Source organism: Arachis ipaensis, chromosome B4, assembly GCF_059453495.1.
Source record: "Arachis ipaensis isolate K30076 ecotype BB chromosome B4, ASM5945349v1, whole genome shotgun sequence".
NCBI lineage: Eukaryota > Viridiplantae > Streptophyta > Magnoliopsida > Fabales > Fabaceae > Arachis > Arachis ipaensis.
The window spans coordinates 146,153,650-146,206,656 of NC_142439.1; the positions used below are offsets into that span (position 1 = coordinate 146,153,650).

Genomic DNA, 53,007 nt, shown 5'->3' on the forward strand with positions numbered 1-53,007 from the left:
TTCTTTGTTTGATGTTAACCTTTAGCAACATCAGGTTGTTCAAATTATTCATGGTGAACTTGATGGCCTGCAAAAAAAAAAAGCTCAGGTAAAAGACAATTTCAGACATGAAAATAATCTAAACTTCAAAACTGCACAGCAATCCCGGACTACAGGAAGCAAGACAGCGATCAATGATTCCCAAGCATTGATAAATTCAAATTTCAGCATCCAGAAACAAAAGTCACATTTGATTGGAACTTGATGCAAAATGCAATGAAAATTAACAGGAACAGCTTCGTGCAAAGCATAGGAAAATGGTTACATACGGATTTCCTTCTTCATATTCATCTTCTCCTTGTTATCCTTGTCCTTAGTGTCACTAGGGAGTGGCAAGAGACTCTCTGTATACACAATAATGGGTTCACGTTTGGGAAGCTGACAATACAGATCTTTAAAATGCTTGAGCAGGTCTCCTCTGACATTATATATGAAGTACCCTGTTTTACCACACGAAGTATAACCTCTTCCAATAATATCCCTATTACTAGTTAAGGACAGAGGCAGGAAGTCCTTGCAAGGAATCTGATAGAGAGTCCAAGATGAGTGCACTTTATATTCTTTCATCACACATATGTCTTACGGCAATCATTATAGCGAGAATACAAGGCTAGGCAGCCTCCGAGTAGGGCAAGACCTGGGTAGGAGCATGACAGTTGTTCCGGCGCAGATATAGTTGAAAAAGTCATTTCCTTGAGATCAAAGATAACAATAGCGTCCGTGTAATCCGTGTAATCTTCAAAATCGAAAGGCACCCAATGAACAACGCCGTTAAAGAACAACCCACCAGAATGCCAGTAACGAAAACCCAAGAGTTTGGGGACAGCAGCATCAAGATTAATCCATGAATTGGTTCTCAAGGAAAAGCAATCCAAATGATATTGTCCTTCGCAATCGCACCAAGCTAAAAGAAGTAAGTAATCATCCTGTGATGCATCATAACCAAATCCATGCAGATACAAATCGTAAGCAATCCTAGGGCCAGGGGGCTTACTACGATGAACAATATGAGAGTAGGATATTCTTTTGCTGGATCCAGTGAGTGGGTTCCATACCACAAGAAAATGTGGGTCTCGATGGAAGAGAATAAAGCCTCTGCAGGATCCTACGACCAAAAACTTAGAAGGTGGTTTCTTTTGGAAAGGGGGACACACCTCTTTTTGTGATGCATCATTGACGTCTAAGTAAACCAAGTCAGCCATAGTGTCGTTTTTCATGAAGAAGCATGCATTGGTGGCAGCGGGAGAGTGGTTAAAATGCAATTCGGCAAAGTCTGGATCAGAAATGAGAGAGCACCAGAGCTTGGAAACGCACCTGAGGCGAGCGAGATGTCTGATCGGCACCCGCAGAAAGATTATGTGAATCAGGTCAAGAGAGAGGATGTCGTGAATGTTCTTGCTCTTGTCATTCTGATTCTTCTTCTCCATACTCGATTGCTCTTTTGCTTTGTTCACTGTGTGCTTCAGCTTCTTCTTCTTATGTATGCTTGAATTGCTGAGCTTTTCGCAATTCATATACCAATTCACTCAACTCCGGTTCCCGGGACTTGAAATTAATTTAAAAACCTAAAACTAAAAGAGGAAGGGTTAGTTTTGGATTGGCTATTGGAAAAAAAAAGTTATCTTCTAAATAGGTCCATAAAAAATATGGTATTGGATATTTTTGTTCCAAAAAAATTTTATTAGGTAGGTTTCTGAATTCAAAAATGCAACTTATTCTTTAAAAATCAGAGTTGAGCATATCACATTATATTTATTTTACAAAACACCCAATTATACATAGTTTTGCAAGCAGAATTACCTTAGACGAAGAAGGATCGCGATGGTGGAGGAGACTTGGGATGAAAGAGGTGAGCGGGGGAGCTGCAGGTCGGCAATGGAACTGCATGTCGCCGTCACGGATGGAGAAGTTCTTCGCGAGGGGAGGTACGCTGCAGCTCTGGGTTTTTAGTTTTTACTGATGAAAGATTTTCTTTAGTTACGACAAAGTAGGGGTGATTAATTAATTAAAATCTGTGTTTAAAAGAATATTTAGGGTTTTATTTATGATGTCTAATTGTTAAAAAAATTTAAATTTAAAATTTTGAATTTTAATTTGGTTATTCTGTTTTTTTATATTTGTTTTTAAATTAAAAAAATAATAAATGTATTTGAATGTGTTTGTTTTAACTTTTTTAAATTAATGTTAAAAAAATTGAATAAATAACAATATTTAAAGAATATCTTTTTGGAGACTCTATTTAAAGAATATCTAATCACACTGCTTTGAATTTATAAAAATAAAACATATAAATTCTATTTTTAAGGATTTATTTTAGAAAATATATAAAATAGTAAAATTAAATTTATTTAGTATTTCTATTTAGTTCAATAACAAATCACTTTGAATTAAATTTTTTTATTCAATTTATTTTTCACTCTCACATTCTAATTATTTATTCAATATTCTCTACTTTTATCTTCCACAAAATACTATGCAATTAATATCAAAATATTTCTACTATAATAATTAATCAAATAAAAATATTCGAATAAACAATTTTTTTAATTAATTCCTGAACAACCATAGTTTTATTTTCTCTCTCCTTTTTATTTTTTTAAAAGTCTTTTGTTTTGGTATATTTTGTATGCAAAAAATTACCTTAAGAAATTCTGTTACATTCTTCATTTTAAATTTTTGTGGTTTGACATACAAAGTAATTAAGCATTAATTTTTTTTTTAGTTGGGTCTACCATGATTTACTAAAAAACTACTTAAAACGAACTACGTTAATAGCATGATTAAAAAGAAAAGTGTATATTTGTGTATATAATTGATAAAATAAAACATCTTTAAATTTTACATAACCAATTTTATTTTTTTTTTGGTGACTGTAACCAATTTTATTTATACATTTATTACTTTATCTTTAGTCATTAAAGAGCCAAATAAAAAAAAATATAGGAACAAGTAAATTAAATAGGCTTCTCTATTATGATACTTAGATAGAAGTCAGAAAATAATAAGAGACACAAAACTGATATTAGTGCTCACAACATAGTTTACAATATAAAATTTGTAACAATTCTAAAAAATTGTTAAGCATATATTCAAGACAATTAAATACACAAAATATTTAACAATGCAGAACTAGTCTTATGATATTTAACAATTCACTTTTGCTCGACTTATATTCAAGACGGTTATACGCTTATACTTATGTACTTACATGCATAAAGTGGAACTTAATGAGCCAAATACAGCTCACTATTGACAAATAAAAAATAACTCAGAAAACTGAATTGACAAATCGATAAATTCACAATTTTTAAGTTGGAATTCACATGTTATATATCTCACAACAAAGTGTATTATTCTGTGTAAAAATTGCACGGCCTATTACATTGTTTCCGCCAACCATCAATGCATAGAAGAAAAAGCAATTACTTATATAAGCCATTTAGAATCATTTAAATAGAGGGATTAGTATTGAAAGAACAAGAACAGGAATCTAATGATAGATCAGTCAAAGATAAGTAACCAAGGAAATATTGTATAGAGATAAAACATAAAGAAGCAAATCCAAAACTTGAACTGCATAGGAGAGAAAAAATAAAGCTAATAATCTCAGAAATATTACTTTACTTAGTTTACCATTATATATAATTCAAAAGAGATATTGAATTTAACAAGAGGAAACTCAATTGCATTTTCAAATGTTTGAGTTTTCCCCAATCATAGAATAAGAATTTTGAGGAGCTTCTTTCCAGCTCAACTTGCCAATCCTACACTTTATTTACAACACAATCAAAGTGTCCAAGCCGTATTCACTCCTAATTCCCTTCCCTTGCTTGACCTCTTCGTGATTCTGAGAACCTGCAGAAAATATCAAACAGTAAAATTTTGGCATTAGACATGAAAAACAGAGATAATTTTAATCTCAAAGAACCTCAATGGGAGACGTGACAATAAGAAGCAAGACATGGTTTAATGGACTTCAAATTCCCCATCAATGGTCAAAACTCACATTTGGTTGCAACTTAGTACAAAATCCATCAAGCTCATTTCGTTTCAATCAATCATAACACAAGCAAAATTAACAGCAACAAAATGGTGTAAAGCACATGTTACATACCCTTCTTCTTCTTGTTCTGCTTGATGTTGCTAGGGAGTGCCAAGGGACAGTACACATGCACAATGGACCTTGTGTAGCTGGTAGGCTCACCATAAATATATTGAACATGTTTGAGCAGCTCTCCTCTGACATTATATATATAGAACTCTACTTCACCCTCAGTAACATATCTAAAACGTGTTTAAGTAGTTTCACTAACACCTCTACTATATATATTCCTTAATTAAGCAGTAAGTTTAATATAAGAATTTTCATAACAATGAGAATTAATAATCTATGGTTTTAAACCACTCAAATTTAATGTCAGACGACTTAAATTTTTCACTAGTGTTTTCATGTTGTTAAGTTTTCTTGAGAATATGATTGGATACTTGCAAGAAACATCGTATGGATTAAGGAATGTCATTGCTCGATAAAACAGAGATAAACAGAAATTTTACAAGAGATTCATTTGACAAATTCACTAGACTCCACACCTAGCATCTCAAGTTTGCAGGAGAAATGTATTATTCCCAAAAGAATCTACAATTAAAACTTCTAGGATTGGATTCATAAGGTTTTGACATGATAAAAGAAAAGTACATTATGCAATCTGCAAAATAAAGCATCTAAAGTTTTACATAACCAACTAAGATATAAAACATCAAAAGTTTTGCATAACCAACTAAACTTCATTTGCACTTTTCAAATGTTCTTCTTCCCCATGTGTCAAGCTGTTCACTTGTATGTTGGCTCCTAATTCTCCTTTCTTTGATGCTAACCTTTAGCAACATCAGGTTGTTCAAAAATATTCATGGTGAACTTGATGACCTGCAAAAAAAAGCTCAGGTAAAAGACAGTTTTAGACATGAAAATAATCTAAACTTCAAAACTGCACCACAATCCCGGACTACAAGAAGCAAGGCAGTGATCAATGATTCCTAAGCATTGATAAATTCAAATTTCAGCATACAGAAACAAAAGTCACATTTGATTGGAACTTGATGCAAAATGCAATGAAAACTAACAGGAATAGCTTCGTGCAATGCCTAGGAAATTGGTTACATACCGATTTCCTTCTTCATCTTCTTCTTGTTATCTTTATCCTTAATGTCATTAGGGAGTGGCAAGAGACTCTCTGTATACACAATAATGGGTTCACGGTAACACAGATATTTAAAATGCTTGAACAGGTCTCCTCTGACATTATATAGGATGTACCCTGTTTTAGCACACGAAGTATACCCTCTCCCAATAATGTCCATATTACTAGATAAGCACAGAGGCCAGAAGTCCTTGCAAGGAATCTGATAGAGAGTCCAAGATGAGTGCACTTTATATTCTTTCATCACCCATATGTCAGTGTTACAGCAATCAGCATTGCGAGAATACAAGGCTAGGCAGCCTCTCAGTAGGGCAAGACTTGGATGGGAGCATGACAGTTGTTCGGGCGCAGATAAAGTTGAAAAAGTCATTTCCATGAGATCAAAGATTACAATAGCATCCCTGTAATCTATAAGTTCACAAGGCACCCAATGAAATGCGCCATTAAAGAACAACCCACCAGAATACCAGTAATGAAAACCCAAGAGTTTGGGGACTGCAGTATCAAGATTAATCCATGAATTGGTTCTCAAGGAAAAGCAATCCGAATGATATTGTCCTTTGCAATCGCACCAAGCTACAAGAAGTAAGTAATCATCCTGTGATGCATCATAACCAAATCCATGCAGATACATATTGTAGGCAATCGTGCCATAGCCAGGGGGCTTACTACGATGAACAATATGAGAGTAGGATATTCTTTTGCTGGATCCAGTCAGTGGGTTCCATACCACAAGAAAATGTGGGTCTCGATGGAAGAGAATAAAGCCTCTGCAGAATCCCAAGACCACAAAATCAGAACGTGCTTTCTTTTGGAAAGGGGGACACACCACTCTTTCTGATGCATCATTGTCGTCTAAGTAAACCAAGTAAGCCATAGTGTCGTTTTTCATGAAGAAGCATGCGTTGGTGGCTGCGGGAGAGTGGTGAAAATGAAATTTCGCAAAGTCAGGATCAGAAATTAGAGAACACCAGAGCTTGGAAACGCACTTGAGGCGAGCGAGATGTCTGATCGGCACCCGTAGAAGGATTATGTGTATCAGATCAAGAGGGAGGATGTCATGAATGCTCTTGCTCTTGTCATTCTGATTCTTTTTCTCCATGCTCGATTGCTCTTTTGCTTTGTTCACCGTGTGCTTCGGCTTCTTCTTCTTATGCATGCTTGGATTGCTCAGCTTTTCTCAATTTATATACCAATTCACTCAACTCAGATCCGGGACTTGAAATTGCCTTGAAAAAAGGGTTAGTTTTGGATTGGGTATTGGAAAAAAAAAAGTTCTTTTAAATGGGTCCATAAAAAATATCGTATCGGATATTTTTGTTCCAAAAAAATTTTATTAGGTAAGTTTCTAAATTCAAAAATGCTACTTATTCTTTAAAAATTAGTTTAGCACATCTACATTACATTCATTTTACAAAACTGCCAATACCTGTGTTTGGTTTAGCGTTAGAAAGAAGAGAAACACGTTTCAGTGCATTGAATGCTTGCTATTTATATTTGGGTACCTTTTTTTTTTAAATGTTATAGTTTTGCGTTTAGAAAATCACGTTAGGATTGAATTATTTTTTCTTATCAATTCTACCCTCTTATAGTTTTTTTGGTATTCAAATATTTTAAATATATAATTATATTTTTTTATTAAATTTTTACTTTTGATTTTGTATAAAAAAAATTTATTTTTTGTTTGACTCTATTAAAATTTGTAAGTGTAATTCTTGTATATTAATTTATTATTATAATTTTGTTATAATATAAATTATTAATCCCATTAAAAAGAACAAAATAAATAAATAACTAATTATAATTAAGAATAAAATCATAAATAATTAAAATTTATAGTTAAAATAATATTAAATAAAAGAGTATCAAGAGTACTAAAAAATTATAAGTAATATAATATAATAAAATATATTTTGATATATTTTTCATATATTATTTTTACTTTTGATATAAAAATATATTTTGCCAATTTTTATATATTATTTTTATTTTAGTAAGTAAATATTAATTTTATTATAAAATTAATTAATAATATTTATTTAAATATCTAAATTAAAATAATAGAATAATATAAAAAATTTATTTAAGTTGATGTCTATTTTAATAATTTTTTATTTAAAAATAATTTTGAGTAGTGTAATCTAAACAATATTTATTTTACTATAATCTATTTTGATATAAAGATTACTAAACATAAATTACTTTAACACAAACTTACTTTTCATCAAAATCAAGTTTGCAAAATCAATTCTATACAAACTCCCATTTAGCCAATGAGTTATATCTCAAATGGTATAGTCTCCTCATACTCAATTAAAAGGTTGCCAGGGGATGTGCGCAGTGCGGGAGAAGACGAAGGCGGCGAGGAGGGGAGGCGCTGCACCCCTGGTTTTTCAGTTTTCACAAAGGAAAGGTTTTCTTTAGTTACCACTTAGGAGAGGTGGTTAGTTGAAATCTGTTTTTAAAAGAATATTTAAAGTTTTGTTTATGATGTATTAGTGTTAAGAAAATTTAAATTTAAAATTTTGAATTTTAATTTGTTTATTCTGTTTTTTAGATAGTTTTTTAAATTAAAAAAAAAAGACAATAAACGTATTTAAATGTGTTTGTTTTAATTTTTTTAAATTAATATTAAAAAATGTTGAATAAATAACAATATATGAAGGATATTTAGTTGCACAAATATAAAACATATAAGTCCCATTTTTTGAGGATTTATTTTGTTATAATTCTAAAAATTATAAAAGCCTATACTAAAAACAATTTTTTTTGAAATAAAAGAAGTTCAATACATTAAAGTAGAGCAAACAAAAATATAGAAGATAACACACAACGAGCTACCAACAAAACCAACCTCTTAATTAGGTATGAGGAGACTATGCCATTTGAGCTATTACTCGTTGGCAATACTCAAAACAATTAAATACACAAGATATTTAACCACGTAAGACTAGTTTTATGATATTTAAGAATCCACTTTTGCTTTGACTTATATTCAAGACGGTTAAATACTTATATTTACGTACTTACATGCATAAAATGGAAATTAATGAGCCAATACAGCTCACTATTGACAAATAAAAAATAATTCAGAAAACTGAATTGATAAATCGATAAATTCACAATTTACAATTTTTAAATTGGAATTCACATTTTATATATATCTCAATTCTCACAACTAAGTGTGCTATTTTGTGTATAAATTGCACGACCTATTACATTGTTTCCGCCAACCATTAATGCATAGAAGAAAAGACAATTACTTATATAAGCCATTTAGAATCATTTAAACAGAGGGATTAGTATTAAAAGAACAAGAATAGGAATCTAATGAACCAAGAAAATATTGTACAAAAATAAAACATAAAGAAACAAATCCAAAACTTGAACTGCATATATTGGAGAGGAAAAATAAAGCAGATAATTTAAGAAATATTACTTTACTTAGTTTACTATTATATATGATTCAAAAGAGATATTGAATTTAACAAGAGAAAACTCAATTGCATTTTAAAATGTTTGAGTTTTCCCCAATCATAGAATAAGAATTTTGAGGAGCTCCTTTCCAGCTCAACTTGCCAATCCTATACTTTATTTACCGCACAATCAAAGTGTCCAAGTTGTTCCTGTATTTACTCCTAATTTCCTTCCCTTGTTTGACCTCTTTGGTTTGACACTTTGACCTCATTAGACATGAAAAACAGAGATAATTTTAATCTCAAAGAACCTCAATGGGAGACGTGACAATAAGAAGCAAGACATGGTTTAATGGACTTCAAATTCACCATCAATGGTCAAAACTCACATTTGGTTGCAACTTAGTGCAAAATCCATCAAGCTCATTTCGTTTCAATCAATCATAACACAAGCAAAATTAACAGCAACAAAATGGTGTAAAGCACACGTTACAACCCTTCTTCCTCTTGTTCTGCTTGATGTTGCTAGGGAGTGCCAAGGGACAGAACACATGCACAATGGACCTTGTGTAGCTGGTAGGCTCACCATAAATATATTGAACATGTTTGAGCAGCTCTCCTCTGACATTATATATATAGAACTCTACTTCACCCTCCCAAGGATAAGATCTTCCAATAATACTTCCATTAGCAGATAAGCACAGTGGCTTAAACTTAGAGCATACAAGATCACCATTGTTATAATACAAGGCTAGGCAGCCTCGTAGTACGGCGATACTTGGATAGGAGCAATGTGAAAACCGTACTCATGAGTAGACCAATGAATAGCCCCGTTACAGAACAACCCCTTAGATTTTAAATTATCCCGGTCCAGTAATTTGGGAAGTGCAGCATCAAGATTAACCCATGAATTGCTTCTGAAACAACACAGATCAAAATGGTTTTCGCCGTCTTTACCCTTATATGCTACAATTACTACATAATCATCTTGTGACCCATCATAACCAAAGCCATATAGAAGCGCTTCACGGCGAACGGAGAAGTGTTCATAGCTTGTTGCGGCATTAACCATATGAGAGTATGAAACTCTTTTGCTGGAATCAGTGAGTGGGTTCCACAGGATAAAAAACTGTGGTTCGCAGTGTAAGAGTACGAACCCTCTGCAGGAACCAACAAGACAGAAATCATCAGAAGGTTTATCATCTTGAAAGGGAGAGAGATGGCTATTGCATCAACGCCATCATTATCATCTTGAAGCAGTGCGTCGAGGTCAACGGAGGAAGCGTGAGAATTGCCTTGGAGGAAGAGGCATCTATGGGAGGGTGCGAGAGAGTGATCAAGATGGGATTTTGCGAAATTGGGATCGGAGATGAGAGTGTTCCATAGCTTGGAAACGCACCTCACGCACACAAGGTGTTTGATGGGAATCCTCAGTAAGATTGCTCGTATCAGTTCCGGAGGAAAGAGATCGTTGATGCTCTTGAGCTTCTTCTTCTCCATGCTGGATTGCTTCATTGTCATCGATATTAGGGTTTTGGCGAGGAAGAAAATTCATATGAACATTCCTTCAATCCGTTTAAAAAGACGAGCGTTTTCCCGCGTTTTTTCCCCTTTTTTCAGTTCCGAGAAAAATAATGCAACTTTGGAAAGCGTTATTTTAGAAAAATGGGGAAGCAATTGATTATTTTTTTCTGTTAATGTTGATTTGGTGAAAGGTTTTAACTTTTAACCAACCAAAATAGTTTCAATAAGCAACAAATCTTAATTCAAGCGGATAAACTTGATTTTCTAAGCATTTGTTGGATTCAAGTTCATCATCAAAGTTTATTAGTAGTTATCACTTACAATTTAGAGCAATCTCAATAGGATTTTTTTAAGTATTATTTTTAATTTTTACCATTTGAAATTAAAATTTATATTAGATATCATTTTTAAAATAATACTGATAATATCGTATTATTTAAAAAAAAAAAGACTAATACAATACAATCATTTATATATTCATTAAACTTATTAAATAAATATTGTAATGTTATTAATAAACTTAAATGAAATCAACTATTGGAATAACAAATTTTATATCGAATGTCAAATTAAATTTTATAATATATGATCTTACAAATATTTATGTGACATATTCTAAATTTGACATATTATATTATAAGACCTAAAATAAGATTAAACTAAAGTCACATATTAAAAATGTTCTAATAAAATAGTAATTTTAAGGATTTTTTATTTAAATTAAATAAATATATAAATTATGAAAATACATAATTAAAATATTTAAAAAATTACGTACTCTTACACATCTTGGATGTTGAGGAGTAAGTTAAAAATTGAACATATCTTGCTGTCCGAGACCCCATGCTATGACCGAACAATGCCGAGACATATGTGTTATTATCGAGATCGAAGATTGAACACTTGAGATATTTGACAACTGAGAAAGGGGTCTCGGTACTTGAGATATATACAATTTGCCTAATTTGGGTTTTAGTATCTGAAATATACTCGAAGGTCACAGTAGCCGAGATTGCTCGAGATTGCTGTGTATTTGAATAATTTTTAAGAATTTTGTTAGTTTTTAAATGCTTAAATTCGAGTATCTTAAATAAATATGGCCTTCCGAGAATATGTCCGTGATGGAGACATCAATAGATTGAATGCTATTTGGCACGTGATTGGAGATTTAGATTTTAAGGTTAGTAATTTTTTCTTATTTTATTTTCAATGAATAATTAGTTTAGATGTTTAGAATTTAGTAACTTATTTAATGTGGTAAGACTTAGTGACTAGGCAAAGTTAGACAATTTATATATATTTAGTTAGATATAGTATGGTTTGATATTTTGTATAATTGATTTAACTAATTGTAACTTAAGTGAAATAAATAAAATAGATAACTATTAATTAATACGTTAGTAAAATTAATAAGTAATTAATTGAAGTCATGCCCAAATACGACAGTCAGATTAGAATAGTGCAATATGAATGATTTTGATTTTTTATATATTGTTTGATAGTCCTATCTTTAGTAAGTGCTATGAATATTAGCAATACAAATTATATTCATACTGTATCTGTTGCATTTATTATCGATGTTTATCTACTTGGTTTAGAAATTTTAGTAATGGTTAAACACAATTAATGGTATAGACGAGATTAATATGTGAGAGTAAATGTTATGGATATTGTAGAGACCACGATTACTGTCGCCATGCCATGTGACCTTGGTATCCTCCCGCCTAACATCCTATTGCCTTATATCAGGGAGGCGGAATTTGGGCATGTAGTAGAGTGGATAGATTTTATGTTTGACAATTTCTTGATCTCTATATTTGTCGAGCGGTGGAGACTCGAGGCCCACACATTCCACCTTCCATGGGGTGAGGTCAGCATTACACTCCAAGATGTTGCCTAACATATTGGTCTGCACATTGATAACTCTAGGATGTTGCCTACCATCCATATTGTAATCCTCCTCTTCACCGTGTAACACCCCAATTACCCTAAACTTTACCTCTAGTTGTAAAGCAAAGAATAACTAAGAGTCACAACCGTTCTAAAGCTTATATTATATAATATATGTCTAAGAATTTATATAACTAGAAGCCCGATGAAAGAATAAAGCTCAAAGTCGCGTAAAGCGAAATTATAAAACGCGAAGCGTTCACACACGATAACTAAACACTTAGGCACAGACAGAACAAGACATAATATATATAAAACCTTGTAGATAGCTCCAGGATATACAAAGTAGTACTTAAATTAAACAAGACATACATATAAGTATGATATACAAAAAGAGGACTAGTCACAGCCTGCGGAGTTTAGGCTGGCTAGTCAAACCGAATACAACATAGTTTTGAAGTTTAAAATAGCAACAACCTATCTCTCAAAGTTTTCAGAAATAAAGCCTCTAAGGCAACAAGGTTATATAAATACAAAGGATGAGAGAGAGACTATATCAAAATAAAGCAGAATAAAACAAAGATAAAACCATACTCCGCTCTGTCACCATCTCGCAACTCACCGAGGTGGGTTACAACCTGCATCTAAAAAATAACAACAACATATCGTATAGTAACAGTGCCCAATATATAAGATGTAAGGTTCCAGGACGCCAAAGACAATCCTAGAACTTCACATCAATACAAATATTCAAGTTTAGAATAAATAAAAAACTTAAACCATAAACAGCGTATTCTATCTTAAGGGATTTCTAACTAACATAGCATCGTTGTCCCACAGCGTTCGCCAGCCTAACCTCCATGTGATCCCATCGCCACCGCCTACCGAGCCTCTTCAATTCCAGTAGAAAACACAGTTAATGCAAACAAGTAAAGCACAAGTGATATACATATATAGCAAGTAAACAAATAACAAGTAGACATGTGATTCATTTAGGCATAACTAAAGTTAAGCAAAGCAAACAAGCATATAGAAGATGCATATGATGAATGCCTGTCCTATTGACTCGTGATATCACTTGTCGGTCTATAAATACCAACCCGACACATCCTCCCGGATGTAGCCTTCTTGCCACGCCAAGGATATAGGCCCCGCACACTCATGCAGTAGAAAAATCTGCCACGTCAGGGATATAGGCCCTGCACACTCATGTAGCAAAGAATTTGTCACGCCAGAGATATAGGCAATGCACACTCATGCAGCAGAAAAAGAATCAACAACAACTGTCTCACCATAAATCATTCCAAGGATATAGTGCCTAGTATAATCTTGCAGCAGAAAAATTGCCACGCCACCCTGCACACTCTCATATAATCCAATAATTTCATCATTCATTTTTAAGTTCTCAACTCATCATAACCATCACCGGTTTTCAATTTCTCAAATTCATCATAAGCATTCTCATTTCCCAAAAATCTCTTCCACCATATATTTTACAACTCAATATTCACCAATTGAAGCGAGAATTTACACAATCCTTCCAAAACCTATGTCATCGACTCTAAACTCATAACTAAAATATCCCTTTTTTATTCATTTATTATTTTCTCCCTTGATTCAAGATCCTAAAACTGGAAAAAAAAGGTTTTAAACAAGTGTTACGGATATTTACAAGCTTGTCGAGAAGGTAAAACAGTTAAAAACAAAATTTTTATTGAAAAATAAGGCAATGTGCGTACACATAGAGTTGTGCGTACGCACTCCCAGAAGAGTTTTTTCAAAGTGTGCATATGCACAGAGAATGAAGAATGATGAGATTATGATTTTAAAGTATTATTTTTGAATGAAATTGAGAAATGTATTTGAAAATGAAATTGAATTTCATTAAGAGTTGAGACCCTGGGTAAGAGGCAGTGGCATTGTTCACTTGCTCTGGAAAAGAGATGAGGAAGGAGAATGATGAAAACTGAATTTGATTATAAAATTGAATGATTATAATAAATAAGACATGATTGAGGATGATTGATGACAAGTATGTATGTGTTTTCTCTCTGGTTGTAAGGTTCCCTCTAATGGTGACAGGGCACATAATCCCTCTAATAGTGACAGGGCACGTATTCCCTCTAATGGTATTATTGCGCAACAAAGAGACAATGTCTGGATTAGCTACCAGACATGTTGAGTTTGACTATATAACTGAGAAATGAGCTCATTAGCCATAAGACAGACATGCATCATATGCATTTGTATGACTTATTTGTGTATGTATTTGTTTTGGATTGCCTATGTGCTTGCCTGTGACTAACCGATATTTAATTAACTTGCTGTAACTGCATTCTATCTGTATTTTTCTTGTCTTTATTATATGTCTATGCAACTGAGAGATCCCTCATGTTGGCTGAAGTGACACTGAGGATTGTTCAACTGGTGATTTGGAGAACTGGAGGAGAGTGAGATTGAAGTGTTAAGTTATATTTGGATTAGAACCTGAGTACCTTAGATAGTTTACCTTATTTCTGATTTAAAGTATAACTCTAAGTTTTGAATATGGGTATCGAAGTTCTAGGATTGCCTCTAACTTTTTCGGGACCTTATATATTATCTATGTGGGTACCTTTACCATACTGAGAACCTCCGGTTCTCATTCCATACATATGTTGTTGTTTTCAGATGCAGGATGCGAGACACCGCACTAAACATTCTGGTAACTCTTGAAGTGAAGAGCTATCTTGGAACTTGGTGTTTGTATTTTGTTTATGTTTATCTATGTGTATAGATTCTCCATCTTGTATATATTATGTTTTGTCTCTCTTAGAGGTTGACTTGGAGAAACAGGATTTATATTTATATGTTGGTTTATTTCTGGGGTTATATATATATATATATATATATATATATATATATATATATATATATTCTAGCCGACCTTTGCTTCACAGGTCGAGTTTAGAGCTTGCTTATGTATCTATATTTTGAAACTCAGTTTATATACTTGTCTTTTTGGTTTTCTATATAAGCCTTCTATCTCATTGCTTTTCGAGTGTGACGCGTTTTCGGCCTTGGTTTGTTCATCTTTTCTTCCAAACCTCCTAGTTAAACTATTCTTCATATATCTATTTACATATTTTTGTTTTAGAGGTCGTAGCGCCTCGCCACCATTAATTTACGTCCTAGGTATAAAGTTTTGTGTGGTAGGGTGTTACACAAGAAGAAAACCCCTCTCTGAAGCTGATACTTATCTTGTCCTTACTTATCTGATGGGGTAATTATTCGCCAGAGTGGGGCAAATTTTTAGCTGGATTGCGTTTCGGATGGGATAGAGCGAAGATTGAATTTAAATAGTACATACTTTTATCCGTATCAGTATATATATAATAATTAGTAAAATAATTAATAACATTATATTATTTTTAAATTTAATTTTAATTTATATTATATATGTGATGATAGTTAAATAAATTTAATTTTATTTATTAGATTTTAATACTTATAAGGACATGATGAATATCTGTAGAATAGGTTAAGGTTTAATTTTTTATCAATCGTATATAAAAACAAGACGAAGTTTACGCAAATTATTATAAGGTAGAATAAGATCGAGTTGGACAAAAATTCTTCCGTATTTATCCTATTATCACCCCTTAAATGCAAAAAAAAAAAAAATAATAATAGAAATAAATGCTTAGCTTTATTTTGTTTCAGCCTCTTTAAGTGTTGACGCTTGACAATAACAAAGATTAGTTTAGCTAAAAAAATTTTATTATATTTTTAGTTTTTTTTTTTTCTTTTTTCATGAAATCTTATAAATAAAAAATACTAAAACTTTAAATAAAAAATATTTTTACCAACCAAATAAATCATAAATTTAACCAAATTTTAACGTTGCTCTAAAAGAAAGTGCATTAAAAAATAATTTAATTTCTCATTGTGAAGTGAAAGTAGGTAACCAAGCAAGCTCTGTAGTAGTTGCAAAACATGAGACATTGTGACATATCCTTTTTTCATCTTCTTATCAGATTTATTAATAGTCAAACTAGAAAATAAAAAACGTGGATAATGTTGTAACCTCCCCTATTTCATCACCCATATGGCCATATCATACTTTCGCCACCATCGATATAAAAATACACTGCTACACTTGGCTTGTCCCAGCACAAATATCTCCGAGAAGTTCCTTTTCTTCAAATCATATTAAAGTGGTTGCACCATGATAGGTGTTATGATGAGAGTGTTACAGGTAGTTCTGTTATGAGTCAGCACAAGTCACACTTTTGGTACAAGTCACACCTTTGGCACAAGTCACACTTTTAACACTAGTCACACCTTTAGCACAAGTCACACCTTTCCACACCCTTAGGCTCTGTTATGAGTCAGCACAAGTCACACTTTTGGCACAAGTCACACCTTTAACACTAGTCACACCTTTTCACACCCTTAGGCAATTTTCCAGAAGCTCCCATCACTCTCTATAAGTAGACGCATGTTATTGTACTGAATTGATTTTTCATTCATGCTGAGTAATCAATAAAGTTCATTTTTCTATGTTCTCTTTCTCAATCTTCAATCTCCTTTCTTCTTCAATCTTCACCCTCTAAGATCTGGTACCTTCACACCATTCCACTTAACAATGGAGGTAAAGTGTTAATTCAACCCATTTGACTAACATATTTTGCATTAAGTTCTTATGCCGAAGCATGGATCATAAGCAAAAGTAATAGTAATGCAAGCTCAGATTGGTTCATAACTATAACATGTTATTATACACTATAGCTAGATGGAACCTTAAATAGTAACCGGGTAATGAATCCAAGATTGCTTAATCTTGGCGCACAAAATCAGTTAGAAAATGATATATTCACAAAATTATTGTCTGAATTAAGCCATCACAGTCACAAAACTTCATGGCCTGCATAGAACACAAAGAAGATCATCCATCATATCATAATGTGATCAAAATTAACATAAATAAAATGTTACTAGTAAAGCATAAGAGAATACAATGCTCATACCCTTTTTCTTCAGCCCCTTAAGAGTCACTAAGAACATAAATCAAAGGGGTGAAATATTGGTAAGGTTGTATATCATATGATTCAATTTGATGTGATACTCTTTCTACTTGAGACTTATGTATAGTATAAGACTAGACCAGTTTTTTTATATGGCACTGAGTAATGTTCCAAGGTGGAATAACGTAATATGCTATATGAATATTACATCAAAGTAAGTAATTTGGGACTTGTAATGCAAGCTATCATAACATTTAAGAGAAACAGCAGAAGATGGGAGGTATAAGATTAAGAACTTACTTTCATTGTAACGTAAACTCCAACCTTTGGCCAACATAGCATAGTATTCAATCTCCTACTTCCTCAATGGTAGGGGTGAACGCGGATCGGATCGGATTTGATATGATGAAAATCTAGATCCGATCCGCACTAGAATCATCAGATGGACTTAATATCTGCGGTTTTTAAACTTGGATACGATCCGCACATTTACGGATATGATGATATAGGATATCGGATATATCCGCAAAACACAAAAATATTTTTAAACACTTATTTTTATTAAAAAAATATTAATAAAATTCCTATTTTCTACTCTTTTAAATATGTTTTCTTTTAAAATAATATTAAACATACTTTTCTTAAATAATAAAATTAAAATAATACAACATATATGATAATTATTAGTTGAAATTAAATATAAGAAGAATTTTAATTATTTATTTATTTATTTTTGTGGATCCGTGCGTATGCTGAACGGATATACGAATACTTGCATAAAATCCGCAATCTGATCCTATAAGTGTGCGGATCTGATCCGATAGCCTTGCGGATCAAATCCATAGCCTCAATTTTCGGATCAAATCCATAGCCTCAATTTTCGGATTGGATTCAGATAAATACGGCAGATATGTAGATTAGATCTGATCCATGAACATCCCTACTCAATAGCCGGCAGTTGTTGCCAATGATGATTAATTTCCCCACAAACAATAAAATTTTCACAAATTATTACAAAATTCAGAATCATATTTTAACTATTTTAAGCAAAACTCATTCTTGTTCATTATGGTAAATGGAAATGGACTAAGTTAAATTAGATATAGAATTGTTCCATACATATATAGCTAGGATTTTGGCTTCATAAACTCCCAGACGCCCAAACATTAACCATGCTCTTTCATGCATTGAACCTTTCAATGAAGTTGGAGTTGTTTGGTGGTTAGCTCACTAGTCAGTTTAAGTAAATGGCGAAAATTCGAATTTCGCCTTATACATGTAACAACCTGTAAGCTAGCGACAAATTTTTAAATAGAGTTCACTAGTTCTCAATTTTGCTTTGTATGGGTAGCAATTAATTGGCTAGCAAAAAATTTTATCAGTCACATTGATTACTTGTATGACATTAAGATAAATCTTACGAGTCTTATTTCATTGTGATGTACCTAATAATATTACAAAGAATACACATCAACAAAAAATTATTTAAAGTGTTGCCAAAGCCAACATCTTAACTGAAAGTATACAATTAATAAGAAAAAGTATATTTATGTATAGCACTCAGCACAATAACGAAGCATACCTCACCACAATACTAGATTGTAGGAAGCAAGACAGCTATTAATGATTCCCTTACCATTTGATACATCAAGTTTCACCATGAATAGTTAAAACTCAAATCTGAATGCAACTTGATGCACAATGCATCTTGCTCAGTACTTTTACATTGATCACGAAGTAATAAAACCAATCAGGAATAATGTAGTGCAAAGAATAGCAGAGTAGGACCTATCCTTTTAAAACGTGTTTAAGTAGTTTCACTAACACCTCTACTATATATTTCTTAATTAAGCAGTAAGTTTAATATAAGAATTAGGGGTGCACAGACCCGGCCCGACCCAGTTCCGAACACTTTAAGGACTAATTTGGTATAATTTCATCGGGTTTAGAGTCGGGTACGGGTCTCAAAAATAGACCCAGTCATTATTTCGGGTTGGGTCCGGGCCATAGCTCGGGTCACCCGAAGTCGGCCCGATGGCCCGGTCATCATACACAATTAATATTGTGTTATTAGTGATGGATCATGATTATTCTTATGTGGAATTTAAATATTGTAAACCTTAATATTTTGTGTTATTAGTCATTATAAGACTATAAATTAATGTTTTATGTTTAGAATGCATAAGACTTTAGACTAATACATAAGATTGTGTTATTTGTATTGATTTAAATATTTGGTATTATTAGACAATATTAGTATTGATTGTGGTTATGCTTTAGTATTGATTGTGGTTATGCTTTAATTTTGAAGAAGGATTGGTTCTTGTTATATTTTTCTAAGTGAATTTTACCATGTTAACTAATGGTTGGAGTCTTGGAAATTTGGATATTTTTACATGCTAGCTTACAAGAAGGTATCAACGTAATGTAATGTTAACGGTCCGGTTTTCACCCGGTATAATTGTGGCCCGAAAGTGTATTGGTTTCATTGGATCTAGGTTCGAGTCTAATAAATAGACCCGGTGTATATTTCGGGCCGGGTCTGGGTCACATCAAACTCGGCTTCACCCGACCCATGTGCACCCCTAATAAGAATTTTCATAACAATAAGAATTAATAATCTATGGTTTTAAACCAATCAAATTTAATGTTAGATGACTTAAATTTTTCATTAGTGGTTTTCATGGTATTAAGTTTTCCTGAGAATATGATTGGATACTTGCAAGAAACATCATATGGATTAAGGAATGTCATTGCTCCATAAAACAGAGATAAACAGAAATTTTAAAAGAGATTCATTTGACAAATTCACTAGACTCCACACCTAGCATCTCAAGTTTGCAGGAGAAACGTATTATCCCCAAAAGAATCTACAATTAAAACTTCTAGGATTGGATTCATAAGGTTTTGACATGATAAAAGAAAAGTACATTATGCAATCTGCAAAATAAAGCATCTAAAGTTTTGCTTAACCAACTAAGAAATAAAATATCTAAAGTTTTGCATAACCAACTAAACTTCATTTGCACCTTTCGAATGTTCTTCTTCCCCATGTGTCAAGCTGTTCACTTGTATGTTGGCTCCTAATTCTCTTTCTTTGTTTGATGCTAACCTTTAGCAACAGCAGGTTGTTCAAAATATTCATGGTGAACTTGATGGCCTGCAAAAAAAAAGGGTCACGTAAAAGACAAAGTTTTAGACATGAAAATAATCTAAACTTCAAAAGTGCACCACAAGCCCGGACTACAAGAAGCAAGACAGTGATCAATGATTCCCAAGCATTGATAAATTCAAATTTCAGCATCCAGAAACAAAAGTCACATTTGATTGGAACTTGATGCAAAATGCAATGAAAACAAACAGGAATAGCTTCGTGCAAAGCATAGGAGAATGATTACATGCCAATTTCCTTCTTCATCTTCTTCTTATTATCCTTATCTTTAATGTCACTAGGGAGTGGCAAGAGACTCTCTACATACACAGTATAGGGACGGCGATTGTGGGGAAATTGACAACACAAATCTTTAAAATGCTTGAGCAGGTCTCCTCTGACATTATATATGAAGTACTCTGTTTTACCACAGGAAGTATAACCTCTTCCAATAATATCCCTATTACTAGATAAGCACAGAGGCCGGAAGTACTTGCAAGGAATCTGATAGAGAGTCCAAGATGAGTGTACTTTATATTCTTTCATCACCCATATGTCAGTGTTACGGCAATCATCATTGGGAGAAGACAAGGCTAGGCAGCCTCCGAGTAGGGCAACACTTGGTGAGGACCACGACAGTTGTTCCGGCGCAGATATGGTTGAAAAAGTCATTTCCATGAGATCAAAGATAACAATAGCATCCCTGTAATCTTCAAGATCGAAAGGCACCTAATGAACAGCGCCATTAAAGAACAACCCACCAGAATGCCAGTAACGAAAACCCAAAAGTTTGGGGACAGCAGCATCAAGATTAATCCATGAATTGGTTCTCAAGGAAAAGCAATCCAAATGATATTGTCCTTTGCAATCGCACCAAGCGACAAGAAGTAAGTAATCATCCTGTGATGCATCATAACCAAATCCATGCAGATACACATCGTAGCGAATCCTAGGGCCAGGGGGCTTACTACGATGAACGATATGAGAGTAGGAAATTCTTTGGCTGGATCCAGTGAGTGGGTTCCATACCACAAGAAAATGTGGGTCTCGATGGAAGAGAATAAAGCCTCTGCAGGATCCCACGACCACAAAAACAGAAGGTGCTTTCTTTTGGAAGGGGGGACACACCTCTTTTTGTGATGCATCATTGTCGTCTAAATAAACCAAGTCAGCCATAGTGTCTTTTTCCATGAAGATGCATGCGTTGGTGGCAGCGGGAGAGTGGTGAAAATGCAATGCCGCAAAGTCAGGATCAGAGATTAGAGAGCACCAGAGCTTAGAAACGCACTTGAGGCGAGCGAGATGTCTGATCGGCACCCGCAGAAGGATTATGTGAATCAGGTCAAGAGGGAGGATGTCGTGAATGCTCTTGCTCTTGTCATTCTGATTCTTCTTCCCCATGCTCGATTGCTCTTTCGCTTTGTTCACCGTGTGCTTCAGCTTCTTCTTCTTATCCATGCTTGGATTGCTGAGCTTTTTTCAATTCATATACCAATTCACTCAACTTCGATTCTCCGGTCTTGAAATTGCCTTGAAAAAACAAAAAAGGGTTAGTTTTGGATTGGTTATTGGGAAAAAAAATGTTATCTTTTAAATGGGGCAATAAAAAATATCTTATCGAATATTTTTGTTCCAAACAAATTTTATTAGGTAAGTTTCTGAATTCAAAAATGCTACTTAGAGCATCTCCAATGGTGAGTTCTTCTTTGACTTTTTTCTGACATATAGGAACTCTAACCATTGGAGGAGAGGAGGAGTGAGTTCCCGCACAAGGATCAAGGTAAGGGAGTCCCTCTAAGCAGGGACTCAAATTAACCAATAATAACTTGCCATTTGGCAAGTTATTATAAAAAAATAATAATATAAAATCTGAAATAATTAAATAATTAAATAATAATTAAATTAGTAATAATTATAATAAAAATTATATTAAATAATTAAATTTTTATTTAATTAATAATTTATATTAATTATTTATATTATAATTAATATTAAATATTATTTATATTATTATATTAAATTATAATTAATTAAATTTACTTACATTAAAAAATAAATTTAATTTTTATACCTTATAAAATAATTTTTAGTTGAGTTGGTTATTTTTATTTTAAAAATTTAAAATACTAATGATATTATTAAAATTAGCAATTGTAAACACAAAACTATAAATTAGTATAATTTCAAATTATATATTGTGTATTATTATTATATATGAATTTATTTAATATTAATATCTTTTAATAATGAATTATTTTTAAATTTATAAATTTAAATAATATTATCGAAAAAAATTAATTATATTAATTTTAAGTATTTTAATTAATTAATTAAGTGGGACCACAATAGGGACTAAAGTTAGTTCCTCCTAATGGAGAAGAGAGAGATGCTTTGAGTTCCTATTTATTGTTTATGACGCAAAAGCTGATGTGGAGTTACTTTTTATGACAGGTGGGCCATAAACAGGAATTGGGATGAGTTCCCTACTGGAGATGGTCTTATTCTTTAAAAATTAGAGTTTAGCACATCTACAGTATATTCATTTTACAAAACTCCCAATCATACATAGTTGTTCAAGCAGAATTACCTTAGACGAAGAAGGATCGCGACGCTGGAGCTTGGAGGAGACCCAGGTCGAAAGAGGTGTGCGGGGAAGCTGCGGGTCGCCTATGGAGCTGCGCGTCGCGGATGGAGCAGTTCTTCGCAGGGGGAGGGAGAGCTCGTCGCGGGGGAGGTGCGCGGTGCGGGAGAAGACGAACGTGGCAAGGAGGGGAGGCGCTGCAGCCTGGTTTTTCAGTTTTCACACAGGAAATGTTTTCTTTAGTTACCACTGAGGAGAGGTGGTTTGTTGAAAATTTGTTTTTAAAAAAATATTTAAGGTTTTGTTCATGATATATTAGTGTTAAGAAATTTTAAATTTTAAATTTTAAATTTTAATTTAATTATTCTATTTTTTAGATTTTTTAAATTAAAAAAAGATAATAAATATATTTAAATGTGTTTGTTTTAGTTTTTTTAAATTAATGTTAAAAAAATTAAATAAATAACAATATTTAAAAGATACTTATTGAATTATTTTAAATTTTATAAAAATAAAATATATACGTCCTATTCATTTAGGCATAACTAAAGTTAAGCAAAGCAAACAAGCATATAGAAGATGCATATGATGAATGTATATCCTATTGGCTGGTGATATCACTTGTCGGTCTATTAATGTCAACCCGACACATCCTCCCGGATGTAGCCTTCTTGCCACGCTAGGGATATAGACCCCGCACACTCATGCAGCAGAAAAATCTGCCACGCCAAGGATATAGGCCTTGCACACTCATGCAGCAGAGAATCTGCCACGCCAGAGATATAGGCCCTGCACATGCAGCAGAGAAGGAATCAACAACAACTGTTTCACCATAAACCTGCCACGCCAGGGATATAGGCCCCACACACTCATGCAGCAGAGAAATCTGTCACGCCAGGGATATAGACCCTGCACACTCTTACAGCAGATAATCTGCCACGCCAAAGATATACGCCATGCACACTCATGCAGCAGAGAAGGAATCAACAACAACTGTCTCACCATAAATCATTCCAAGGATATAGTGCTTGGTACACTCTTGCAGCAAAAAAAACTACCACGCCATCCCGCACACTCTCATATAATCCAATAATTTCATCATTCATTTTCAAGTTCTTAACTCATCATAACCATCACCGGTTTCCAATTTCTCAAATTCATCATAAGCATTCCCATTTTCCAAAAATCTCTTCTACCATATACTTCACAACTCAACATTCACCAATTCAAGGGAGAATTTACACAATCCTTCCAAAATATATGTCACCGGCTCTAAACTCATAACTAAAATATCTCTTTTTTATTTATTTATTGTTTTCTCCCTTAATTCAAGACCCTAAAATTGGAAAAAAAAGGTTTTAAACAAGTGTTATGGATATTTGCAAGCTTGTCAGGAAGGTAAAACGATTAAAAACAAAGTTTTCATTGAAAAACATGGCAGTGTGCATATGCATAAGGTTGTGTGTACGCACTCTCAGAAGAGTTTTCTCAAAGTGTGCGTACGCATAGAGAATTAAGAATGATGAAATTATGATTTTAAAGTATGATTTTTGAATGAAATTGAATGATATTGAGAAATGTATTTGAAAATGAAATTGAATTTGATTAAGAGTTGAGACCCTGGGTAAGAGGCAGTGGCATTGTCCACTTGCTCCGAAAAAGAGATGAGGAAGGAAAATGATGAAAAATGATTTTGATTATGAAATTGAATGATTATGATAGATGAGACATGATTAAAGATTATTGATGACAAGTATGTCTATATTTTCTCTCTGGTTGTAAGGGTTACAGGGCACTTATTCCCTCTAATGGTGGCAGGGCACATAATCCTTCTAATGATGACAGGGCACGTATTCCCTCTAATGGTATTATTGCGCAACACAGAAACAGTGTCTAGATTAGCTACCAGATATGTCAAGTTTGATTATATAATTGATAAATTAGCTCATTAATCATAGGATAGACATGCATCATATGCATTTGTATGACTTATTTGTCTATGGATTTGTTTTGGATTGCCTATGTGCTTGTCTGTGACTAACCGATATCTGATTTACTTGCTGTAACTGCATTCTATCTATATTTTTCTTGTCTGTATTATATGTCTATTCAACTGAGAGATCCCTCATGTTAGTTGAGGTGACACTGAGAGTTGTTCCACTGGTGATTTGGAGGAATTGAGGAGAGTGAGATTGAAGTGTTAAGTTATATTTGGATTAGAACCTGAGTACCTTAGATAGTTTACCTGATTTCTGATTTAAAGTATAACTCTAAGTTTTGAATATAGGTATCGAAGTTTTAGGATTGCCTATAACTTTTCCAAGACCTTATATATTATCTATGTGGGCACCTTTACCATATTGAGAACCTCCGATTCTCATTTCATACATATGTTGTTGTTTTTAGATGCAGGACACGAGGCACCGCACTAAGCATTTTGGTAACTCTTGAAGCGAACAGCTATCTTGGAACCTGGTGTTGTATTTTGTTTATGTTTATATATGTGTATAGATTCCCCATTATATATATATATATATATTCTAGCCGACCATTGCTTCGCAGGTCGAGTTTAGAGCTTGCTTATGTATCTATATTTTGAAACTCAGTTTATATACTTGTCTTTTTGGTTTTTTGTATAAGCCTTCTATCTTATCGCTTTTCGAGTGTGACGTATTTTCGGTCTTGTTTTGTTCATCTTTTCTTCCAAACCTCCTAGTTAAACTATTCCTCATATATATCTATTTACGTATTTTTGTTTTAGAAATCGTAGCGCCTCACCACCTTTGATTTATGTCCTAGACATAAAGCTCTGTTTAGTAGGGTGTTACACAAAAAGAAAACCCCTCTCCAAAGCTGATACTTATCCTGTTTCTACTTATCTGATGGGGTAACTATTCGCCCGAGTAGAGCAAATTTTTAGTTGGATTGCGTTTCTAATGGGATAGAGCGAAGATTGAATTTAAATAATACATACTTTTATCCGTACCAGTGTATATATATATATATATATATATATATATATATATATATATAAAATAATTAGTAAAATAATTAATAATATTATATTATTTTTAAATTTTAATTTTAATTTATATTATACATCTGATGATAATTAGTAAAATAATTAATAACATTATATTATTTTTAAATTTTAATTTTAATTTATATTATACATGTGATGATAGTTAAATAAATTTAATTTTATTTATTAGATTTTAATAATTATAAGGACAGAAATGATGAATATCTGCAAAATAGGTTAAAGTTTAATTTTTTATTATTCGTATATAAAAACAAGAAGAATTTTATACAAGTTATTATATGGCAGAACAAGATCGAATTGGACAAAATTCTCTCATATTTATCCTATTACCACCCCTTAAATGCAAAAAAAAAAAAAAAAACAATATAAATAAATGCTTAGCTTTTTCTTTTGTTTCAGCCTCTTAAGTGTTGACATTTGACAATAACAAAGATCAGTTTAGCTAAAAATTTTTTTATTATATTTCTAATTTTTTTTCTTTTCTCATGAAATCCTATAAATAAAAAATACTAAAACTTTAAATAAAATATATTTTTACCAACCAAATAAATCATAAATTTAACCAAATTTTAATGTTGCTCTAAAAGAAAGTGCATTTTTTTGGTGACTAAAAGAAAGTGCATTTAAAAAATAATTTAATTTCTCATTGTGAAGTGAAAGTAGGTAACCAAGCAAGCTCTGAAGTAGTTGCAAAACATGAGACATTGTTAAATATCTTTTTTCATCTTCTTATCAGATTTATTAATAGTCAAACTAGAAAAAAGAAAAAAAAAACGTGGATAATGTTGTAGCCTCCCCTGTTTCATCACCCATAAGATCATATCATAGTTTCGCCACCATCCATATAAAAATATTCTGCTACACTTCGCTTGTCCAGGAACAAATATCTCCGAGAAGTTCCTTTTCTTCAAATCAAATTAAAGTAGTTGCACCATTCCACTCAACAAGGCATAGCACTCAGCACAACAACGAAGCATACCTCACCACAGTACTTTTATTGTAGGAAGCAAGACAGCTATTAATGATTCCCCTAGCATTTGATACATCAAGTTTCACCATGAATAGTCAAAACTCACATCTGAATGCAACTTGATGCACAATGCATCTTGCTCAGTACTTTTATTGATCACAAAGTAATAAAACCAATCAGGAATAATGTAGGACCTATCCTTTTAAAACGTGTTTAAGTAGTTTCAGTAACACCTCTACTATATATTCCTTAATTAAGCAGTAAGTTTAATATAAGAATTTTCATAACAATAAGAATTAATAATCCAGGTTTTAAAACAATCAAATTTAATGTTAGATGATTTAAAATTTTCATGCGTAGTGGATTGATTTTCATGTTGTTAAGTTTTCCTGAGAATATGATTGTTTACTTGCAAGAAACATCATATGGATTAAGGAATGTCAATGCTCCATAAAACAGAGATAAATAGAAATTTTACAAGAGATTCATTTGACAAATTCAATAGACTCCACACCTAGCATCTCAAGTTTGCAGGAGAAATGTATTATTCCCAAAAGAATCTACAATTAAAACTTCTAGGATTGGATTCATAAGGTTTTGACATGATAAAAGAAAAGTACATTATGCAATCTGCAAAATAAAGCATCTAAAGTTTTACATAACCAACTAAGAAATAAAACATCTAAAGTTTTGCATAACCAACAAAACTTCATTTGCACTTTTCAAATGTTCTTCTTCCCCATGTGTCAAGCTGTTCACTTGTATGTTGGCTCCTAATTCTCTTTCTTTGTTTGATGCTAACCTTTAGCAACATCAGGTTGTTCAAAATATTCATGGTGAACTTGATGGCCTGCAAAAAAAAGAGGGTCAGGTAAAAGACAAAGTTTTAGACATGAAAATAATCTAAGCTTCAAAACTGCACCGCAAGCCCGGACTACAAGAAGCAAGAGAGTGATCAATGATTCCTAAGCATTGATAAATTCAAATTTCAGCGTCCAGAAACAAAAGACACATTTGATTGGAACTTGATGCAAAATGCAATGAAAACAAACAGGAATAGCTTCGTGCAAAGCATAGGAGAATGATTACATGCCGATTTCCTTCTTCATCTTCTTCTTATTATCCTTATCTTTAATGTCACTAGGGAGTGGCAAGAGACTCGCTGTATACACAGTATTGGGACGGTAGGAAAGTTGACAACACAGATTTTTAAAATGCCTGAGCAGGTCTCCTCTGACATTATATATAAAGTACCCTGTTTTTCCACAGTAAATATAACCTCTTCCAATAATATCCCCATTACTAGATAAGCACAGAGGCCGGAAGTCCTTGCAAGGAATCTGATAGAGAGTCCAAGATGAGTGCACTTTATATTCTTTCATCACCCATATGTCAGTCTTACGGCAATCATCATTGCGAGAAGACAAAGCTAGGCAGCCTCCGAGTAAGGCAACACTTGGACAAGAGCATGACAGTTGTTCTGGCGCAGATATAGTTGAAAAAGTCATTTCCTTGAGATCAAAGATAACAATAGCATCCCTGTAATCATTAAGTTCGAAAGGCACCCAATGAACAGCGCCATTAAAGAACAACCCACCAGAATGCCAGTAATGACGACCCAAGAGTTTGGGGACAGCAGCATCAAGATTAATCCATGAATTGGTTCTCAAGGAAAAGCAATCCAAATGATATTGTCCTTTGCAATCGCACCAAGCTACAAGAAGTAAGTAATCATCCTGTGATGCATCATAACCAAATCCATGCAGATACACACCGTAGGCAATCCAAGGGGCAGGGGGCTTACTACGATGAACAATATGAGAGTAGGATATTCTTTTGCTGGTTCCAGTGAGTGGGTTCCATACCACAAGAAAATGTGGGTCTCGATGTAAGAGAATAAAGCCTCTGCAGGATCCCAAGACCAGAAAACCAGAACGTGCTTTCTTTTGGAAAGGGGGACATACCTCTTTTTGTGATGCATTGTTGTCGTCTAAGTAAACCAAGTCAGCCATAGTATCTTTTTCCACGAAGAAGCATGCTTTGGTGGCAACAGGGGAATGATGAAAATGCAATGCCGCAAAGTCAGGATCAGAAATTAGAGAGCACCAGAGCTTAGAAACGAACCTGAGGCGAGCGAGATGTCTGATCGGCACCCGCAGAAGGATTATGTGAATCAGGTCAAGAGGGAGGATGTCGTGAATGCTCTTGCTCTTGTCATTCTGATTCTTCTTCCCCATGCTCGATTGCTCTTTTGCTTTGTTCACCGTGTGCTTCAGCTTCTTCTTCTTATCCATGCTTGGATTGCTGAGCTTTTTTCAATTCATATACCAATTCACTCAACTTCGATTCTCCGGATGGAGAAGTTCTTCGCAGGGGGAGGGGGAGCTCGTCGCGGGGGAGGTGCGCGGTGCGGGAGAAGACGAAAGGTTTTCTTTAGTTACCACTGAGGAGAGGTGGTTAGTTGAAATCTGTTTTTAAAAAAATATTTAAGGTTTTGTTCATGGTATATTAGTGTTAAAAAAATTTAAAATTTAAAATTTAAATTTTAATTTAATTATTCTGTCTTTTAGATTTTTTTTAAATTAAAAAAAGATAATAAATATATTTAAATGTGTTTGTTTTAATTTTTTTAAATTAATATTAAAAAAATTAAATAAATAATAATATTTAAAGGATATTTATTAAACTATTCTAAATTTTATAAAAGTAAAATATATACGTCCTATTTTTAAGGATTTATTTTGAAAAGTGTATAAAATAGTAAAATTAGATTTATTTAATATTTTTATTTAATTCGGTAACAAATCAATCTAAGTTAAGGGATAAGTACGATTTTGGTCCCTCACGTTGAGGGTCAGAATCGAATCCGTCCCCGATGTATATTTTGATTTAAAATCGTCCTTAAAGTCGCATTTAAATTTAAAATCGTCCTTTAAGAAGTAAATTTTTTATAAATGACGATGATACCCTTCTGAAGTTTTTGTGTTTCGCGCGAAACACCTCACCGCTTCATATGCTTTCTAACCCTCAACTTAAACCCAACATTAATCATAACGTCTCATCTCACCAATGTTGTTCCACCGTGCCCTAGGGAAGATTCAGAAACGCTAGAAGGTGCTCTTGGAGTGAAGATCGCAGCCGAGTCTGGTCTACTGAAAGGCAGGGTCGTGCACATTCTGTCAGGTATGTGTAGCTGTTTACCAGTTTCTGAGAGTAGTAATAAAGATCATTGTGTGGTTTAGGTTTTAATTTTTTCTTCTATTTCTGTGATATGGCACTGTGTATAGGTTGTTGGAGAAGCCAATGGCATACTTTAAACTGAAAGTCTACCATGGGGGGTTTTTTACCTATCGGAATGGGCCGTTAGAGTATGTGGGGGGAGAAACCACAATGATAGAAGAAATTGATGGTGATCGGTGGTCCGTATTTGAAGCTTATGCGGAGTTAAAGCAGTTTGGATATGTGGAGGAGAATATCCCTTCGTTATGGTTCAAGGATCCAACACATGAAGACTTGGAGAAAAATTTGAAGCTGTTTAAGTTTGATGCAGATTCTATTGCTATGTGCAAAATAGCTGAGGTAAGGGATTATGTTGAGTTGTATGTAGTGCACAAGGTTGAGGAAGAGCAGGTGTTTCCTGCTTGTGGATACATTGATGTTGGGGGGGGGGGTCATAGGATGGATGATGTGGGACAACAGCTGGTTGTGTATGGAGGAGAAGATGCTGGTTCAAAAAAATCTGATGCAGCTGCTGATATCTCTGGGGCCGAGAATACAGAGGGTGGTGATGATGCTAATCTGGATGCTAATATGGGTAACTATAGTGATAGTGATAGCTTTGATTCAGAGTACGAACCATCTGAGGAAGAGGAAGAGACTGAAGATGATTTACACTTTACCAGCAGTGAAGATGAGCTTGATCCTGCTGTCAGTGGATTTGAAGATGTTAATGTGCTGAATGAAAAAAGTCGGGCAGTGAAAAATAAGAGGGTTGCAACTGAAAACTTTGAGGATGAAGATGGAGCAGGGAGTGATGAAGTAGAGGATGACCACGAGGTTGGAGGTTTAGGGTCAGACTCAGACCACCAGGGACAGAGTTATCCAGTTCACAAGCATCAAAAAGACATGAGCCAGTACAAGTGGGAAGTGGGCACAGTGTATGCTACAAGGGAAGAGTTCAAGGACACTGTGACTGCATATGCTGTGCAGAGGGCTCGGGCAATCACATTTAGAAAGTGTGATCTGCAGAGGGTAAGGGCAGTTTGCACTGGCAAGTGTCCGTTTTGGCTGTATGCTGCGAAGATGAAAGAAGAGGATAGTTGGCAGCTTCGTAGCATGAACTTGACTCACACGTGTACACAAACACACAGGGTGGGGATTTTGCACTCTAGATGGCTAGGGAAGGCATTCAAGAAGAAAGTGGAATCAAATCCGAGGGTGAAGATTAGGGAGTTAGTTTCAAAGGCTCAAAAAAAGTGGAACTTGACTGTCACCAAGTCAATGGCAACGAGGACAAAGCAGATTGCACTTGATGAAATCCAGGGAACCTTTCGAGAACAGTATAAGAGGATATATGATTATGCACATGAGCTGATGCGGGCAAATCCTGGGACATCTGTTCGCTTACAAGTGCAAAGGTACCCTGAAGTTGAAAACGAGGTTGCCTCATCACAAACCAGCTGCTGTATCTTTCAGAGGATATATATCTGCTTGGAAGCATGCAAGCAGAGCTTCAACCATTGTAGGAGCTTTATCGGTCTAGACGGCTGTTTTTTGAAGACACCACAGGGGGGACAACTGCTCACTGCCATTGGTTGGGATCCAAACGATCAAATGTTGCCCGTTGCCTATGCAGTTGTAGAGGCTGAGACCAAGGACTCATGGACTTGGTTCCTTAGTCATCTTGCAACTGACATTGGTGTTGAGAAGATGGGAAGAACTACTTTTATGTCTGACCAGCAGAAAGTAAGCAATCCTAAACCAAATTTAACTTATGTACATTGAAACTCTGAATTACTTTATCTCAAGTATCAATGACTATTTGGTCCTCCATTTTCTGCTTACAGGGTTTGTTGCCAGCATACGAAACTGTTATACCAGGTGTGGAGAATCGATTCTGTGTGAGGCACCTATACAGCAATTTCAGGAAACGGTTTCCAGGGTTACATTTGAAGCAAATAATGTGGAGGTGTGCTAAGGCTACTCACTGGAGGGACTGGGAGAAGAACATGGCCGAACTAAAGGCTGTGAATCAGGAAGCCTATAGGTACCTAATTGCTATCCCCCCTATGTATTGGTCTAGATCTAGGTTTACCTATAACTCTAAGGTAGATACACTGGTTAACAATATGTCTGAAAGCTTTAATGCTGCCATAGTTGATGCTAGAGAGAAACCTATACTAACAATGTTAGAGGAGATCCGGGTTAAACTGATGACTAGGTGGGCAGAGAATAGGGAGTTGGCTCAGAAGTATGCAGGGACAATCTTACCTAGGATTAGAATCAAATTGGAGAAGAGGTCTAGATCTGCTGGTGACTGGCGTCCATATTGGTCTGCTGCTCAGACATATGAGGTTATGAATGGGTTAGATAAGTTTACTGTTGACTTAAGATCCTGTGAGTGCTCTTGTAGAAGGTGGCAGTTGAGTGGAATACCTTGTGTCCATGCAATTGGGCGCATCAAATTCAAAGGGCTTCCGTTGGAACCTTATGTGGCTGACTGCTACAAGAGAGAAGCATACTTGAGGTGCTACGAGGCAGTAATTCACCCATTGAATGGCCCTGACCTATGGGAGATTACACCACATCCTGATGTAATGCCTCCCCCATACAGAAGACCTAGTCACAGGCCAGTCAAAAAAAGGAAGGCAGCTGCTGGAGATGAAGAAGAAAGCAGCCGCACTCACATGTCCAGGAAGGGGGAGAAACAGAGGTGCTCTATATGTGGTGTTGTTGGGCATAATAAAAGCAGATGCCCTAAACCTATTGAGAATGAGGTATATTCATCAAATTTTTTTACATTGCATGTCTGAGAATTTTTTACTCATGCCTTATGTTCTTCTGTATTGACTGCAAATGTTTCATAGGCCCAAAATTCCAAGAAACAAAGCAAGGGCAACCAATCCAGGGGAAGCAACAACTCTATCCCTCCAGCAGCTAAGGGAGGAAAGAAAAGTGCATCTACACAGCCCACTCCCAAGCTCACTGTGAAGAGAAAAGTTGCTTCAGCAACACAGCCAACAAGCTCAGCCCAGTCCAACACTGTAGCACCACCAAAAAGGCCTAGAGGCAGGCCCAAGGGGACCTTGAAGCCCACACCTTCAGCCCACCCTGATCCACCAACTTCATCATCACAACCAGCCTCCACTGTTCTTCCAGCATCTCAGCCATCCTTTGCCACAGCATCAAGCCAACCCACTAGGCACTACTCTGTTAGCTGTACTGGAGGACCTCATGTTTCTCCCAGGAAGCTGAAGTTAATGGCAAAGTTGCCTCCAAGAAAATGGGGATTGCTTTAGGGAAATCAGAACACTTAGCATGTTTGTTTATTTTGTTTTATGTTGGTGTTAAGCTTTTGGTTAATCCAGTGTGGTTGTACTGAAATACTGGCTTGGATATTTTGTTACTTTTTGTTGCTTATATGTTGCCTTTGTGCTACTGTTGGTTGTAGTGAAATATTGGCTCTCAGCCCAGCCAATCCTTTTGATGGTTAGCTTGTTTTGAGTTAAGTTTATATTAAGGTGCTGGTAATGTCAAACACTATGGTTGCTATGTATTAAGGTTGTTACCATTTTCATGTCAAACACTGTAGCTTGTTGCCAGTTAAATGACACTGTTAATATTATTGTTCAGTCATGTAAATCATGTTTTGCCACTGAAAACTTTCACTCTCATATCAATATCCAACCATGCTTACAAGACAGTCATATTACATCTTCAAATGCATTCAACATGCCACAGACAAGAACTCCCCCAATACATAAACCCCACCCAGACCAACTCACCACCAAAAACAACAGCAAAATATACCTACACATGTTTCAAACCAGGTTCAACGGAATGAGACATTGTTGCGTTGCCTTAGACCAACTCTGCAACAGCAAACATACAAACCCAACCCACCCAAAAAACCCTAACACTGCAACGAACTTCAGCTTCCACTCTGCCACTTGAGTTCTTGATTTCATCATCGAAAGCTTCTTCCTTAACCTAGCAATTTCTGAATACTCCACCTCTGTATCTGGATCTGCCCAACGAAAAAAATTGCAGCCTTCTTTCACCTGCACATACCCACAGAGATCACCATCCCTTCCAACGCCCAGAAGACCGATTTCAGCGAAAAAGTAAATAAACAAACCTCAAAGTAGACACAGCCCCAAAATCTGCGACCTGGGTTCTCCTTGGTCCCCGAGATTCGCAACACCGGCTTCTCACCGTGAGAACAAAGTAGCAGCCTACCTTGTGACGAAGATGGGATTCGAGACGAGGTTGAGCTTCGTGCAGCCATGGCTGTCTCCCTCCACCAGGTCCTCAGGGTGAGCTCTGCAACAATGGCTTCCACGCTGCTTTACCCTTTCCTCTTCTCAATTCAACGTATCATTATTAAACTTTTCCATTCATTTTAATTTCCTATATATACACATATATATTTATTATTATTTTCGATGATCATAACAGCCTCATAACGACGCAAGGGCATTTGCGTCCGAAAATGTTATAAAGGACGATTTTAAATTTAAATGCGACTTTAAGGACGATTTTAAATCAAAATATACATCGGGGACGGATTCGATTCTGACCCTCAACGTGAGGGACCAAAATTGTACTTATCCCCTAAGTTAAACTTTTCTACTCAATATATTTTTCACTCTTATATTCTAATTATTTATTTAATATTTTTTACTTTTATCTTTCACAAAATACTGTGCAATTAACATCAAAATATTTATACTATAATAAATTAATCAAATAAAAATATTCGAATAACCAATTTTTTTTTAATCAAAATACTGTGCTTAATAAATTTATACCATAGTTTTATTTTCTCTCTCTTTTTTTTTTTTGTTTTTTTAAAAGTCTTTCGTTTGGTATATTTTGTATGTAAAAAATCACCTTAAAAAAATTATGCTACATTCTTTATTTTAAATTTTTGTGGTTTGACATACAAAGTGATTAAGCATTAATTTATTTTTATCTATGTCTATCATAATTTACTAGAAAACTACTTAAAACTAATTGCATTAACAACATGATTAAAAAAAAAGTGTATATTTGTGTATATAATTGATAAAATAAAACATCTTTAAATTTTACATAACTAATTTTACTTGCATATTCATTACCTTATCTTTAATCATTAAAGAGCCAAATAAAAAAAAATATAGGAACAAGTAAATTAAGTAGTCTTCTCTGTTATGATACTTAGAGCTTGTTGGGTGAGCTTTTGAAAAAAAGATCTTTTTTTGAGTTATTTTTTTTAAAAGATCTTATGAAAAAGTAAAAGTAATTTTATATTTGGATATCTCATGCAAAAAGATCTTTTTATCTATCAATTATGTTTGGATATAACGATATAAAAGTACTTTTTTGTTTATTTATTAGATGAAAAACATCTTTTTTTAAGAGAAAAAGATCTTTTAAAAAAAGATGTAAATTAGGGCTTGTTTGGGTGAACTTTTAAAAAAAGATCTTTTTTTGAGTTATCTTTTTTTAAAAGATCTTATAGAAAAGTAAAAGTAATTTTATGTTTGGATATCTCATGTAAAAAAGTCTTTTTATCTATCAATTATGTTTGGGTATAACTGTATAAAAGTACTTTTTTGTTCATTTATTACATGAAAAACATCTTTTTTTTAAGGAAAAAAGATCTTTTAAAAAAAGATGTAAATTACAGCTTCTCAAAAAAGATCTTTTTTTGATTTTACTAGTGCTTTTACTTTTACTACTAGAAATTTGTCAAACACGTTAAAAAATAAAAAAAGATCTTTTTTCATTGAAAAAAGATCTTTTTTTAACAAAATAATGGCGCCCAAACATGCACTTACAGCTTCTCAAAAAAGATCTTTTTTTTTATTTTTTTAGTACTTTTACTTTTACTACTAGAAATTTGCCAAACACGCTAAAAAATAAAAAAAAAATCTTTTTTCAATAATGCGCCCAAACAAACACTTAGATAAAAACTTAAAGAAAATAGAAAAAATAAAAGATACAAAACTGATATTAATGTCCACAACATAATTTACAATACAAAATTTGTAGTAATTCTAAAAATTATAAAAGTCTAAACTCAAAACAATTAAATACACAAGATATTTAACTAGGTAGGACTAGTCTTATGATATTTAACAATCCACTTTTGTTCGACTTATATTCAAGACGGTTAAATGCTTATATTTATGTACTTACATGCATAAAATGGAACTTAATGAGCCAATACAACTCACTATTGACAAATGAAAAATAATTCAGAAAACTGAATTGACAAATCAATAAATTCACAATTTTCAAGTTGGAATTCACATTTTATATATGAGGAATGTTAGGTGGCCAATAATTTTGGTGTTTTGTAACCATCAATTGGCCATCAATAGTGTTTTTAATGGTGTGAGATCACTCACTTTTGTTTTGATGGTTAAGTGCTGCCAGAAAACACAAAAATTGCTGGCACCTAGACTTTTCCTCATATATATCTTACAACGAAGTGTTTTATTCTGTATATAAATTGTACGACCTATTACATTGTTTCCGCCAACCATTAATGCATAGAAGAAAAGGCAATTACTTATATAAGCCATTTAGAATCATTTAAACAGAGGGATTAGTATTGAAAGAATAAGAACAGGAATCTAATGATAGATCAGTCAAAGATAACGCAACTAATAAAATATGGTAGAGATAAAACATAAAGAAGCAAATCCAAAACTTGAACTACATGTATAGGAGAGGAAAAATAAAGCATCAGAAATATTACTTTACTTAGTTTACTATTATATATAATTCAAAAGAGATATTGAATTAAATAAGAAGAAACTCAATTGCATTTTCAAATGCTTGAGTTTTCCCCAATCATAGAATAAGAATTTTGAGGAGTTCCTTTCTAGCTCAACTTGCCAATCCTACACTTTATTTACCACACAATCAAAGTGTCCAAGCTTTTCCCGTATTTACTCCTAATTCCCTTCCCTTGTTTGACTTCTTCGTGATTCTAAGAACCTGCAGAAAAGATCAACCAGTAAAATTCACCGCATTACACAAGAAAAACAGAGATAATTTTAATCTCAAAGAACCTCAATGGGAGACGTGACAATAAGAAGCAAGACATGGTTTAATGGACTTCAAATTCACCATCAATGGTCAAATCGTTTCAATCAATCATAACACAAGCAAAATTAACAGCAACAAAATGGTGTAAAGCACACTTTACATACCCTTCTTCCTCTTCTTCTGCTTGATGTTGCTAGGGAGAGCCAAGGGACAGTACACATGCACGATAGACCTTACTTGGCTGGTAGGATCACCATAAAGATATTTAACATATTTGAGCAGCTCTCCTCTGACATTATATACAAAGAACCCTACTTCACCCTCCCAAGGATAAGATCTTCCAATAATATCCCCATTAGCAGATAAGCACAGTGGCTTAAACTTAAAGCATACAAGGGGAATCTCACAGAGGATCCAAGACGACTGCACTTTATATTCTTGCATCACCCATATGTAAATCTTACAGCTATCACCATTGTTATGATACAAGGCTAGGCAGCCTCGTAGTACGGCTATACCTGGATAGGAGCATGCCAGTTGTTCCGGCCCAGATATGGTTGAAAAAGTCCTTCGCTTTATATCAAAGATAAGAATGTGAAAACAGTACTCATGAGTAGACCAATGAATAGCCCCGTTACAGAACAACCCCTTAGATTTCAAATTACCCCCGTTCCGGTAATTTGGGAAGTGCAGCATCAAGATTAACCCATGAATTGCTTTTCAAACAAAACAGATCAAAATGGTTTTCGCCGTCTTTACCCTTATATGCTACAACTATTACATAATCATCTTGTGACGCATCATAACCAAAGCCATATAGAAGCGCTTCACCGCGAACGGAGAAGTGTTCATAGCTTGTTGCGGCATTAACCATATGAGAGTATGAAACTCTTTTGCTGGAATCAGTGAGTGGGTTCCATATGATAAAAAACTGTGGTTCGCAGTGTAAGAGTACGAACCCTCTGCAGGAACCAACAAGACAGAAATCATCAAAAGGTAGCTTCTTCTTGAAAGGGAGAGAGATGGCTATTACATCAACGCCATCATTATCATCTTGAAGCAGTGCGTCGAGGTCAACGGAGGAAGCGTGAGAATTGTTTTGGAGGAAGAGGCATCCATGGGAGGGTGCGAGAGAGTGATCAAGATGGGATTTTGCAAAATTGGGATCGGAAATGAGAGTGTTCCATAGCTTGGAAACGCACCTGACGCACACAAGGTGTTTGATGGGAACCCTCAGTAAGATTGCTCCTATCAGCTCCGGAAGAAGGAGATCGTTGATGCTCTTGAGCTTCTTCTTCTCCATGCTCGATTGCTTCATTGCTATTGGTCCCGATATTAGGGTTTTTGGCGAGGAAGAAGATTCATATGCACATTTCTTCAATCCGTTTAAAAAGACGAGCATTTTCCCACGTTTTTTCCCCTCAGTTCCTAGAAATAATGTAACTTTGGAAACCGTTATTTTTAAAAAATGGGGAAGCAATTGATTTGCTTTTTTTCCGGTTAATGTTAATTTGGTCAAAGGTTTTAACTTTTAAGTTTTAACCAATGAAAATCGTTTCAATAAGCAACAAATCTTAATTCAAGGATAAACTTGATTTTCAATATGTGATTTGATATTTCAAAATAATAGATTAATAGAGTTTTAGTATTTTTTAATGGAAAACTCTAGAGGGCAGCAACTTTGTTAAATTTTGACCAGTATATAACCAGCAAAAAAAATGAGCCATTAGATGAAATCTCACACCAATCTCACACCATTAAAATCATCATTGATGACTATTTGATGACTACAAATCACAAAAGTTGCTGGCCCCTAACATTCTTCTTCTTTAATTATAGAAAAGAAATGTCTATCCACAGAGTTTTAGGACTCCATAATCAAAAAGAGAAAGAATAAAAAACATTAAAATTTTGTTTAGTTACAATTTTTTTATTTTAATTTAAATTTATTTTATTTTTGAGTTGATATTAAAATATAACAAAAATAAAAAAAAACTAAAATATCTTTTAGTATTAAATTTATTTAATTTTAATTAAAATTTAATTATTAAAAAAATAAAATAATTTTATAATTAATTTTTAAAAAATAAAATATTCTTTTAAGATAAGAGTTGTTTAATTGTTTGAAAGATTCTAAATTTTTATTTAAAAGATTATATTACTTTTTAAAATTAAAATTTAGCTACGCCGTCGCCTCTGTTCCTTCCTGGCTTCGAACCGTTCTCCATAAATTCGGGGTTGATATCCAAAAATTTGGGTTAACGCCGGAATCGGAATCTCTGCCTCAGGTTGGCATTGCGGAAGGGCGTCAGCGCCGTAGCAAGTGGCGGAGGCGCGACAGCAATAAGATGATGATGTTTACCGAGTGGGTTAGAGAGGAGAGGGAGAGTCGAAAGTAATTTTTTTTAATAAAACAAAAAAAAATTAAAATAGATCCAGAGTTTTTATTTTGATATTTTTTAAATTTAAATCACACCGAATTTTAAAATTCCAAATATTATAGGAGTATTGTAAGTAACAGCCATTCAATCAAAATTCATTAGTAGTTATAAGTTATAACTTACAACTTAGAGCAATCTAAATAGGATATTTTTTTAATATTATTTTTAATTTTTACCATTTGAAATTAAAATTTATATTAGATATAATTTTTAAAATAATACTAATAATATCATATTATTTAAAAAAAAACACTAATACAATGCAATTATTTACATATTCATTAAACTTATTAAATAAACATTGTAATGTTATTAATAAATTTAAATGAAATTAACTATTAGAATAACAAATTTTTTACTGAGTGTTAAATCAAATTTTATAATATATGATCTCACAAATATTTATGTAACATATTATAAATGTGACATATTATATTATAAAACTTAAAATAAAATTAAACTAAAGCGACACATTAAAAATGTTCTTATGAGATAGTAATTTTAAGGATCTTTTATGTAAATTAAATAAATGTATAAATTATGAAAATAGATAAAATGTGAAGTATTTTTTAAAATGCGTAATCTTACACATTTTGGATGTCGAAAGATAAGTAAAAAATTGAACATATTTCGGCGTTTGACACCCTATGCGAGTGATGCCGAGATATATCTTGGATGCATCTAGGATATGTGTTATTATCGAGATTGGAGACTGAGCACCTGAGATATGTGGCAACTGAAAAAGGGATCTCAGTATCTGAGATATATACAATTTGTCTAATTTGGGTCTCAACATCCGATATATACTCAGACGTATATATAAGGTCATAGCAGCCTAGATTGCTGTGTATTTGAATAATTTTTAAGAATTTTGTTAGTTTCTAAACGCTTAAATTCGAGTTCCTTAAGTAAATATGGCCTCCGAAAATATGTTCACGAGAGAGACATCAATAGACTGAATGCTACTTGGCATGTGGCTGGAGATTTAGATTTTAAGATTAGTAATTTTTTCTTGTTTTATTTTTTAGTGAATAATTAATTTAGATGTTTAGGTTTTAGTAACTTAGTTAATGTGATAGGACTTTGTAACTAGACAAAGTTAGACAATTTATATATATTTAGTTGGGTATAATATGGTTTGATATTTTGTATAATTGATTGTAACTAATTGTAACTTAAGTGAAATAAATAAAATAGGTAACTAATTGTAACTTAAGTTAAATAAATAAAGTAGGTATGTAACTATTAATTAATAGTGAAATTAATAGGCAATTAATTGAAGTCATATCCAAAAGTGACACTTAGGTTAGAATAGTGCAACATGAATAATGATTTAATTTTTTACATATTGTTTGATAGTACTGTCTTTAGTAAGTGCTATGAATATTAGCAATACAAATTATATTCGCACTGTATCTGTTGTATTTATTATCGATATTTATCTACTTGGTTTACAATTTGAGAAAGTATAGGAAAACAATGAGTGAGGTAAACAATTCAAACAATAGAATAAAAAAGGAAAACGAAATAAATCTTTTTATTAATTAATTATTAATTATTTCAGATTTTGAAATTTAAAAAATAAGGATTAAACCAAATCAGTTACGCCCACTGTCACGCTAACCTTCCTCCTCTATTTGCAAACTTCGATCTGTAGAGTAACCCAGCCGTTGCTTCATTTTTTTGATCTCCGATTAGACGCTGCCCAGACTCCAGCCGCCACTGCCCAAACTTTCTGCGAATGTCCGATTGCACTGTACAAGCCCCGAACAACCTCCTTTTCGCTGCCCAACCGCCACCGGCCGTGCAGCCTCTCCCTCGACCCACTGCCGCCCATCCTTCAGCCGACAACGTCATACCTCTCCGCAAACGCGCGATTAACCTCACCCCAGCATCTTTACATAGCAGAGAGATTAAGTTTGGGTAAGCCAGTTTGGCTTCAGTGGAGTTCTTGTTTGCAATTATGTAAATCTCACAAGAAATCAGATGATAAATCTCCACTTCTTTTCCCAGCATAATGCAATGAATTATCACTGCTCTCTTGACAGTGACCTCAGAACGGTTGCTAGTGAGCAATATAGAACGCCCAATGAAGTCTAGCCAACCTCTTGCAACTGGTTTGAGATCTCCCCTCTTGAGTTGGTTTGGGACACCTTTTGAATTGGTTATCCACTTAGTTTCAGGGAGGCATATGTCCTCTAGAACTTGATCCAACCCCTTATCTCCTCTCACCATTCTCCTATTAAAGGATTCAGGATCATCTTGTAGTTGAGGCAGTTTGAAGACCTCTCTTATTTTGTCCAGATGGAAGTAAATAGTTCTCCCTCTGACCATAGTTCTGTAGGTATGAAAAGCAGTTCCAGTCATTCTTTGCTTATCTGTCAGCCACAGATTTGAGTAGACTAGAGTTATCTAGGCTTATCTAGGGTTTTCTAGGGTTATCTAGGGTTTTCTAGGGTTATCTAGGGTTATCTAGGATTTTCTAGAGTTATCTAGGGTGATCTAGGATTTTGTAGGGTTATCTAGGATTTTCTAGGGCTTTCTAGGGTTATCTAGGATTTCCTAGGATTTCTAGGGTTTTTTAGGGTTACCTAGGGTTCTTTAGGATTCTCTAGGGTTTTCTAGGGGTTTTAGGAGTTTCTAGGGCTTTTTAGGATTTTCAAGGATTATCTAGGTTTTTCTAGGGTATTTTAGGGTTTTCAAGGGTTATCTAGAGTTATCTAGGGTTATCTACGGTTTTCTAGGGTTTATAGATTTTCTAGGGCTTTCTATAATTATTTAGGATTTTCTAGGGTTATCTAGGGTTTTCTAGGGTTATCTAGGGTTATCTAGGGTTTTCTAGGGTTATCTTCTAGGGTTATCTAGAATTTTATAGGGTTATCTAGGATTTTCTAGGATTTTTAAGGGTTTTCTAGGTTTTCTAGGGTTTTCTAGGGTTATCTAGGGTTCTTTAGAGTTTTCTAGGGTTTTTAGAAATTTCTAGGGCTATCTAGGGTTATCTACGATTTTCTATGGTTATCTAGAGTTTTCGAGGGTTTTCAGGGGTTTTTTATGTTTTCAAGGATTTCCTAGGGTTATCTAGGGTTTTCTATGGTTTTCTAGGGCTTTTTAGGGTTTTCTAGGATTTTCTAGGGTTTTCAAGTGTTTCTAGGTTTTCTAGGGTTTTCTAGGGTTTTCTAGGGTTTTCAAGTGTTTCTAGGATTTCTAGGATTTTCTAGGATTTTCTAGGGTTATCTAGGATTTTCTAGGGTTATCTAGGGTTTTCTAGAATTTTCAAGGGTTTTCTAGGGTTATCTTGGATTTTTTAGGGTTTTCTAGGGTTATCTAGGATTTTCTAGCGTTTTCTAGGGTTATCTAGGATTTTCTATGGTTATCAAGGGTTTTCTAGGGTTATCTAAGGTTTTATAGGATTTTCTAGGGTTATCTAGGGTTTTCTAGGATTTTCTAGGATTATATAGAGTTTTCTAGGGTTATCTGGGGTTATCTAGGGTTATCTAGGGTTTTCTAGGTTTTCTAGTATTTTCTAGGGTTATCTAGGGTTCTTTAGGATTTTCTAGGACTTTCTAGGGTTTTTAGGAATTTCTAGGGCTTTCTAGGGTTTTTTAGGATTTTCTCGGGTTATCTAGGGTTTCTAGGGTTATCTAAGATTATCTAGTGTTTTCTAGGGTTCTCAAGGGTTTTCTAGGTTTTCTAGGGTTTTCTAGGGTTTTCTAAGGTTTTCTAGGTTTTCTAGGGTTTTCTAGGGTTTTCTAGGGTTGTCTAAGGTTTTCTAGGGTTATCTAGGGTTTATTATTGTTATCTAGGGTTTTCTAGGATTATATAGGATTTTTTAGGATTTTTTAGGGTTTTCTAGGGCTTTCTAGGGTTATCTAGGGTTTTCTAGGGTTATATAGGGTTATCTAGGGTTTTCTCGAGTTATCTAGGGTTTTCTAGGGTTATCTAGGGTTTTCAAGGGTTATCTAGGGATTTTTAGGGTTATCTAGGGTTTTCTAGAGTTGTCTAGGGTTATCTAGGGTTTTCTAGGGTTATCTTGGGTTTTCTAGGGTTTTTTAGGTTTTCTAGGGCTTTCTAGGGTTATTTAGGATTTTCTAGGGTTATCTAGGATTTTCTAGGGTTATCTAGGATTTTCTAGGGTTTTTAAGGGTTTCCTAGGGTTTTCTAGGGTTATCTAGGGTTTTCTAGGATTTTCTAGGGCTTTCTAGGGTTATCTAGGGTTTTTTAGGTGTTTCTAGGATTATCTAAGATTTTCTAGGGTTATATAGGGTTATATAGGATTTTCTAGGTTTTCATGGGTTCTCTAGCAGTATCTAGGGTTCTTTAGGGTTTTCTAGGGTTTTCTAGGGTTTTTAGAAATTTCTAGAGCTTTCTAGGGTTATCTAGAATTTTCTAGGCTTATCTAGGATTTTCTTGGGTTATCTTGGGTTCTTTAGATTTTTCTAGGGTTTTCTAGGATATATAGGAATTTCTACGGTTTTCTAGGGTTATCTAGGATTTTCTAGAGTTATGTAGGATTTTCTAGGGTTATCTAGGGTTTTCTAGGGTTATCTAGGATTTTCTAGGGTTATCTAAGGTTTTATAGGATTTTTATGGTTTTCTAGGGTTTTCTAGGGTTATCTAGGATTTTCTAGGGTTATCTAGGGTTTTCTAGGGTTATTTAGGGTTATCTAGGGTTATCTAGGATTTTCTAGGTTTTCTAGGGTTTTCTAGGGTTATCTAGGGTTCTTTAGGGTTATCTAGGGATTTTAGGTATTTCTAGGACATTCAAGGGTTATTTAGGATTTTCTAGGGTTATCTAGGGTTTTCTAGGGTTATCTAGGATTTTCACGGGTTATCTAGGGTTTTCTAAGGTTTTCAAGGGTTTTCTAGGTTTTTTAGGGTTTTCTAGGGTTATCTAGGGTTTTCTAGGGTTTTCAAGGGTTTTCTTGGTTTCTAAGATTTTGTATGGCTATCAAGGGTTTTCTAAGGTTATTTAAGGTTTTATAGGATTTTCTAGGGTTATCTAGGGTTTTCTAGGGTTATCTAGGGTTTTTTAGGATTTTCTAGGATTATATAGAGTTTTCTAGGGTTATCTGGGGTTATCTAGGGTTATCTAGGTTTTCTAGTGTTTTCTAGGGTTATCTAGGGTTCTTTTGGTTTTTCTAGGATTTTCTAGGGTTTTTAGAAAATTATAGGGCTTTCTAGGGTTTTTTTGGATTTTCTCGGGTTATCTAGGGTTTCAAGGGTTATCTAGGACTTTCTAGGGTTATCTAGTGTTTTCTAGGGTTTTCAAGGGTTTTCTAGGTTTTCTAGGGTTTTCTAGGGTTATCTAGGATTTTCTAGGGTTTTTTAGGGCTTTCTAGGATTTCTTAGGTTTTCTAATTTTTCTAGGGTTATCTAGGGTTTTCTAGGGTTATCTAGGGTTTTCTAGGGTTATATAGGGTTATCTAGGGTTTTCTCGAGTTATCTAGGGTTTTCTACGGTTATCTAGGGTTTTCTAAGGTCAAAACCTAGAAAGCCCTAGAAAACTAAAGAAAACCCTAGATAACCCTAGAAAATCCTAGAAAACCTAGAAAACCCTTGAAAATCGTAGAAAACTCTAGATAACCCTAGAAATCCTAGATAACCCTAGAAAATCCTCGATAACCCAAGAAAATCCTAGATAACCCTAGAAAGCCCTAGAAATTACTAAAAACCCTAGAAAACCCTAAAGAACCCTAGATACCGGTAGAAAACCTAGAAAATCCTAGATAACCCTAGAAAACCCAAGAAAACCCTAGATAACCCTAGAAATCCCTAGAAAACCCTAGATAACCCTAGAAAGCCTTAGAAAATCCTAGAAAACCCTAGATAGCCCTAGAAAACCCTAGATAACCCTAGATAACCATAGAAAATCCTAAATAAACCATAAAAGCCCTAGAAAACCTAAAAAACCCTAGAAAATCCTAGATAAACCTAGAAAATCCTAGATAACCCTAGAAAACCCTAGATAACCCTAGAAAACCCAAGAAAACCCTAGATAACCCTAGATAACCCTAGAAAACCCTAGATAAATCTAGAAAACCCTAGTTAACCCTAGATAACACTAGATAACCCTGAAAAACCCTAGAAAGCCCTAGAAAATCCTAGATAACCCTACAAAATCCTAGTTCATCCTAGATAACTCTAGAAAGTCCTAGATAATCCTAGATAACCCTAGCAAACCCTAGATAACCTCGATAACCCTAGATAACCCTAGATAACACTAGAAAACCCTAGATAACCCTAGAGAATCCTAGAAAACCTTAGATAACCCTAGAAAACTCTAAAAATCCTGTAAAACCTTAGATAACCCTAGAAAAGTCTAGATAACCCTAGAAAACCCTAGATAACCCTAGAAAACCTTAGATAACCATAGAATACCCTAGAAAACCTAGAAACCCTAGAAATCCCTAGAAAATCCTAAAAACATTAGAAAACCCTAGAAAACCCAAAAAAACCCTAAAAAATCCTAGATAACCCTCGAAAAACCTAGGAAACACTAGAAAACCCTAGAAAACCCTAGAAAAACCTTAAAAACCCTAGATATTCCTAGAGAACCCTAGAAAACCATAGATAACCCTAGAAAGTCCTAGATAACCCTAGAAAACCCTAAATAACCCTAGAAAAACCTAAATAACCCTCGAAAACCCTAGAGAATCCTAGATGCTAGACAACCCTAGAAAATCCTAAATAACCCTAGAAAGCCCTAGAAATTCCTAAAAATACTAGAAAACCCTAAAGAACCCTAGATAACCCTAGAAAACTCTAAAAACTCTAAAAAATCCTAGATAACCCTAGAAAACCCTAGAAAACCCTAGATAACCCTAGAAAACCCTAGAAAACCCTATAAAACCATAGATAACCCTAAACAACCCTAGATAACCCTAGAAAACTCTACATAACACAAGAAAATTCTAGATAACCCTAGAAAACCCAAGAAAATCCTAGATAACCCTAGAAATAGAAAATCCTAAATAACCCTAGAAAACCCTAAATAACCCTAGAAAACCCTTGATAACCCTAAAAATACTATAAAACCTTAGATAACTCTAGAAAACCCTAGATAACCCTACAAAATCCTAGATAACCCTAGAAAACCCTAGAAAACCCTAATAATCCTAGAAAACCCTAAAAAATTCTAGAAAATCCTTGAAAATCCAAGAAAACTCTAGAAAGCCCTAGAAAACCCTAGAAAACCTTAGATAACCCTAGAAAACCCTAGAAAACCAAAAAAACCCTTGAGAACCCTAGAAAACCCTAGATAACCCTAGAAAATCCTAGATAACCCTAGAAAACCCTAGAAATTCCTAAATACCCTAGAAAATCATAGAAAACCCTAAAAAATCCGATAAAACCTTAGATAACCCTAGAAAATCCTAGATAGCCCTACTAGAAAATCTTAGATAACCGTAGAAAATCCTACATAACATTAGAAAATCCTAAATAACCCTAGAAAGCTCTAGAAATTCCTAAAAACCCTAAAAATTCCTAGAAAACCCTAAAGAACCCTAGATAACCCTAGAAAACCCTAGAAAAACCTAGATAACCCTAGAAAACCCTAGAAAACACTAGATAACACTACAAAACTCTAGATAACCCTAGATAACCCTCGAAAATCCTAGATAATCCAAGATTACACGAGATAACCCTAGATAACCCTAGAAAAACTTAGATAACCCTAGAAAACCCTAGAAAATCTTAAAAAATTCTATAAATTCTTAGATAACCCTAGAAAATCCTAGATAACCCTAGAAAGCCCTAGAAAACCCTAAAAACTGTAGAAATCCCAAGAAAACCTAAGAAAACCCTAGATAACCCTAGAAAAGCCTAAAAAACTCTAGAAAACCCTAGAAAACCCTAGAAAGCCCTAGAAAACCCTAGAAAACCCTAGATAATCCTAGAAAATCCTAGAAAACCTAGAAAACCCTAGATAATCCTAAAAAACCTTAGATAACCCTAGAAAATCCTAGATAACCCTAGAAAATCCTAGAAATTCCTAAAAACACAAGAAAATCCTAGAAAACCCTAAAAAACCCAAAAAAACCCAAGAAAATCCTAGATAACCCAAGATAACCCTGGAAAACCCTAGAAAATCCTAGATTACCCTAGAAAATCCTAGATAACCATAGAAAACCCTAGAAATTCCTATATACCCTAGAAAACCCTAAAGAACCCTAGAAAACTCTAGAAAATCTAAAAAACCCTATAAAACCCTAGATAACTTTAGAAAACCCTAGATAAACCTAGATAACCCTAGAAAATCCTAAATTACCCTAGATAACCCTAGAAAACCCTAGAAAACCCTAGTTATCCCTAAAGAATCTTAGAAAACCCTTGAAAACCCTATAAAACCTTAGATAACCATTGAAAAACCTAGATAACCCTAGAAAACCCTACATAACCGTAGAAAATCCTAGATAACGCTAGAAAACCCTAGAAAATCCTAGAAAACCCTAGATAACCCTAGAAAATCCTAGAAAACCTAGAAAACCCTAGAAAACCCTAGAAAACCTAGCAAAACCTAGAAAGCCCTAGAAAACTAAAGAAAACCCTAGATAACCCAAGAAATTCCTAGAAAACCTAGAAAACCCTTAAAAGTCGTAGAAAACCCTAGATAACCCTAGAAATCCTAGATAACCCTAGAAAATCCTCGATAACCCTAGAAAATCCTAGATAACCCTAGAAAGCCCTAGAAATTACTAAAAACCCTAGAAAACCCTAAAGAACCCTAGATACCGGTAGAAAACCTAGAAAATCCTAGATAACCCTAGAAAACCCAAGAAAATCCTAGATAACCCTAGAAATCCCTAGAAAACCCTAGATAACCCTAGAAAGCCTTAGAAAATCCTAGAAAACCCTAGATAGCCCTAGAAAATCCTAGATAACCCTAGATAACCCTAGATAACCCTAGATAACCCTAGATAACCCTAGAAAATCCTAAATAAACCATAAAAGCCCTAGAAAAGCTAAAAAACCCTAGAAAATCCTAGATAAACCTAGAAAATCCTAGATAACCCTAGAAAACCCTAGAAAACCCTAGAAAACCCTAGATAACCCTAGATAACCCTAGATAAACCTAGAAAACCCTAGTTAACCCTAGATAACCCTAGATAACCCTAAAACACCCTAGAAAGCCCTAAAAAACCCTAGATAACCCTACAAAATCCTATATCACCCTAGATAACTCTAGAAAATCCTAGATAACCCTAGATAACCCTAGCAAACCCTAGATAACCTCAATAACCCTAGATAACCCTAGATAACCCTAGAGAATCCTAGAAAACCCTAGATAACCCTAGAAAACTCTAAAAATCCTATAAAACGTTAGATAACCCTAGAAAACCCTAGATAACCCTAGAAAATCCTAGAAAAGTCTAGATAACCCTAGAAAACCCTAGAAAACCTTAGATAACCATAGAATACCCTAGAAAACCTAGAAAACCTAGAAACCCTAGAAAACCCTAAAAACATTAGAAAACCCTAGAAAACCCAAAAAAACCCTAAAAAATCCTAGATAACCCTCGAAAAACCTAGGAAACCCTAGAAAACCCTAGAAAACCTTGAAAACCCTAGAAAACCCTAGAAAAACCTTAAAAACCCTAGATATTTCTAGAAAATACTTGATAACACTAGAGAACCCTAGAAAACCATAGATAACCCTAGAAAGTCCTAGATAACCCTAGAAAACCCTAAATAACCCTAGAAAAACCTAGATAACCCTAGATAACCCTCGAAAACCCTAGAGAATCCTAGATAATCCTAGACAACCCTAGAAAATCCTAAATAACCCTAGAAAGCCCTAGAAATTCCTAAAAACACTAGAAAACCCTAGAAAACCCTAAAGAACCCTAGATAACCCTATAAAACTCTAAAAACTCTAAAAAACCCTAGATAACCCTAGAAAATCCTAGAAACCCTAGATAATCCTAGAAAACCCTAGAAAACCCTAAAAAACCTTAGATAACCCTAAAAAACCCTAGATAACCCTAGAAAACTCTACATAACACAAGAAAATCCTAGATAACCCTAGAAAACCCAAGAAAATCCTAGATAACCCTAGAAATAGAAAATCCTAAATAACCCTAGAAAACCCTAGATAACCCTAGAAAATCCTTGATAACCCGAAAAACACTATAAAACCTTAGATAACTCTAGAAAACCCTAGATAACCCTAGAAAATCCTAGATAACCCTAGAAAACCCTAGAAAATCCTAATAATCCTAGAAAACCCTAAAACATCCTAGAAAACCATTGAAAATCCAAGAAAACTCTAGAAAGCCCTAGAAAACCCTAGATAACCCTAGAAAACCCTAAAAAACCAAAAAAACCCTTGAGAATCCTAGAAAACCCTAGATAACCTTAGAAAATCCTAGATAACCCTAGAAAACCCTAGAAATTCCTAAATACCCTAGAAAATCCTAGAAAACCCTAAAAAATCCGATAAAACCTTAGATAACCCTAGAAAATCCTAGATAACCCTACTAGAAAATCTTAGATAACCGTAGAAAACCCTAGATAACATTAGAAAATCCTACATAACCCTAGAAAGCTCTAGAAATTCCTAAAAACCCTAAAAATTCCGAGAAAACCCTAAAGAACCCTATATAACCCTAGAAAACCCTAGAAAAACCTAGATAACCCTAGAAAACCCTAGAAAACACTAGATAACCCTACAAAACTCTAGATAACCCGAGATAACCCTCGAAAATCCTAGATAACCCAAGATTACCCGAGATAACCCTAGATAACCCTAGATAACCCTAGAAAAACTTAGATAACCCTAGAAAATCCTAGATAACCCTAGAAAGCCCTAGAAAACCCTAAAAACTCTAGAAATCCCAAGAAAACCCTAGATAACCCTAGAAAATCCTAGAAAACCTAGAAAACCCTAGATAACCCTAAAAAACCTTGGATAACCCTAGAAAATCATAGATAACCCTAGAAAATCCTAGAAATTTCTAAAAACACAAGAAAACCCTAGAAATCCCTAAAAAACCCAAAAAAACCCAAGAAAACGCTAGATAACCTAAGATAACCCTGGAAAACCCTAGATAACCCTAGAAAACCCTAGATAACCCTAAAAAATCCAAGAAAACCCTAGATAACCCTAGATAACCCTAGAAAACCCTAGAAAATCCTAGATAACCCTAGAAAACCCTAGATAACCCTAGAAAATCCTAGAAAACCCTAGATAACCCTAGAAAACCCTTGATAACCCTAAAAACACTATAAAACCTTAGATAACTCTAGAAAACCCTAGATAACCCTAGAAAATCCTAAAAAACCCTAGAAAACCCTAATAACTCTAGAAAACCCTAAAAAATCGTAGAAAATCCTTGAAAACACTAGAAAACTCTAGAAAGCCCTAGAAAACCCTAGAAAACCCTAGATAACCTTAGAAAATCCTAGAAAACCAAAAAAACCCTTGAAAATCCTAGAAAACCCTAGATAACCCTAGAAAATCCTAGAAAGCCCTAGAAAACCATAGAAAACCGAAGATAACCCTAGATAACCCTAGAAAATCTAGAAAACCCTAGAAATTCCTAAATACCCTAGAAAATCCTAGAAAACCCTAAAAAACCTGATAAAACCTTAGATAACCCTAAAAAATCCTAGATAACCCTACTAGAAAATCTTAGATAACCGTAGAAAACCCTAGATAACATTAGAAAAACCTAGATAACCCTAGAAAGCTCTAGAAATTCCTAAAAACCCTAGATAACCATAGAAAACCCTAGAAAACCCTAGAAAATCCTATAAAATCTTAGATAACCCTAAAAAACCCTATATAACCCTAGAAAACCCTACATAACCTTAGAAAATCCTAGATAACCCTAGAAAACCCTAGAAAACACTAAAAACCCTAGAAAACCCTAGAAAATCCTAGATAACCCTAGAAAGCCCTAGAAAACCCTAAAAACTCTAGAAATCCCAAGAAAACCCTAGAAAACCCTAGATAACCCTAGAAAATCCTAGAAAACCTAGAAAACCCTAGATAACCCTAGAAAACCTTGGATAACCCTAGAAAATCATAGATAACCCTAGAAAATCCTAGAAATTCCTAAAAACACAAGAAAACCCTAGAAATCCCTAAAAAACCCAAAAAAACCCAAGAAAACGCTAGATAACCTAAGATAACCCTGGAAAACCCTAGATAACCCTAGAAAACCCTAGATAACCCTAAAAAACCCAAGAAAACCCTAGATAACCCTAGATAACCCTAGAAAACCCTAGAAAATCCTAGATAACCCTAGAAAATCCTAGATAACCCTAGAAAATCCTAGAAAACCCTAGATAACCCTAGAAAACCCTTGATAACCCTAAAAACACTATAAAACCTTAGATAACTCTAGAAAACCCTAGATAACCCTAGAAAATCCTAAAAAACCCTAGAAAATCCTAATAACTCTAGAAAACCCTAAAAAATCGTAGAAAATCCTTGAAAACACTAGAAAACTCTAGAAAGCCGTACAAAACCCTAGAAAACCCTAGATAACCTTAGAAAATCCTAGAAAACCAAAAAAACCCTTGAAAATCCTAGAAAACCCTAGATAACCCTAGAAAATCCTAGAAAGCCCTAGAAAACCATAGAAAACCGAAGATAACCCTAGATAACCCTAGAAAATCTAGAAAACCCTAGAAATTCCTAAATACCCTAGAAAATCCTAGAAAACCCTAAAAAACCTGATAAAACCTTAAATAACCCTAAAAAATCCTAGATAACCCTACTAGAAAATCTTAGATAACCGTAGAAAACCCTAGATAACATTAGAAAAACCTAGATAACCCTAGAAGGCTCTAGAAATTCCTAAAAACCCTAGATAACCATAGAAAACCCTAGAAAACTCTAGAAAACTCTATAAAATCTTAGATAACCCTAAAAAACCCTATATAACCCTAGAAAACCCTACATAACCTTAGAAAATCCTAGATAACCCTAGAAAATCCTAGAAAACACTAAAAACCCTAGAAAATCCTAGATAACCCTAGAAAGCCCTAGAAAACCCTAAAAACTCTAGAAATCCCAAGAAAACCCTAGAAAACCCTAGATAACCCTAGAAAATCCTAGAAAACCTAGAAAACCCTAGATAACCCTAGAAAACCTTGGATAACCCTAGAAAATCATAGATAACCCTAGAAAATCCTAGAAATTCCTAAAAACACAAGAAAACCCTAGAAATCCCTAAAAAACCCAAAAAAACCCAAGAAAACGCTAGATAACCTAAGATAACCCTGGAAAACCCTAGATAACCCTAGAAAACCCTAGATAACCCTAAAAAATCCAAGAAAACCCTAGATAACCCTAGATAACCCTAGAAAACCCTAGAAAATCCTAGATAACCCTAGAAAACCCTAGATAACCCTAGAAAATCCTAGAAAACCCTAGATAACCCTAGAAAACCCTTGATAACCCTAAAAACACTATAAAACCTTAGATAACTCTAGAAAACCCTAGATAACCCTAGAAAATCCTAAAAAACCCTAGAA

General features: G+C 34.1%; 2 protein-coding genes and 4 pseudogenes across 4 annotated transcripts; all 6 read right to left on the bottom strand.

Moving 5' to 3' along the window:
* Positions 1 to 300: 300 nt before the first annotated feature.
* On the bottom strand, positions 301 to 1,989 carry LOC148569559 (F-box protein CPR1-like; annotated as a pseudogene). The gene is made up of 2 exons (XR_001619278.3): positions 1,840 to 1,989; positions 301 to 1,610 (listed from the first exon to the last, which is right to left on the bottom strand). The product of XR_001619278.3 is annotated as an F-box protein CPR1-like (transcript).
* Positions 1,990 to 4,560: 2,571 nt separating this feature from the next.
* On the bottom strand, positions 4,561 to 6,420 carry LOC107635568 (F-box protein CPR1-like). The gene is made up of 2 exons (XM_021122190.2): positions 5,202 to 6,420; positions 4,561 to 4,963 (listed from the first exon to the last, which is right to left on the bottom strand). The coding sequence occupies exons 1-2, from the start codon at positions 6,394 to 6,396 to the stop codon at positions 4,935 to 4,937; spliced, it is 1,224 nt and encodes a 407-aa protein (XP_020977849.1). The 5' UTR covers positions 6,397 to 6,420; the 3' UTR covers positions 4,561 to 4,934.
* A 2,984-nt stretch (positions 6,421 to 9,404) lies between these two features.
* Positions 9,405 to 10,177, bottom strand: LOC107637419 (F-box/kelch-repeat protein At3g06240-like; annotated as a pseudogene).
* Positions 10,178 to 20,211: 10,034 nt separating this feature from the next.
* LOC107638181 (F-box protein CPR1-like) lies at positions 20,212 to 21,712 on the bottom strand (annotated as a pseudogene).
* Positions 21,713 to 27,415: 5,703 nt separating this feature from the next.
* LOC107638184 (F-box protein CPR1-like) lies at positions 27,416 to 29,244 on the bottom strand. Its single transcript, XM_021122193.2, has 2 exons — positions 27,908 to 29,244; positions 27,416 to 27,668 (listed from the first exon to the last, which is right to left on the bottom strand). The coding sequence occupies exons 1-2, from the start codon at positions 29,110 to 29,112 to the stop codon at positions 27,650 to 27,652; spliced, it is 1,224 nt and encodes a 407-aa protein (XP_020977852.2). The 5' UTR covers positions 29,113 to 29,244; the 3' UTR covers positions 27,416 to 27,649.
* Positions 29,245 to 36,722: 7,478 nt separating this feature from the next.
* LOC107638183 (F-box/kelch-repeat protein At3g06240-like) lies at positions 36,723 to 38,489 on the bottom strand (annotated as a pseudogene). Its single transcript, XR_015881055.1, has 2 exons — positions 37,246 to 38,489; positions 36,723 to 37,030 (listed from the first exon to the last, which is right to left on the bottom strand). The product of XR_015881055.1 is annotated as an F-box/kelch-repeat protein At3g06240-like (transcript).
* Positions 38,490 to 53,007: the final 14,518 nt, after the last annotated feature.

Bases quoted from the DNA above. Each gene is read 5' to 3' on its own strand.
- LOC107635568 (XM_021122190.2), bottom strand. From the start codon at position 6,396: ATGCATAAGAAGAAGAAGCCGAAGCACACGGTGAACAAAGCAAAAGAG. The intron at 4,964-5,201 runs GTATGTAACCAA...TTTTTTTTGCAG, and splicing joins GAAGATGAAGAAGGAAATCG to GTCATCAAGTTCACCATGAA.
- LOC107638184 (XM_021122193.2), bottom strand. From the start codon at position 29,112: ATGGATAAGAAGAAGAAGCTGAAGCACACGGTGAACAAAGCAAAAGAG.